This window comes from Callorhinus ursinus, unplaced genomic scaffold (assembly GCF_003265705.2).
Source record: "Callorhinus ursinus isolate GAN/ISIS: 27379988/994484 unplaced genomic scaffold, GSC_fseal_2.0 scaffold127, whole genome shotgun sequence".
In the NCBI taxonomy this organism is placed as follows: domain Eukaryota; kingdom Metazoa; phylum Chordata; class Mammalia; order Carnivora; family Otariidae; genus Callorhinus; species Callorhinus ursinus.
In genome coordinates, this window is record NW_027397189.1 from 136,674 (window position 1) to 206,389 (window position 69,716).

General features: G+C 52.5%; 3 protein-coding genes across 9 annotated transcripts in view; 1 reads left to right on the forward strand and 2 right to left on the reverse strand.

Moving 5' to 3' along the window:
- Positions 1-4,399, forward strand: part of CUNH19orf12 (chromosome unknown C19orf12 homolog) — an 8,595-nt gene extending 4,196 nt beyond the window's left edge. For all 3 annotated transcript variants that reach the window (XM_025854227.2, XM_025854230.2, XM_073890119.1), the window contains one exon: positions 3,379-4,399. In XM_025854227.2, coding sequence (XP_025710012.1) covers positions 3,379-3,644 — 266 coding nt within the window. In that variant the 3' untranslated portion in view covers positions 3,645-4,399. The remainder of the gene's footprint in view (positions 1-3,378) is intronic.
- A 15,780-nt stretch (positions 4,400-20,179) lies between these two features.
- Positions 20,180-27,577, reverse strand: PLEKHF1 (pleckstrin homology and FYVE domain containing 1). 3 transcript variants are annotated; one of them, XM_025854224.2, is made up of 2 exons: positions 27,496-27,577; positions 20,180-21,816 (listed from the first exon to the last, which is right to left on the reverse strand). In XM_025854224.2, the coding sequence occupies exon 2, from the start codon at positions 21,797-21,799 to the stop codon at positions 20,966-20,968; it is 834 nt and encodes a 277-aa protein (XP_025710009.1). In that variant the 5' UTR covers positions 21,800-21,816; positions 27,496-27,577; the 3' UTR covers positions 20,180-20,965. The 3 variants fall into 3 exon arrangements, with proteins under 3 accessions (XP_025710009.1, XP_073746218.1, XP_025710010.1); XM_073890117.1 differs by having other exon boundaries at positions 20,180-21,812; positions 27,496-27,559; XM_025854225.2 differs by lacking the exon at positions 27,496-27,577 and adding an exon at positions 27,255-27,486.
- A 28,144-nt stretch (positions 27,578-55,721) lies between these two features.
- POP4 (POP4 homolog, ribonuclease P/MRP subunit) lies at positions 55,722-67,450 on the reverse strand. 3 transcript variants are annotated; one of them, XM_025854339.2, is made up of 7 exons: positions 67,228-67,450; positions 65,005-65,057; positions 63,169-63,392; positions 61,657-61,734; positions 61,429-61,490; positions 59,697-59,798; positions 55,722-58,787 (listed from the first exon to the last, which is right to left on the reverse strand). In XM_025854339.2, exons 1-7 carry the CDS (start codon positions 67,232-67,234, stop codon positions 58,651-58,653), a joined length of 663 nt encoding a protein of 220 aa, XP_025710124.1. In that variant the 5' UTR covers positions 67,235-67,450; the 3' UTR covers positions 55,722-58,650. The 3 variants fall into 3 exon arrangements, with proteins under 3 accessions (XP_025710124.1, XP_025710125.1, XP_073746221.1); XM_025854340.2 differs by having other exon boundaries at positions 55,722-58,818; XM_073890120.1 differs by lacking the exon at positions 67,228-67,450 and adding an exon at positions 66,804-67,183.
- Positions 67,451-69,716: the final 2,266 nt, after the last annotated feature.

A 69,716-nucleotide genomic window follows, 5' to 3' on the forward strand; every position in this document is an offset into this window, starting at 1 on the left:
TTGCAAATGGCATCTGTGTCAGCAGCCCTGGAGGGTGCCTCTCCCCTCAGGGATGTGTCTTAGCGTCTGAAGATATCAGGGTATCCTGGGTCCCTTGGATGGTCTCCTTGCCCCGCCCCCATTACGTGTCCCTGCGGAAGGGAACCAGGGAGGAAGCTGTATTTGCTGAGCACCTCCTAAGAGCAGATGCCATCTGGCCATTGTACATGAGCTCATTCAGAGAGACTCCCCATTCTGACAGCAAACAGTCTAATGCAACAAATATCCTAGAGGGGTCATCCCTGCCCGCCCCGACCCCCGCTTTTCCCACCTGCTTCTCCTTGAGAGCCAGTTTCTGGCAATGAATGGAGTTTTGGCCGATTTTTCCCATCATTCCTTGGAGCTAGGATGGGGTTGCTTCCTTGGGCTTATTAGAAGCAGGAAGGATTCCCGCGTGGCCTGAACCGTGGGCCAGGGTGGCATCAGAGAGCTGGCTGCTGTGTGGGCCTGACTTGAAGGGAGCTTGGATTACGCCTCCGTGAGGTGCCTCAGATGGACCCTGCAACATGGGAGCGGCAAAGGCCTGGGCTGCCGTGGTGGGCTCAGCAGACGCATTGCTGAATGCCTGTTCTGTGCTGGGCAGCCTGTGCTGGGGACGTGGGAGAGCTCACAGTTCGGCCTGCAGTCCTCCCATGAATACAGGCTGGAGAGATGACTGCTGTCTGTCCAGGTTGGCTTCTGTTTCCGGCTCCCAGCATGGCTTCCTGCCCTGTTCTGCCTTTCTGTGGCAGGGTTGGCATTCAGGGACATTTCATGACGCTGAGATCACACTGGGGAGTAAATCAGAGTGTGCGTGGCCCCAGACCTTCCACCCGTACATTTCTCTTTCCAGCCTGTGAATTAGTGAGTCCTGACTTCAGCTTCTCACCATCCAAGAAGCAGCCAGTGAGGGAGGAAACACGGCCATTGCCTCCTTCCTCAGTGACATTCTGTATCTTTGCCCCCCGCCCCCATCTAATGTGCTCAGGGGAGGGCTTGCTGGGATCATTTTATCATGTGGCTATTCCCAGGTGCCATGGTGGGAGCATATATCTTATTCAGATTATGTCAAAGCTGGTAGAGAACAGGATGTCTGCCAGGAGAACCCGGGGGATTCGCTACTTGCAGCCCCTCGTGGGTGGGAGCATCATTTTACCCAGAAAACCAAGGAATTTCCCCTTGTCCAAAGAGTTAGTAATTTGCTGGTCGATATTCCTGGTGACTTTTTGCATTAAGTGCTGCTCTAAATCAAATATTGATGTTCTCATAAAGTTTTAGTGCAGATGAGTGCAACTCTTGTCGGTTCTAAGCGCTTTTCGGGTGTCATGGGGAGAAGTTCAGTAAAACTTGTAAATGACTGGTTTTCCCTCCCCGAATCCTCCCTTCTTTTGGAGCAGAGAGGAGGGCTGTCCAGGGGCAGTGTTCAGCCTCCAGGGCCCGATGCTGGCCGGGGCTCAGCCCCAGGAGAGCTGTGTGCTTCCAGATGCCTCCACATTTGGCTTCCTGAGAGGGTTGCAGGTTTTACTGCCTGTTGGCGGGGTCCAGCCCACAACCGGGTTCTCTCTGGCCTGGGTTGTATTCTCTTGGATAAACCTTTTATTTTGGAATAGTAGTAGAATTACAGACAAGTTGGCAAGACCGTGCAGAGAACTCCCACATATCCCATACCAGCTTCCGTTCCCCCCCCCCCAGAACATTACCATCTTGTGTTAGCATGGTGTACTTGGCAAAAGTAAGAAACCAACACTGATGTATCACTATTAACTGCTCTCCAGACTTTATTTGCCAGTTTTTGCATCAAGTTCTTTTCCTGTCCCAGAATCCACCTCAAGATTTCACAGTGCATTTAATCCTCATGTCTCCTTAGTCTCCCCAGGTCTGTGACAGTTCCTCAGACTTTGCTGCTTTCATGGCCTGGGTAGTTTTGAGGAGTACTGGGCAGGTATTTGTAGAATGCCTCCCTGTTTGGGTCGGCCTGAGGGCTTTCTCTTGCTTAGCCCGGAGTTATGGACCTTTGGAAAGCATACTGCTGACGGAGGTGGAGCGCCTGTCTCATAGCTCCATTTCAAGGACATGTGACATCCACAGGCCTCGCTGGCGATGTCCACCTTGATCATCTGGTTAAGGTGGTATTTGCCAGGTTTGTCCACTGTGAAGTTAGTGTCTCTCCTTTCCACACTCTGCTCTTTCAGAGAGAGTCACTATGTCAAGCTGGGCTGCATCTATTAATATCTGATCATCAATATTTAAAAATCATGGGACTTTTTCAGGATACACATCTGGCATTCTGTGTGGTAGCAATGGGCTGGCAAGGGGTAGCCACCGCCCCTTAGGCAGGGACGCAGCTCTCCGTCACCCACAGGCTCACTCAGCCCTATTCATTCCTCTCAGCTACCTGCCTGGCACCTGCGTTTGAGACCCCTGCCCCAAGGCACCTTCCTGTAGCAGACCTGCATCCCACCTGATCAGATAGAACTTTCCCTTGACATAAGGGCTTTTAGTCCCAATATCATGAACCTTAGATCTGATCATAAATTTATACTTAAAAATAATGGTTATGGGGCGCCTGGGTGGCTCAGATGGTTAAGCCTCTGCCTTCGGCTCAGGTCATGATCCCAGGGTCCTGGGATCGAGTCCCGCATCGGGCTCCCTGCTAGGTGGGAAGCCTGCTTCTTCCTCTGCCTCTGCCTCTCTCTCTCTCTCTCTCTGTCTCTCTCTGACTCTCATGAATAAATAAATAAAACTTAAAAAAAATCTTATAAAAAATAATGGTTATGCCCTTTTGGGGTCACGGGAAGAGAAATAGTTGAATAAGTTATATTTGATAGTTATCATCATACAACTCTGGCGGGCTGGCATGAAAAACAGTTGCTTCCAGAGTAAAGGTCTCCTTCTCTGTCCCCAGGGTCCTTTAACCATGGGATTTCCCTGGAAATTTCCTAAGTTCAGGGGCAAAGGGCATATTATGGAGAAAACTCAGCCTCAGCACTGAGATGATTCTCCTTGAAAAAGCACTTGCTTCTCAGCTGTCTCCTTTACGATGAGAGAGAGTTTTGTGGGAAGCAGGAAACCTGCAGGCCCTGGAGAAGATTATTGTTAGCAGAGCTGTGAGGTGGGAGATGCTTCGTGCTGCATCTGTGAGTGCACAGCTTGGGGAAGGGCACTTTGGGGTGTCAGTTATCTGAGCCAAATGGACCGAAGATCCCATAAACCCTTTTCCCCCCCACCGTGCGGTGGAGCGGGCACGAAGGTGAGCCTGTTCTGGCCCCCGCGTGAATGTGCCCACTCGTCATGGCAGCCGACGTGCTCTCAGTAAGAGCACTGATTGAACCAACTAATTGAACCTTCCTTGTTTTCTAGGGGGGGCTGTCGGGGGTCTACTAGGTGCGTGGATGACAAGCGGACAATTTAAGCCGATTCCTCAGATCATAATGGAGCTGCCACCCGCTGAGCAGCAAAAGCTCTTTAATGAAGCCACCGCCATCCTCAGGCACCTGGACTGGATGGACGTCGTGCAGCTGACCACGCTGGTCATGGGCAGCGAGGCCCTGAAGCAGCAGCTGCTGGCCATGCTGGTGAACTACGTCACCAAGGAGCTCCGGGCCGAAGTTCAGTATGATGACTAGGTCGCTCCTCCTGGGAAGTGCGGGTCTCATTTAGATGATTCTCGGGACTCACAGGAGGGGACAGGGGAGTTGGGGAAGCCCCACATCATCAGTGTGTTACCTTAAATGGAGTGAAATCTGCTGGAGCGGCTACTACTATGCTGTATCATGTTCTGGAAATTATTTATGAAGATGTTGTGTTTTGTGACAACCCTTTCGCTGGGAGGCTGGTAGAAAGCGAAGCCCTGCCTGCTCCAGACATGGGTGAATCCACTCTCACTCATATGGGAGCGTAGCAGGAGGCCCTCGTGTTCCATCTCCTCACCTGTGAAGATGAGCCCTGTCCGAAGCACCCGTTACAGGACTGGTTCCTTCCCCGGGGCCCAGGGTCTCAGGACCTGAGAGCTGGCCCATGCTGGAATTCACGTTTTCCCTCATGTGCCCCTTCCCTGACCAGTGACTCTGAGTGGCCCCACACAGGGTCAGTCGCCTGTTGAGTGAAGCCACAAACATCCAGGCCCCCAGCCCTTCTCTGTGCAGCACACCTGGGCTCTCACCCTCCCAGGGGCTTCTCTCCCCATCGGACAAGTCGTGGTAGTTCTTGAGTTTTGCTTTTAAAATTAAATACTTCCAGCCAAGAGTATTGCTTTTTCTGACGTGGTAGGATCTAAGCAATGTGTCCACCCTGAATTTCCCCTAATACCGTATTCACTTTGCTTTCAGAACCGTTACTTGACTAGGTGTCATCAAATTGCAATAAATGTTTTCTGAACAGGGCTTTTCTCACACATTTTGTGTAAAAGCATCTCTAACACCCAGGGTCATTAGGGAAGGTTCTGGATTTGTGGCTTTAAAGAATGACAGATGCCTCCCAATTCCAGTGCCTGAGACCTGACTGTCCAGGTTTTCCTGTTTTGGCTCCTCTGTGCTTCCAGTATGCGCACACTGCCCGAGCCTCCGCAGGCCCCCAGGACCTGGGCCAGGGCAGCAGCTTGGGGCTCTCTCTAAGGGGGAAACAGCACAGGCCGCCCTGGGGCTATGGAAGGAGGCACTCCTGCTGAGGAGAAGTGGTATTCTGACATCTCTGTGTGTGAAAAGAAAACTTCAGGATGAATTAGAACCAGTGCTGATTTAGGCCAGGGGAGGGACTTCAGTGGACATCAGGGCAGGCTCTCTGAACTAGGACCCGGTGTCCCCTGGGTCTGGGACAGTTGGGCCCAACACACAAGCAATGAATGGGTGAGGCTTCCCCCACCTCCCCAACCACCTTCTTTGAGAACTCACGGACATGGGATCCTAGCTCAGAGGTCCTGCCCTGATGTCCACTGAAGGCCCTCCCCTGGCCTGCCTGCCTTTATTCCTGGGAAAAACCCTGACCCAGCTCCTGACCAGTGTCCGGTCAGACGGAGCAGGCCTCGCTGAGTGAAGTCAGCCTGGACAAGCTGGGTCCTGGGGTGACTGTGATGGGCATTGGGCCCGAGAGGGCAGCCCAGACCTCAAATCCTGTCTCCCCCAGGAGGTGAAAGCACTTTGCTGGCTTTTCCCTCAGGCTCTCCTCTCGGCTCCTGTGATTTTAGGATTCTTATTTCTGTGTCTCCTTGGCAAAAATTTTCATTTATTTATTTTTTTAATAGATAATTCCAGCCTGGTACTTAGAAGACTTAGAAGACTCTAGACAGTACAGTGGAAAAGCAAGGCTTCCTCCACCATCAACTCCTGCCCCAGGCCCCTCCCCAGAGGCAGCCGCTGTACCAATTTCTTGTGCATTCCTTACGTCAGTTTTTAAATAGTCTTTGAAAACCATTCACTTCCTTTTATTTGTCAGTGTTGATGGATGAAAACTTAGAAGAATCCAGCAAAGGATAATGAAACCGCTACAAATTTTACTGCCCAGAAAATCACTCTTAATACATTTGATACATTTCTTGCAAACCTTTTTTAATGCTATGTATGCACATTTCCAAAATATTTCCATTCTTACTGTTTAGACCTCTTTGATGCTTTTATCAATTAACATTAACATTTGTGTTTAATTTAAAACTCCTTGTAAATATGTGTATATATATGTATATATGTGTAAATATGTGTAATCATACTTAGCCTTATCCCTGGTGTGGTTTTCATTGCCCCGATGAATAGTTTTGTGTTAACATTCTGTTCATATTTTAGACTATGACAGATAGTATTTTGGATAGATACCTCAAAATGAAATTGCTGGATTAAAAAGTATGCAATATTTTTTAAGGTTTTATATTCAGTCAAAATTCCTTCTAGACAGTAAGCATCGGTATCACTCTCCCTGCAACAGTGTTTGGGGGTACACATCTCACTGCATCCTCACCAAGAAATAGGATGATAGTGTCTTAAACTTTTGTTGATTTGATGGGTGATTACCGACATCTTGTGTTGATTAGTTTTTCTTTGCTAGTGGGGGTGACAAGGCTGGGTCACCTCCTGGTGGTCATCTTCCCCGGTGGTGTTGAAAGCCCCCCGGGCCCCTGTGGCTGATTCCCAGCAGAGGGTGAGGGGGCCCTGGCCTGAGCAGAGGGCTAGCTATGGGCGGGCCCCTTGTGGCTGGCAGGGCGGTGGCGGGCTGGGCAGTGGCAGCGGGGTGGCCAGGAAACAGCAGGGGGCTGCCAGCAGGGCAAAGGGGCAAGCTGAGGAGGAAGTGTTGGTGGGGAGACCCAATAATTATAAAAAGAAACCATCTGTTCTGGGCCCGTTATTAACCTGCTTTGGGTGTTGACATGACAGCGCCAAGCAAGATTTTTCACAGGCAGATGGTGTATTTTTAGCTAGAATGAACTTTTTTATTTTTCTGTGTTTTTTTTTTTTCAGATGTCTGGCTTGTAAGTAAACATGACTGGGGTGTGTTGCAATGCTGGGTTTGTCAGGGCTGGGGCTCCAGGTTTGGAAGGAAGCGATACTCCCCCCATTAGTTATTGAGAGGTGCCATCTAGTGGGCAAGTAGGCGCATCCTCTCTCTTTTTCCTCCCTGCCTTCCTAGGTCACCTGCCAGGCCAGGATGTGGCTCCACCAGAAAGTCCTTTTATGAGTTCCCCAGGGGACGGGGACTGGGGTCTTCCTGAGGTTTTTTTTTCTTTAAATTTTTTATTGTTATGTTAATCACCATACATTACATCATTAGTTTGTGATGTAGTTTTCCATGATTCATTGTTTGTGCATAACACCCAGTGCTCCACGCAGAACGTGCCCTCCTTAATACCCATCACCAGGCTAACCCATCCCCCCACCCCCCTCCCCTTCCTGAGCTTTTAATAAGCCATGAACAGAACATCAGCCATGTCTCCTGCAACCTTTTTTACAGATAAACCAGAATGTGTCTCAATCCTGAACAATAAAAATATGGCAATTAAGAAATGCCAGGATTCGGAGCACCTGGGTGGCTCAGATGGTTAAGCATCTGCCTTCGGCTCAGGTTATGATCTCAGGGTCCTGGGTTCGAGCCCCACATCGGGCTCCCTGCTTGGTGGGAGGCCTGCTTCTCCCTCTCCCTCTACTGTTCCCCCTGCTTGTGCTCTCTCGCTCTCTCTGTCAAATAAATAAAAATCTTAAAAAAAAAAAAAAAACAAACGCCAGGATTTGTCTACACCACACAGGGAAGAGGGACCGTCTGATGTGTTTTCTGTTTGTTGGAGGAGATAAATGGCTTCTTGGACCATTGTGATAACAGTGGGTCAGGAGGTGAAACCTGGGCCCGGCCCGCTGACTTGCAGCCTTGGGCGGCTGTGAGTACCCCAAATGCTGGCTAGCAGAGGGAGCCGAAAAGTGTTTCTCTAAACTATCGAGATGGTGGCTGTTTCTTTAATTTGTGTGAGTTTTAAGGGAAGGACTTTACTCATTTTCATCTGCAATTAAGCAAATGCCAGGATAATACCCAGGAAGTATCTGTTACCTAACAATTAATTGGTAAAAACAAACACAAACGCTCAAACCCACAACTGGTAGGGGCATAGGAAGACAGCACGCGCGTGCGCATGGAGCACGCACGCACGAACAGACGGAGCACGCACGCGCGCACAGACCGAGCACGCACGCGCACACAGACCTCGGAGAACGTACCTGGTGTTACCGTGCGCTGGGAGGGTGATTTGAAGAAAAAAGTCACAGGATCCCTAAGATTGTATATAGTTTGCAGCCAGCACTTTTCACTTCAGGGAAGACATTACAATAAAATAATTCAAATGGAAAGAAGATGAGGATACTCCTAGCACTGCTGTTTAAGGCAGCAGAAGAGAAGGGAGCCAGCCCAGTGCTGAGCAACAGGGACAGAGTCAAACTGCCTTTGTGGGCAATATCATAGCCCCTTTCGATAAGTAGCCAACGGGGATGGGTGTATGAAATTCAGTAGAACTGCTCCACACACATTATTTACCGTACAGAAATCTCACACGTACGTGCATGCGAGGGGGGAATAAAGAGAAAAACCAGTTGTAACAGGTGCTGGTGACCTACGGGCTTCCCGGGCAACGAGATCATGGCTCAGAGGAAGCCGTGCAGGCAGCCGAGAATCTCTAGGTGTGGGCATCTTGTGCCTCAGGCGAGTCCAGTGTTGAAAAATGTGCATTATTTACCTGTGCCTAAGCCAAACGAGAACCAGCCTGGTCCCCAGCTCCCTGGGGCTGCCTCCCAGGGACTGTCCAAGGACGCCTGCACTGGGCTCCAGGCTGTGTCCTCACGAAGCTGTGTCCTCATGAGCCGGCCCCGGGGCCCCTACCTCCTCTGAGGCATGGGCCTGCTATAACACGCACTTGGAGGCTCATCCCCAGGTGGCGGCACAGACGTCGCGGCAGGAAGGCCTGCCATGCTGGGGGCTGTTTTGGATGTGGGGTCCTCCCCCTAGGGTCTCTCCAACAGAATCTCAACAAGCCACAAATGTCAGCCACATATATAATTTTAGATTTTCTAATAACCACATTTTTAAAAAGAAGAAACAGATGAAATTCATTTAATAATGTAATTTAACCTGGGGCGCCTGGGTGGCTCAGTCGTTAAGCGTCTGCCTTGGGCTCAGGTCATGATCCCAGGGTCCTGGGATGGAGCCCCGCATCAGGCTCCCTGCTCCGTGGGGAGCCTGCTTCTCCCTCTCCCACCCCCACCCCCCCCACTTGTATTCTCTCTCTGTCTCTCTCTCTCTGTCAAATAAATAAAATCTTAAAAAAATAGATCATTACTTAGATGAAAACAGGGAATAACTCTTTATGACCTTGTATGAAGCAATGTTTCTTAGATATGACATAAAAACACAAATGACCAAAAAAATAGATAAATGGGACTTCTTCAAGATTAAAAATTTTTGTGCTTCGAAGGACACCATCAAGAAAGTGAAAAAAAAAGGAAGAATGGGAGAAAATTACAAAGCAGGTATCTGATAAGGGACTAGTATCAGAATATATAAAGAACTCTCACAGCTCAACAATAGACAATCCAGTTCAAAAATGGGCAAAGGATTTGCATAGATATTTCTCCAAAAATGGTATTCAGATGGCCAATAAGCACATGAGAAGGTGATCAACATCATTAGTCATCAAAACCACAATGAGATACCACTCTCCCCTACTCTGATGGCTAAAATAAAAAAGGCAATGACAAGTGTTGATGAGGTTAGGAAGAAGTTGGAACCCTTATATGTTGCTTGTGGGAATGTAAAATGTGGCAGTTCCTCAAAATATTAAGCATAGAGTTACCATAAGACCAAGTAATTGCAGTCCTAGGTATATGCCTCAGAGAACTGAAAACATATCCAAACAAAACCTTGTATATGAATGTCCATTAGCAGCATGTTTTGTAACAGCCAAAAAGTGTTCACAATCTAGATGTCCATCATCTGGTGAATGGATAAAGAAGATGTGGTCTATACATTGTATATAACATGCAAGGGGATATTATTCAGCAAAAAAAAAAAAAAAGGAATTATATACGGATACATGCTACAACATGGAGGAATTTGGAAAGGTGCTAAGTGGAAGAAGCCAGTCACAAAGGACCACATATTGCATGATTCCACTTGCATGAAATATCAGAAGAGGCAAGCCAATAGAGACTGAAGGCAGATGGGTGGTGGTCAGGGGCTGGGAGAGGGGAGAACGGGCAGTGAGCTCTCATGGGTGTGGGGTTTCTCTCTGGGTTGGTGAAAATCCCCTGCAATTAGATAGTGGGATGGGTGCACAATCTTATGAATACACTAGCAAAAGTGAATGGCAAACTTAAAAGGGCGGACGGATTTTACGGGATAAGAATTATATCCCAATAAAGCTGTTTAAAAAGCAATTCTTCCAGGGGCACCTGGGTGGCTCAGTGGATTAAGCCTTTGCATTTGGCTCAGGTCATGATCCCAAGGTCCTGGGATTGAGCTCAGTGGTGGCTCCCAGCTCAGTGGGGAGCCTGCTTCTCCTTCTGCCCCTCCCCCCCTCTCTTGCTCTCTCTCTCTCACACTCTTTCTCAAATAAATAAAATCTTTTAAAAAAGAAAAGCAACTTTTCCATCTCCAGCCCCTGCTCATTTCTCTCTTGCCCTTTGCAGTGAAATTCCTCAAATGACTTTGCCAGTTTGGCTCCCATTCTCTGGTGCTTTCTGGCAGGCCCCTGCTCCCACCACCCCACTAAATGGTCTCCGATCACGGTGGCCACCTTGTAGGCGACCACTGCACATGACGTCCACGTCACTGAACACGGGCTCGTTCTCGGTCCTCCTGCCGCCCGACCACCCCCTCGGCAGCATCTGGCAGGCTGCTCCCTTATGCCCACCGCTGCCGCTGCACCGGCCGGGCCCCCCTCCCCCTGGCCGGCTGCTCCTCCTTCTCCACTTCTGCTGCTCCCACGTCTCCTCTCCCATGGGGCTCAGGTCCCACACGGTGCTTGACAGCTCAGACTTCCCTCCTGGCCCTAGTCCGTCCCGCACAACCGCCCACTCGGTCTCCAGCTTTACATTCGGAAACTGAGCTCCTGGTACTCACACTCCCCTCTCAAAAACCACAACAAACCAACAACCACCACAACACACCAGGCCCTGCTTCATCTCCCCTGCCTCTCAGTCATCTCCAGCTGTTCTCCCGCCCCCCTGCTCTGCCAGCCACACTGGCTCCTCTCAGCTCCATCTCCAGGCTGGAGACGTCCCCACCCCAGGGCATTTGCACTTGTTGCTTCCTCTACCTTGGCTGTTCTTCTCCCAGATATCTGCCTCCTTTCCTTCAGGGCTTGACTCAAGGTCACCTTTTCAGTGACGCCTTGCCTGGCCACTGGATCTGAAATTGTAGCCACCCAGCCCTCCCCCTCCCCCTCTCTGCGTTGTTATCTGTAGCCCTCAGTCCTTGTAACATCCTCCATTATATACTTATTCCTACCCCACCCCCACGGAGAGGATCTACATCAAGAAGGGTGTTGAGATCATCTTTTCAGAAAACAAATCAACAGATGAATGGATAAAGAAGATGCGGTATATATACAATGGTATATTAGCCATCGAAAAAATGAAATCGCCATTTACAACGATGTGGATGGAACTAGAAGTGATTATGCAAAATAAGTCAATCAGAGAAAGACAATTATCATATGATCTCACTCATATGTGGAATTTAAGAAACAAAACAGGGATCATAGGGGAAGGGAGGGAAAAATAAAATAAGATGAAATCAGAGAGGGAGACAAACCATACCAAACTCTTAACTCTAGGAAATAATCTGAGGGTTGAGGAAGGGGAGGAGGGTGGAGGGTTGGCGTAACTGGATGATGGGCTTTAAGGAGGACAGGTGATGTAATGAGCACTGGGTGTTATATGCAACTGATGAATCGCTGAACTCTACCTCTGAAACTAATAATACACTGTATGTTAATTAACTGAATTAAAATTAAGTTAAATTAAATTACATTACATTTTAAAAAAGGACACAAATGGATAAAGGCACATCCAGGGAGCTGAGCTAACCAGGGGCAGGCACGAGTGTTTCCACAGTGCACCCCTCTGGGTTGGGCATCTTCCTAGTGCTGGAAAAGACCCCAGAGATATGAGAGAGTATACTACCCTTTTCAGTTGTGTTTGTGATCTTTCTCTCTTCACTAGTGCGAGCTCCATGAGCGGAGGGCTCTTTGTCCGCTTCACAGCTGTGGTCCCAGGGCTGTAGGTGCTCAGTAAACACTTGGGGAAGGAAGGAAGAAAATAAAGGCAGTGGGCAGGTTTTCTCGGGTTTCATTTTCCATCTCACCAGCATGCAGGGCAGGCCTAACACCCGCACCACCTCGGTCTCCCACCCCCACCTGGAGAAAAGGCTGCCTCCCGCCAGCCAGGTGAGGGGAGCTCCGAAGTCAGGCTGGTGTCTGAGCCCTCGTTCCAAGTGACCCTCCAGGGTCACAGCGGTGAGACAGCCCTACAGTACCAGGTGCTGCTGAGGAGGGGAGCACCTGCAGCCTCGTCTGCTGAGTGGGTGCAAACTGGTTTAACTACTGCAGGGAACTCTCGGGCAGCATCTGCTAAAGCCATATATGTGTATGTCCCGTGGCCCGGCAGTGCCAACCCTAATCATGTACCTGAAGGAAGTGAGAGCTTCGTCCACCAAAGACATCTACGGGAATGGTCACACTGGCTTTATTCGTGCCAACTCCCAACTGGAAACAACCCAAATGCCCATCCACAGTAGAGTGGACACACAGTTGTGGAGGGCTCACTCAATAGAATATTCCACCACTTGAAAAACACCGACTACAGATGCTCCTGACGACATGGTTTGAACAAAGAAGTCTGGACAAAAAAAAAAAAAATGCATACGATATGATTCTATTTATATGAAGTTAAAAGAAAACAAGGTAAAACTTGGGTGAACACCAGTCACCCTTGGAGGCAGGACGCTTGGGGAGGGCCCGAGGGAGCTATCTTGCCCTAGGAGGTGCTCATATGCATGCACATTTATGTGCACGCGCGCGTGTGTGTGTGTGCACGTGTGAAGTCTCACTGACTTAAGATTTGTGCAATTTCCTAGATGTAGGTTAGACCTCAATAAAAACCCCCAAAGCCCCAGGGGGTGCTCCAGATAGCTGACTGCCCCCACTTATGAACTATGTGTCACCCCATGCTAATTTCCTCCTCATTCTGCTCTGAAGACTTATTGATTTTCCTAACTGCTTACTCCTTGACCTTTGTAGAAGAGATCAATGTGCAAAAGACCTTGGACCGAACAGTGGAGGACCTGGGTACTCTCAGGAAGCCCCTCCTTGCCAAGCTCAGTGTTTCTGCATCATTGTTGTCCTAACTTGATGAGGACTGGATGGGCTTTGTTTCCCCAAATCAGGTTTGCATCTGAATTATGTTTGTTCCTCAGAGTTTTGACTCATGTGATAATCAGCTTGTGCCTGAGTGAGATGTCGCATTGTTTCTGACTTGAATAAAGGAAACAATCACTGTGTCCATTGTGCTTTTGAATGCGCTGTTTTCATATCTTGGAGCTGTTCATCATTGGGTGGGTTTCTCCCTAATTGAATTGAAATCTGCACTGTGTCTCTGTGACAGCCTCATTCTGGGATGAATGTAGGGCCCCTGATCCCTTTCCTGGGACCCTGCTGAGAGCCGGGCTGTGACCCCCTGACACGTGACTCAGGACCACGCCTCTCTGCACAGGTGGGAGAAGTGGACGTGGACCCTCACAGCCCTCAGGACACCCTCTCAGTCCTACCAACTGCTGGTTGTTCCGACCCAGATTCTATGCTCATTTCTAGAGCCAGGATGTGAATGGCCCAGCTGCACAGAAGCCAGTAGCCAAAGCAAGGAGGGGGAGGAACACTCCTATTCTTGCCTTTATTCCACCGCCCCGCACGCACTACCACACTCACCGCGCTCTGACACCGCACGTGGGGGGCTCCCCCCACCAAGCGATTCTCTGCAACACCAGCTCGGTGTCCTACGGTTCGGTTTGGTTCTGATGCTCTCTCCCCGACCTTAGCGCAGATGCCACAGACCAGACTGCCCCCACTTCGGACAGCAGTCACAAGTCCAGGGGTGTCCCCTGTCCTTCTCACTGACTAGCTATAAATCAGGGCTCCCGTGATCCCCTCCTCGGGTTTGAGAATTTGCTAAAAGAGCTCACAGCACCCAGTGAAATACATTGACTGGTTTATCACAGAGGTTAGGATAAAGGCTACAGATGAATGGCCAGATGAAGAGATGCGTAGGGCAAGGTATGTGGGAAGGCTGCGGAGCCTCCCCACCACCCCAGGGGCCACCCTCCCAGCACCTCTGCATGTTCACCAACCCAAAAGCTCTCTGAACCCCTTACTTCTGGGGTTTTTATGGAAACTTCACCATGACTGATCATTAGCTCAGTTTCTGGTCCCCCTCCCCTTCCGGGAGAATGAGGGGTGGGACCGAAAGTTCCAAGCTTCTAATCACAGCTTGGTCTTTCTAGTGCCCACTAAGTTCTGCCTCATTAGGACACCAGGCACTCCTGTCACCCGGGAAATTCCAAGGTGTTTGGGAGCTCTGTGCCAGGAATTGGAAGTAGAGACGAACAATTTTTTTTTTTTTTTAAGATTTTATTTATTTGACAGAGAGAGACACAGCGAGAGAGGGAACACAAGCAGGGGGAGTGGGAGAGGGAGAAGCAGGTTTCCGGCTGAGCAGGGAGCCCGATGCAGGGCTTGATCCCAGGACCCTGGGATCATGACCTGAGTCGAAGGCAGACGCTTAACGACTGAGCCACCCAGGCACCCCACTTTTTTTGTATTATTTCATGCCAGTGAATACCAGGGTGTGAGTACCCAAAGGACGAACATACACAGGTGAGCCATGGGTGCCCACCACGCTGTGAACCCCCTCCAGCAGCAGGGGTCAGGGAGTTGGGAGCTGGCCTGTGTTTCAAGGCGAGGACATGAGTGTAGAACAGAAGGGCGTGGGGAGCCTGGGCCTGTCCTGGGGTGATGACTACATCCCAGCCCCCAGCCAGACTCCCTCTCCCTGAGCGCCTCTGCCTTGACGCCACTCTCTTAGACCAGCTCTAGCTCAACCCTGGGGGAGAGAGATTAGCTATAGTGGCTAGCTTGGCCCAAGGCTGAGAGGGTCCCTCTACGTTCTGGGTGGGGGTGGGGACTCCAGGAGGCTTGGTTGGGATACAAAGGAAGGCATTTTGGTATTTTGAGAATGTTGGCAATTTGCAACTGCATAAAGTTTCCTTCTGTACACACAAAGGAAAATTTGTGTGTGTGTGTGTGTGTGTGTGTGTGTATCTTTGTGTGTGTGGTTCCAGAATCCTGGAAGCCTGGGTTCCCACACCCGGGGTGTCGCTATGGGCAGCTAGGGGGCATGTTAAGCCCCACTGTGTGGGGAAACAGTGGGCGGCAGCAGCACGGACGACTGGCTCCTGGCACCCAGCTTCCCTCCCTCCCAGCTTGGGAGCTACTGTGAGCAGAACTGCTCTCCAGAAAGCCTGTTCTTTGGGGTCAGAACATCTGACAGGACCCCCTAAAGTGACACTCCAGGGATTGAAATTTCCCCTTGTTTTTGCCCAGAAATGTCTGGCTTGGTCTTCACCCCCAGCCCCCTTCTCTTCCTCCCTGCCTGCCAGCCTTTCTGCTTTCAGCATTGGAACATTCCAGTCAGATCTCGCTCTGTGGTGGTGAGGGGAGCCAGCAGGAGAGAGGACTCTGGGAAGACATGGCACAGGACTCTGGCACTGTCCCCGATTCGTGAGTGTCAGGGGTGCACCTGCCCCGGGGGCCTCGGCTCCCCAGCCCAAACACTGAAGGAAATGGGGAGGAGTACCCGAGAGCCTCTTGGATGTTCACTCTCCCTTCCTGAGTGTGAGCCCCCGCCCTCACTCTCGATTCCTCCCTTCTAGACTGCTCCAAGAGCTAGTCTGAGGCTGTGACATGGGGAGTCTGGGAGGGCAAAGTAGGAGGCAGGCTGAGAGGGGCCCGAGGGGTGTGTGCACCCGTGTGTGCACAGGGCTCACTGTCCATTGGGATAAGGACTCTACCTTGTGCCACCTCTGTGGTCTTGCCTGAACCACTCCCTCCAGGGCCCTATGGAAGCTCCTTCAGGGCCCCAGTGCTCCACAGGCTCCCCCAGTTTGGGCCTGGGTTACCTAGAAAGGCACAGGAGGGTGGGGGACAGGCAAGGAAGGGTCAGGAGACTCCCCAGTGTCTGGCTCAAAGGCATGGGGGCAGGCGCCAATGGAGGCAGGACTAGTTGGTTAGGGGAAGCCAACGGGGTCAGTTTTGGATGCAGCGGCTTTGAGGTCCCGTGACCCCAGCATCTTGCAGACAGCCCCCCCCCCCCCGCCCGGAGCTAGGGGAAGGCCCAAGGCCACCTTCCATGAAAGGCATCTGTGGAAACGCTGAGAGTTGTGGGGGCTGCAGGTGAATGATGATTGAGTGGCCCCCTACCCTCGAGCAGCCCAGACTCGAGGGCCCACTCAGGCACTTCATGAAGGACGGAGGGTGGGAGCCAGAGCTGGGGCTGCAGGTGCTCTGGGGAGCACAGATGGGCTAGCCATGCTGCCCTGGGGCAACCAGGAAGGCTGCAGAGGGGAGGTGGCAGCAGACTGGGGTCCACAGGGAGGGCCAAAGTTCATGCACAAAGGCGGATGCTGGGTTCAGAGTCAGCAAGTAGCCCAGAGAAGCCCAGGATCTGGCTCTGTTTGGCTTAGTGAGGCAGAATCCCTCCTCTGGCCTGTGACCCGCGCGCCCCAACTTCTGTCCTCTGGGCACAGGTCTCTCATTGAGTCTGCTCAGGGCTAAGGCAGAGCACCCAAGTGGAGGGTGTGGGCCCCTTCACTGATGGAGCCTGGGTGCAGAGAGAGGCAGGGAGACAGTTGGCAAGCACTGAGGAGGGAGGCTTCGGGCAGCCCAGAGCCTGCTGGCGCCAGGTGTGAAAAGCCTCAGACTCGGAGGTGGCCTCTCGCCGGCCCACAGGCCTGGGGAGGGTTACTTCCTGCAGGCCTGGGTCAGAGGCAGGCTAGCGGAAGTGGTTGCCTTGTTTGTGAGAGTGGCCTGAGAACCCCAGGATCCTGGCTGAGAACTGGGTCAGCCTTGCAGTCACTCCCCACCTGCCTGGTAGCAGAGCCTGGCGGGGGCCCTGACTTCCCCTGCAGCCTCTTCCTGGCTGAGTCCCCAAGAACAGGCTGGGGCTGGGCAGAGGCCAGGCCAGCTGACATCCTCTGAGGCCAACCTGGATGATGGCCCCCTGCAAACAGGTCTGACATCACGTCTCCAGAAAGCTCTGCCTGGGAGGGGGGAATGGACGCTTCCTGTCCCTGCTGACAGGGCAGCACTCAGTGTCTGGGGGACGGGGCTGCTCCCCAACCCTCCAGAAAGAGGCCAGGCCCACCAGTTCTCATCCAGCACCTTGACTGGAGGCTCTAGAGGTGAGGCTCAATGGCCATTTCATTATTATCCCTTCTGCCCCCAGGTCCCCAACCTCATTTCTTACTTGATTCATTTATTCAATCCACACATGTTCAGTGTCACGGGCAGGAGGGGATAGTGAACAAAAGACCCAGAGTCCCAGTCCTGGTGGAGACCACTGTCCTCTCTGATAAAGTCGTGCCTTCCTGGGGCTCAACTAAACATCACCTTCTCCAGGAAGCCCTCCCTGAGCACACAACTATTCTGGGAGCTCTGGCCACTGGCTTTGTCTATCCCTCTCTCAGGACTCAGGCCACATCCCCTTCAGACTCAGGATGGCCTTGTGTAACCCGGCTCTGCCTTCCTGAGGCCGGCGGCCAGATGGGTCTCAGTACGGGGCAGCCAGGTTCAGCATCAGCATCAGTGACCTGCAGAGGCGTCCCTCAGTATTCGAGTCCTGTAGGACCACTGCAGCCCTGCCCAGGGGTAGGTCAAACTCTCAAGGGAGGCCTCTTTGCCCTGAGGTCACCCTGAGACTTCACTTTCCACCTGGAGCGACCTCCATCAGGGCTGATGCCACAGGGGCGCTTCAGGCAATGCTGAGGTGGTGGGTGCCCCTCAAATGCATAGGCCCGGTCCTCGGACCCTCTCCCAGCCCATCTCCATCTCCATCTCCATCTCCCAGGAGGAGGGGCAGGGCAGGGCAGGCCCCTCCCAGGGCTGAAGGATCAGCCTCTGGCAGGAACACGGAGTCCAGGCACGGCTGGGAGGAAGGATTCCTGGGCTGTGGAAGGGAGCACTTGGCTGGCAGGACAGTGGGTTCCCGGTCCTTGCCAGGCCCTGTAAGCAAAGCCCCAGGAGAGAGCGAGGGCTGGGACATAGGCCCAGCAGACCCAGCCCTGCGGCCAGACCTCAAGCTTCGTTATGGGAAGAGGGAACATCGCAAAGAGGAGAAGCATTGATTGAGCCCTGAGAACTCCTGACCTCCTCCATGCGAGGGGGGCGGTGTGGTGGCCAAGGGCCAGGGTCCGCTATGTGGCCTCTACTAGGGGCAGCTCCAGAGCTTCGCAGGACTCCACCTGCTGGGGAAGTAGGTGAGAGAAAGCAGAACCCCCTGGCAGCCTGGCGGGCAGCCAGCCCCTTCTTGGAACAGCCTGGGGCGCGGCTGGAGGCAGGGCTTGGCCTGACCCATGACCCAAGGCAGGCTGACGAGGCTGTCTCTAAAGGGGACCAGACCTAAAGGAGTCAGAGATGGGGTCTCCTGAGGCAGCACCTTCCCTTCTCGGGCCCACATCTTTTCTGGGAGGTCTCGCTTCCTCCCAACACATTCCCCTCTGGGCTTCAGTGGCCGGGGCGCTGACCATCACCGACCCCCCACACTGGCCCAGGGCAAATGCTCTGCCGGAGGCATTTATCTTGCTTCCTGGTGCACCATCTGCTGTCAGTCAGAACAGGGGAGGGGCCAGCCCTTTAGGAGGAGGTGGGGACAGCCACAGCTTGCCGTCCACCCCCCACCACCGCAGGCAGATGCGGCTTTAGTGGAGCCTGGTTCCCCTCTCAGGGATCCTAGGAGTCTGGGGTGGCTGTCAGGTGGCTCTCTCTGCCTCAGCCATCTGCACACAGCTACCAGGCAAGCTCTGGAAAGCAAAGAGCAGACTTGCTGCCCTGTGGGAGGTTCTAGTGGCTCCTGGCTCATCTGAGCCGGCCCCACCACCCGTCTGGCCTCAGTCCAGCCACGCTGCTCCAGAACACCTCCTCTCCTCAGGGCCTTGGCACCTGCCATTCCCTCTGTCTGGAGCGCCACCTCTCTAGCTGGCATTGCTCTCTTTCTCACCATATGCGGGGAGCTCACCCCTGCGGAGTGCTGCCGTCCACCTGCCCACCACGTCATGCCTCAGTCCCCGCCCCCGTCACAGCACACCAGGACTGACACCACCTGCCCCAGCCTGGCTCCTCGGCCAGAGGAGACACCTTAAGAGTGGGGACCTTGTGTGTCTCACCCACGGCTGTGTCCCCAGCACGTGGCATGGCACACAGCAATGTGTCTGCATGAATGAAGGCCCCCCAAAGCTTGCGGCCACTCAAGCCCTGAGTCCTTGCAGGCCCTATAGGTGGGGGTACTAGGGGAGCAGGCCTAAGGGTCCCGGGCTAAGGGTTGAGCCAGAAGCTGCCCAGCCCTGGTGAGGAGGGCATGGCTCTCAGCCACCTGCCCTGCACGCTGTAGGCAGTCCTCCTTCCTGTCCACATGAAAGCTGCCCGGTGCTTCTACTCCCCCTTCACCAGGAAAGGGAGGCTCCAGGAGAGCGGGGCTGTGACCAGGAGGCCAGTGGTTGGAGCTGGGCACTCCCTGCCCCAGCCCCGGCCCTGGGGTGAAGGGATGGGGCTACCTGGCCTGGCTGTGAGAGGGTATCTGATCCGTCTTCAGGAAGTTGCCCCTCATCCCATGACCTGTCCTGCCCTGAGCCCTCTGCTCAGGCAGAACCAGCCTAGACCAGTTTGTGTGGCTCAGGGAGGCCAAGGGCTTGAAAACCAACAAGTTGTTCTTGGAAGCACCTCTGACCCTCCCTGCCAGCCTCCCTCTGCCCATGCAGGAAGGCGACAGGCAGGCCCGGGGCCTGGCACTTTACCTCTTCTACCCTCCCTCACAGGGGTGGCTCCCTGTCAACAGCTGGCTGGAGCCTGGCTGTCCCTGGAAGCCAGCGACCAGCTGAATCGGATGTGGTACTCTAGCCAGACCCTCAGGGTTCTATCTGCACAGGAAGACTTGAGAACCGGCCAGAGGGCGATTCTTCCCCCAAGGTCTGGAGCCCTGATGAAAGGGTTTTAGGCAGAGGGTCATGTGGGCTAGGGGAGGCTTTCCTGGTCCCAGAGTCACTACTTCTCGCTGACAGTGACCTCCCCCTCCACCACAGTGGGCTCTGGCCAAGGTCAGCCAGGCAACAGGGAAAGACCAGAGCAGAAGCAAATCAGGAGACCGTGTTGTCATGGGCAGACCATGTCGTGCTGGGCCATGGGCAGAGCACCCAGGTGGACGGGGCCACGTCCTCGGGAAGCAGCCCAGGTGTGGCATGAATGTCTGACCCCACTGTGCTGCCAATGTTCCCAGGACACCCAGCATGGGGGATGGTTGCGGACATCCGCCACCGCGCATGGTTTGAGCCCCTGATGAGCTGTGTCTGAAGCAAGTCATTCCTGAACTTTTTGACCACGTGAGTTAATAAGTGTTCTTTTTATTGTTAAATCAGTCTGGGTAGGGTTTCTGTCACTTGCAATGAAGGGTCCTAACAGAAAACACTGCTTTCCCCAGCCACAGGGGACAGGACCAAGGGGCATCAGACACCTGGACATCTGGAGTGAGGGGAGATGGGGTCAGGGGCCCGGGCATGTGCCCTGGACTCCGCGGAGCCAGGCTTCAGGCCCACACCTGGTGGGCACCCACGGCATGGCAGACTCCAGTCTGGCTCAAGGTGAGCTCCCATGCCTGGCCTGAGAAGGCCCAGCCAGCCAGGCAGGTGAGCGTCAGCGAGGTGCATGGGCAGATCTGGTTTCCAGTCCTCCCAGTGTTCCCTGGGGGGGGGGGGTCACTTGTCTGGGGGGCAGGTGCTGGGGTGCACGGCCTCAGGGGACCTCACTCCAGTCCTATCTTCCCTCTGGTCCCGAAAGGTGCCTGGGGTTGTCTAGCTCAAGGCATTATCTGGGACCACAGCTCTTAGGGCTGAGAAAAAGGCATTTATTTGTTCCTAACAGGCCCGAGTGTTTTGAGTTCGCTAAGTGGACAGAGAATTACCTGAAGTGGAAAAGAAGGATGCCAATGTCCAGCACAAAGGCACTGGGGTCTGGAGAGAAAGGGCCACTCCCACTGTGCCTGCCACCCGTGGGGCAGGGTCCTGGGGGCGGGGTGCAGCGCGGGAACTCTGCTCTCTCGGGGCCCAACCATGGAGTCCGCTCGGATGCAGGAGGGCCCGGGAGGCCCTCCCTCACAGCCGCAGATCCCGGTCAGCTGTGGAAGGCTGACCAGGAGGCGCCCGAGGCGTAGAACTCCACACTGCTGGGCCAGTCGCCGTCCCCATTGCCCTCCTTGTCCTCGTCAGAGTCCTCCTCGTCCCCGCTGGATGCCTCGCAGCCCGCCCCGGCCGAGTGGGCCGGCTGCCCGGGGGCCCCCGCGTGCAGCTCCTCCGCCTCCCGCTTCGGGGCGGCCAGCTGGCGGTAGCAGAGGCTGCAGACGCGCAGGGGCTTGGGCGACAGGCGCGGCAGGAGGAAGCGCTCTCGGGAGCACTCGGCACACACTACGAAGCCGCACTTGCGGCAGTGGTGGCGCCGCGTGAGGGCCGAGAAGCGCGTCTGCGTGCAGCGCATGCAGATGTCCGTGGCCTTGTCGGGGATCCAGGGCGCCGCGTGCTCCGTGCTGGGCTGGCGGCCCGTGGCCAGCAGCTGCCGCCGCACACACTCCTCAATGTGGCTGATCCACTCCTGGCGCTCCGTGCTGGAGGCGGCTGACACCACGAAGGACTTCTTGGCCGTCCGGATCATCCAGCGGTTCTTGGCCTGCGCGGTCTCGGGCAGCGGCTCGAGCGTCACCTCCTCCAGCGGGATGATGTGCTGGCTGCGGTACTTGCGCTTGTGGAGCACGATGCTGCCATACACCAGGATGTCGTTGAAGAGGAAGAAGATGCGTGGCTTGGCCTTCTTGCGGCACTCCTTGGTCAGCATGCCCTCGCCCAGCAGCACGCGGCCTGGCAGGGCCAGCGGCTGCCCTGACGCCCCGAAGCAGCTCTCCACGGCCGCGATGCGCTGGCTGTTGATCTCCGTGTTGGCCAGGTAATCCACCATGTTCTCCGGCAGCCTGGCTGTGGGAGGGGCGGCAGGTGAGGGAGGCGCCGGACCCCAGACCCCATGGCCCTCGCATCCCAGCCAGACAGGCCACCACAGGGCCCAGACGGCCAGCCAACCGCACAAACTCGCTGCCCCAGAAGCCAGAGCCAACTCTTAGACAAGGAACTGCCGAGACATGAAGGGGCGGTCCCCAGTGAGGGGCACGTGGAAGCCAGCCCGGGACGGGGAGGCAGCAGTGAAGATGTGTGGCTGAGCCAGGCCACCACTGTGGCCAGTGGGGGCTCAACTCCCTGGGGACCCTTGGGAGCCAGGGGAGAACGTGCCTCAACGCTGTCCACCCCAAGGGGCAAGGATACTGAGCCCCAACTCCCATCAGGGGCTCCCAGGAGCACCAGAGACCTGGCACTTTGGGCCTGCTCCAGGTGGGACAGTGAGTGCCAGGCACCGGTGTCTGCAACCCTAACCCATCACGGACTCCGCCATCCACCAAGCCAAACCATCACAGACCTGCAGCCCGCTCCCTCGGCCCACGGCTCAGTGGTCACCACTGCCTGCATCACAGGTACCACACGCTGACTGCTTCCTCCATGTCGAGCATGACTATCTTATTTAGTCCCCACACCAACCCAAGGAGGTAGAATCCCCCAGTGACAGGGGGGAAACTGAGGCTCTGTAGGTAGGGGGCCCAGAGCTTGTTTCCCGGGAGACAGTGCCATCCTCCATGGAGTGTGAGGCCCACTCTGTCCTCCTCTGCCAAGCACGAGATGTCAGTGGCCCAGATCTCATCCAGTTCTGTCCACACACACTGCCTTTGACCTCCAGACTCATGGCACTGAAGACCACCCAAATCCTGCTGACTCCCCCGGTCAAGCCTCCAGCTGTGGCTTCTCTCCTGCGCTGTTAAGCACGGACGTCCACCTGCCCACGCGATTTCCTACCTGCTCCTCTAAGAAGGTCCTCAAATTCAACATGCCTAACACCAACCCAGCTTTTCCTTCCAGTTCTTCTTTTCCATAAACAGAACCACCATTCACCCATTTGTTCAAGCCCCAAATCTAGGACTCCTCCTTGAGCCTCCTCTTTCCTGTACCCCCAACGGTCACCTCATGAGCAAGCTCCACCATCTTTATCTCTCACCACTGGCCAGAGTTTGCCCACCTCTCACCACACAGCTACGCGGCTGGATCCACAGCAGGGTGCCATCATGTTTTGCCTGAACTAGGCTGTCCCATGCTGGCTCCTTCCTGTGACTGGGCTCTCGGTCCTCATCTCCCTTCAGAAAGGGTCTCTGACAACCCCATCTCAAGTACAGGGTTGGCAAACTATGGCCTGAGGGTCAAATCTGGCCCACAGCCTGTTTTTGTAAATAAAGTTTTATTGGAACATGGCCACACCCCACTTAAAATTGTCTGTGGCCGCTTTCAGGCTGCAATGGTAGAGATGACTAGAGGTGACAGACACCACGGGTTGTAAAGCCTAAAGTACGTACTACGTGGCCCTTTACAGAGAAAGTTTATTGACCCTTTCTCTAAGATGTTACCCTAGGACTTATCAGGACCTAATATTTTCTTATCTATCTATCATTTGCTTACATGTTTTGTATTTCCATTTCTGGGTTCTAAACTCCATGAGGGCAGGAGCCTTGTCTTGTTCACTACAGTATCCCCAGTGCTTGGAACAGTGCCGAGCACACAGTAGGTGTTTTGCACCTACTGTGAAGTGAATGAAGGAACCCTTCCAAAGCTCCCTGAGGGCCCCCCATGCATAGAGTCAGCTTTACTTCCTAGAAAGAAGCAGGTGAGAGCTGACTTCATGGCCACTGCCAGGTGCACACAGGCACACACAGCATGACCCTGGCCAAGCTGATCACACTCATGGTATTTCTGGGTCACCACACTGCAGTTCTATAAGTCAGACTACTTGTGGGAAGCCAGAGCGGGGCTCAGTGTGGGGGCTGGATGCATTGCACAAGACGGGTGCTCAGTCCCCTGAGTCACATACCGCTTGCCCCCTTCAGACCACAAGGCATCCTGAGAGATGCTGCCCACACCAACTTATGTAAGAACGACTCTTTTTAGGTTGCTAATCTTGGCTGTGCGTTTCAGACCTCGCTGATTACTGGTGACAGCCCTGGGCTGTCCTGCTAGGACCAATCACTGGGTCCCTGCTGTGGACAATCTGAAAAAATTCCAGAGGCCATCCCCCTTCCCCCCACTGGCTGGGCTGAGTGCTGGCTAAGGGCTCCACTGGAGGAGCTCAGACCGCAGCCGAGGGAGACCCCCAGGAGCCATGAGTTCAAGACCTGTGGCAGAGACAACAGAGACGCCTAGCGGTGGGGGAATGGTTCCCACAGCTGGGCCACTCACACGCAGGAAGACCTCCGGCAGCTACTACGACTCACCCAATCCATGCGGGTCAACGTGGAGTGACAACAGACATCAGACACTGAGTGGAAAAAGCAACCTGCCAAATGGTAAGTGACAGATTTGTGTAGATATTACAAAATGGTGCAAAAGTGTTCAAGAACTAGATATTCGAATGAAGATGGAGAAGATGGAACTTTACATGCATGAAGGTGGCTACTATTAAAAAAAAAAACAACAACTTAAAAAACCCAGGCAATAACAAGTGTTGGCAAAGACGTGAGGTTGAAACCCTGGCGCGCTGTTGGGGGAAATGTAAATTGGTGTAGCACTAAGGAAAAGAGTATGGGGGCTCCTCGAGAGATCAAAAATAGAAATACCATCTGACCAAGCACTTCCATTCCTGGGTGTCTCCCCACCAGACGGAAAGCAGGGTCTCAAAGTGGTATTGCACACCCACGTTCATGGCAGCATTATTCACAGTAGCTGGGAGGTGGAAGGAACCCAAATGTCCGTCGACGGCTGAACGGCTGAACAGAATGTGCAACAGAAAATTATTCAGCCATAAAAGGAAGGAAATTCTGACCCCTGCTACCACATGGATGAACCCTGAAGACATTTTTGCTCCATGAAATAAGTTGGTCACAAAACAACAAATACGGTACGGTTCCACTCCCATGCAGCATTGCAAGTAGTCAAATGCATAGAGACAGAAAGTAGAAAGGTGGTTGCCCAGGTTGGGGGGCAGCGGGAGGAAGGAGAGCTGTTATTTGATGGGTACAGAGCTTCACTTTTGCAAGATGAAAAGAATTCTGGAGATGTTTCACAACAATGGAAATATACTTAATACCACTGAACTGTACACTTAAAAAGGGTTAAGACAGGTTAAAAACAAATGATGGACCCAAATCAAAGTCAGGTGAAAGTGGCCTGGAGAAAGGGTACCTGGATATAACCAGCAATGGAGGGGGGGAAATGCATAACGCACCTACTCTGGGGATGCACCTGACACAGGGCTTTGTCCTGATGGAACTTGTTCTCTCCTCTCCTCCACTCAGAAATAGTCTGTGTGATTTGTGAGAGAAGTCTGGGGCCCCACCCTGGGAACCCTGGAAAGCAGGACCTAGGAGGGGCACCCAAGTCCACCCTTCTGTGAGAGCTACAGTTGGGGACACCGCTTATCAGAGAAGGAGGTACCTGGCCAAGATCACGGAGGTGGGGGGTCAGAATGCTGGCCCCTTGTACTGTCCTTTGGCTTCTTCTGACTGGGGCCAGGCTGATTCATCGCCGCCCTTCCTTCCATCCAGCCCCAACCAGGCCCACGGTGCTCTCACGTCTGCTGGATTTCACCTTCCAAATGTGTATCGTAAGTCCTACCATGTGCCAGACACAGTCCTACTGTGCTTGGCACCAGGTGACAGACAGCAAAGAAGTAGGGACCAGGCCCTTTAGTAACAGACTCCCGAGTGGGACAGTCAGACTAGTAAGTAAATCAACAAGGTAATTTCTGATTGTGTGTGCTAAGTGCTGTGAAGCAAAAGTCTGATCTGCCTGACAGAGCTGGGGTGGGGGTGGGGGTCAGGCAAGGCCTGGTGAGGAAGTAACCTTGCACCAACCCTAACACTGTGAAAGAGCCAGTCATGCAAAGGCCGGAGAAAAGAATGTTCTGGGCCTTGGGAACAGCTCAAGAATCTGACCCGTGGAGGCCATAGAGGAAGGAGTGAGGGGTAAGAGGTAAGGTCAAAGGGGCCAGCAGAGGCCAGTCTTGAAGGTCCAGAGGCCAAATGAGGATCTGAGGTTTTCTCCAAGTACACTGAGGAGCGTGCCAGATCCAAGTGTCCTTTCCTTCCAGAGGGGCTGCCCCTCAGCCTTGTCTAACCCTGTGTTTCCTGGAGGCCCTTCTCCAAGAAAAAAAAAAAAAAAAAAGTAATAAGGAAAATAAACCAGAGGTGCTATTAACTAGGAGCTTACAGCTCACCAGCTACAACTGTAAGCACATTATAAGTATTCTCTCACTTAATCCTCACGAAAGCCCCACGGGGGAAAGTACCACCCCCATCATCAAAATTACTGCCCAAGGGCCCAGTCGAGTGATGGGGGAGCCCAGCTCCAAGAAAGCTGTTCTTGACCAAAGACAGAATCAGAAATCCTCAAGTCCAGAGGGCAGGGTCCCTCTCCAAATGCCTGATCCCCTGCCCCACCTCCCCAACCCCATACCAGCCCAGGGATCCCTTGGGCTGATCTGGGCAGGTCCCTTAGCTCAGCTGGGCTGCCTCACCTCCTGTCTTGGCAGCCCTGAGGGCTGACGTGTGCAGGGACACAGGCCTAAGTCAGAGTCATCTCTCGGCCTGCACAGACCCCAGTGGAAATTATGTGCCCAGGAACAGCCCAGTACTAAGTGGAAACTCTGTGCCAAGAATGACCCCCCGCAATGATCCACCCTCCCCACTGGCTTTTCACCCTCTGGGGTGAGATAAGAACTTTGTTCAAATTGTAAACCAACATTTTCCTTTCACTGTGGAGATCAAATTTCAGAGTGCCTCTGAACTTTGGAACCTTCTGGAACCTTTGGAAACTTCCTTCTCCCCCCTGTAAAGGGGGCTGAAGACACCACTGCCTTGCTTAACTCTTCGGTGTTCCGGAAGAGGAAAGGGAAGGAGATTCCCGCTGATTCCAGGTTGGGAAGGAACTGCCATCTCTGTAGGCCGACCTTAGTGACTTCCTCTGTGAAATGGGAGATGAAGCCCTGCCATTTCTTCTGACAACTCCTACCCAAAATCACAAACTCCAACGCCTTGGGGACCAGGCTGTTCCATAGTGAGAGAGGCCAGAGAGGACCAAGGCCACCCAGAAAGCACTGCCACTCTCCCCCCGCCACCTCCCGGGTCCACTGGGGCAGCTGACTCTGCTCACGTGTGCAGACCCCGAAAACTGGGACCAAGGAGTGAGGCCCCCACGGCGGCGTCAGGCCAGGGCTCTAGTGGAGATCCCCGCCGCCTCAGGGGGCAGCACCCGCGGGCGCCTTCGGACCTCCTCTGCTCACAGGTCGCGCATCCCAGGGACCCGGCCTTGACCCCGAACGCCCTTACTTGTGCACACCCCGCTCTGCCTGGAGCCCCTGCAGCCTCCACCTCGCCTCCAGCAGCCCCAGCCAGCAGTAAGCGCCCTCCTCCGCGCCTCTGCTCGGGCTCAGGGTCTGAGGTGGCCCTTGCTGCGCGCCGGTCCCGCCCAAGCCCCGGAGCCACCTCGACAGGGCGGCCGGGGAGACTGGAGGCGGCGGGCAGGCGACCTGCCTTCCCCTCGTGTCCCTGCCCGGCCCGGGGCCCTTACCTCCTCCGCCGGCTCCCTGCGCGCCTGCGCCCCGCCCGGCACCCCTCCGCGAGCCTGCTCTTGGCCGCAGCGGTCCGCTCCGGGTCTGAGCGCCCACTCTCGCAGGACACGCCCCTCGCGGCGGCTCCGCCAATCGGAGCCCCGGCGCGCGGGCGGGGGCGGTGCCTGGGCTCCCGACTCTCGGTGCCTGACAGCCCGGGAAGTGTAGGCGGGCAGAGCCCCCCAGAGTTAGAATGGGCACGCCGTGCGCGCCCGCCGTGGGCAGGACCTGCACAGAGTTACTTTTCGGGACCTCCCAGGGCTGGCTCTCCAGTCTGACTGCCCCAGGCCCCTGCCCATTTCCCCCTGCCGCTCCCACCTCGCTGGAGACAGTCCTCGCAGGACTCCCAAGCGAGGCCTTGGAGTTACTGTGCCTTGTGCCGCCTCTGGCGGGCCTCCCTGCTGCTCGCTGACACAGTCATCTCCTCTCAGCACCCGAGAAACCAATCATCATCATATTAACAATCAGCAGCATTTAATCCTTTTTATATTTTAAAACTTTGTATAGTGGAAACTTTCATAGAAGGAGAGTCCAGTTTAGTGGACTCTAATGCGCTCATCACGCACTCCAACATCCAGCAGGTTATGCTGCCTCCCCACCCAGACCCTCCCCTGCCTCCTGGGACCCTGGAATGAAATTCCAGGCCTCACCCCTCCAGGAGGCCTGTCCCAGCCTCCCTCTGGTCCCCTCCCCGCACTTCATTTCACACTGGCTTCTTCCTGTTCCTCAAAACCCCAAGGTTGTTCCCACCTATGGGCCTTTGCATGCCCCTACCTCCAGATCTTCCCATGGCTGCATTGTTGGCATTCAAGTCTCACCTCAAACTGCCATGTCCTCAGAGGTTTCCCTTGACCACCCAAAGCAGCTCACCGCCTCCACTCCTCCCCCCCGACCCTCAGCTACCTCACCCAGTTTTATTATTTTGTAAATTATTTCTCCAACCCGAAGTCATCTTATTCAGTCACTCATTTATGTGTTCATGGCTAGTCTCCCTCACCTAGGCAGTGAACCCCATGGACTGGACTATATTGATCTTGTTCCTCTCTTTATCTCCAGTTCTGAGAACCGATATGAGCACTTGGTAGAAACGTGGTCACTGTCCCACAGTGACAGTTTGTCGTGCCAAATAGGGCAGACGCTGGGCACTTTGGCGAGGAGCCAGCTCAGGCCAGTGCAGTGTCTGCCTGCCAGGACCAAGGCCAGAGACAGCAGCAGGCACAAGAGCTGATCCGGACTGGGGGCTGGAGCGAGGAGGCCTGAGCGGAGCAGTGGTGACCTGCCCTCCGGGGCGGTGTGGGCAGAGCCTGTGAGGTAGGGATGGGCCTCTCCTAGCCCAGGTGGAGTGAGGCCAGGACATGGGCTAAGAAGGGAAGGGGATGAGGCAAGGGAGGAGAAGGGAGGGAGAGGCCCAAAGAAGAGGGGTGGTAGGCAAGTGAGAGGACCACCACAAATGGCCTTGGCAAGCCCGCCTCCCCACCACCGCCACGAGCCCCCCTCCACCACCTTCGCTGCTGTTACCTCCGCAGTAGGACAGACAGTGCTTACTGAGCACCCCACAGAAGCCATGGGCTCATAAAAGTAAACATGTATACAATGCATGGCAAACCTTCATACTGAGCTCTTTCATATAAAAATCAGGATTTTCACCTTCTCATAAATCAGAGGATTTGAAAACACGGCCCCCATCTCCTCGTGGAACTGTTCCCTTCAGATTGGGCACATGACCCCATTCACGACAGTCCCACCTCACTCTGTGATTTCCTTCTTGCCCCGCTTTACCCGTTTATGTGCTTCCAGTTGACTAAGCATCTGCACTGAGGAGTCCTGATGGTACAGCAGGGCCTCTACACCATCAGAGGAGAAGGACACAAGGCCCAACCACCCCAGAGGCTGACGTAGAATCAGGCAGGTCAGTTGGGACCCCGGTAAATGCCATCCCAAGTGTACACACTGCTTGTTGCTGGGGGCTGGTGGGTGCTGGAGGGGGACACTGAGCGGAGCCTTCAAGGCCATGTTCCATGACTGCTTCAGGACCAGGTCCCCCACCTCCCTAGCAAGAGGGGCTTCGTGGGGAACGTAGGCCCTGCCTGGGGTGAGGGCACCACGGAAGGGAGCCAGAGAGCCTTTGAAGGCAGGATTATCCAGTTTGAGACAGCACCCTGGCACCTAACACTGCTCCTGGCATGCAGCAGGTGTCCAGAAAAGGGAGGCCTTTTCATGGTTCTGGGAAACCAGAGGGAGGAGGCACACCCGTTGGTCCTGGAGGTGGGAGACCCCAACTAGCTTTGTCTCACTGCTGTTCCAGGACCCACTGGGGCCTCAGTCTCCTCCTCTGTCCTTGACTCCAGCGCTGACATTCTGGGCCTCAGGGTGGAGACAGCGGAGACTCTCCTCATCTAGCCGTCCGCCCCTTCCCAACAGGGACCAGCTGTGGGCGGAGAAGACCTGGGCGGAGGGCCTGCTCCTCCAAATAAGAGGAAAAACTCGTGACTCAGGGAAAGGCAGAAGTTGACTCAGCCAAGCCACAAGCTGTGGAAAAAATGAGCTCTCCCTGAGGCTTTTTTTTTTTTTTTTTTCTCCTGGGGTAAGAAGCCCTTTCTGAGGGAAAGCTGGCTTCCAGACTTGGGGAACCAGGCTTTCAGGAAACTGCCAAGGCTCATGATTTTCAAGTTAGGAGTTCCGGCAAACACCTGGGTGGAAAATGCCAGAAATTTATATTGGATCTTTTTAAGTTTTGTCTAAGTGCCAAGCGCTGTGTGCTAAGTACTCCATATTATCTTATGTCTCCTCAGCCTACACCTGTCATTCCCCGCCTTGGGCTTATGACAGTGAGGCAGACACAAAGCATTTAGCGTGAAGGATCCCCACCAGCACAAATGTTGCAGCAAGAGGGATGAAAACAAACGGGGCAAAGTAGTAACAGGGGATGACCTAGGTCAGAGGGGGGCAGACTTTCTGAAAAGGGTCAAATAGTCAACAGTTTGGTCTCTGTGAGCCCCTCCGGGCTCATGGCATGGCAACTCAGCAGCTCCGCTGTTGCCCCGAGCACAGCCCTCGCCAGGGTGCCAGCCCGTGGGCAGCTTTGCTTGGCGACGCTGACGGCTGACTGTCCAATCAGGTTCGTGTGTTAGGAAACTTTATTCTCCTTTTCATTTTTTTTTTCAGCCACTTAAAAATATAAAGGCCATTGTTAGCTCACGGGTCATGCAAAAACAGGCCAGAGGCTGGAGCTTGCCGACCCCTCACCTACAGGTGGTCGTCATTGCTTTCTTACAACTCTTCCGCTCAGTTGAAAATATTCAAAACAGAAAGTTGGGCCAACAAGTAAAGGGGAAAAAAAGCAAACGGCGGTTGTCCCACGTATCATGGGGCCTCATGGACTTGACTTCAAGTCGGCTCGCTCCCCAGGATTCTGCATGCTGCTGTGCTACACCTGAGGCTGGGTCTGCAAACCGTGGAAATGTGGACATTAGGGAAGGATTTCTCGTGAAACGGTTGTGAAGATTAATTGTAGAAGAGGAGCCCCTGAGAGGTTTGGAAACCGATTTCACAAGAAAATCTCTCAAGGTTGTTGGATTTTTTTTAAAGGATTGTTGGATCCTGGATTGCTGAAGTGTCGGATTTGAAACCGAGAGGAAATGTGCACTCTGCGCAACCACAGAACAGCAGTGGCCTTCCCCGCCCCCCCCCACACCTGCCTCTGCAGGGTCAATATTTACCCCTTCCTGTGTGTGTTTGCCCATGCGTGTCATTCCAAGTCTGCACCTCCTTGTCATGTTTGCAGGCAGTATGGGTCTGTTTCCCATCATGGGTGCCTCCGCGAGGCTCTGACCGGGCCAAAGGGGAAAACAAGATACACGAGAAGAGAAAACTGCCCTTTGAAAAATGCTTCAGACGGATGAAATAAATATTGCATTAAAGATCATCTTCAGAATGATTTAGACACCCCTACTTTCTCCAAGAGGGTCAAACCAAGAGGCCTCTGACAGCACTGGATTGACAAAGTTCCATCTGGGTCATCCATTCCTTCCACAGTTACTGGACACTGTGCCACAGCCAAGCGGTGGAGGCAGAGATGAAGGGGGCACGGCCTCTGCCCTTGGGAGGCTCGCAGTCGAGCAGGGGGCAGACCCGTGGAACATATTCGTCCATGAGGAGCCAGAACCGCTCACCCAGAGCAGAGGACAGAGGTCATATCAGATGAGAACTGTCTGGGTTGGATACCACATCTTGGAGCACAGTTTTGGCACCAGAAAATCAGTCCTTGGGGTCTGGCTGGCAAAGAACTCTTCATCTGCTGCATTTAAGGCAAGAACAGGAATTTTAAGGACCAGGAAGATGCAAGCTAGAGAGAGAAAAAGGCCCAGCGCGTGGTGTGGGAAAGGGCCAGGGGAGGCTTTCTGGCTGAGGAGCGGGGCTGGGGCAGTCAAGAAAGGCTTCAAAGGACAGGAATGGGTGATGTTCCATTTGAATTACTTGCTGGGCTGCCCGAGATGCCCCATGTTTTTGGCCATTACCCCTCAAAGCTTCATGAAATCCACACCTTTGCTGCCAAGCATGCAAATTATTATATCCAACTTCCATGGCGGGCAACGTGGCAACATCTATCACGTTGAGAAAGGGCGGCCCGTCTGTCCAGCTAGTCCCCTCTTAGAAACTTATTCTTAGACATTATTGTATTTGTGCAAAAGGATATATGCTCATATCTATTCATTGCAGCTTCACTTACAATAGGGAAATAATGGGACAACCTAAATATCCATCGACAGGGGGCTAGTTAGATCATGGACATCCATACCGTGGCTGGGCTCACCGCAGTTAAAGGGAAGAAGGCAGGTCCCTATGACCTGCTGTGGAACGATTTTCAAGATCTATTGAGAGAAAAAAGTAAGGTGCAAAAAGTGTGTGTATACATGTGACTTCCTGCATGAGTATGTGTGAAAATTATTGCCAGAACAATTCGTGAGAAACTAGTGCCAGCGGTTACCTCTGGTGGGGAAATGGATGGTGTGGACCTGTGATAGAGGGACTCACATTTTATACTCTTGTCTAGTTCCCTCCCACACTGCACAGGTGACCCTGTGTGACCAGGGGAGATTGTGGAAATGACCGCGTGTGACTGTCCAGGCTTCTGCCTTGCTCTCTTGGATCACTGGCTCTGGGGGAAGTCAGCTCCTTCGTCCTGAGGCTGATCAAGCAGCCCTGGGGAGATGGCCGTGGAGTGAGAAACCTCAGCAGCAGCTTGCTGGCCATGTGAGGGACCATCCGGGCCCAGGGAAGACCCAAGGTGACTGCAACCCAGACTGACACCTTAACGGCAACCTTCCAAGCGACCTTGAGGCAGGACCATCCAGCTAAGCCCCTCCCCAACTCCTGACCCTCAGAAACCATGTGACATCCCAAATGTTTATTTTCTCAAGCCACCAAATTTTGAGATAACTTGTTATGCATCAATTTGTTATGCATCCTTTTATTTCTTCTAGACATTTTACCTTGTGCATTTGTGCATGTCCAAATAGTGGTGGTGATGCTACTGATCATAATCCTAACTGTCTCCACCACATGGACTGTGTGTGCAGTACTTTGGGGCGATCAGCACTGGGATACCCGAGGTGGAGAGCTGGAAACCAGCACAGGGCAAGGAGCCCTGCCTAAGTAGGACTCCACGTAAGTGCTCAGAGAAGGGGAGGAGGAGCCTACCTTCCAGGTGTGTATTTGCAAGGGGGGGGGTGGTGATGTGTGTGTGTGTGTGTGTGTGTGCAGTGCATGTGCAGAGCTTGAACAGCCCTCAGGTGCAAAGTTTCACACCAGGTGCCTATAGGCCCACAGACCCTTTCTGTTTGGCCAGCACACTGAATTTTAAAATCTGAACTTGACACCCACCAGGACTGCTAAAATTGTAAATGTTGACAATGTCAAGTGTTGGCAAAGATACAGAGCAAGTGGATTCTCATAGGTTGCTGGAGGGAGTATAAATGGATACAACTATTTGGAAAACCATTTGGCAGAGTCTACTGAGCTCAACATATGCTATCCTATGGCCCAGAAAATCTACTCCCAAGTGTATATCCAAAAGGAAAGAGGGCATGTGTCCACCAAAATCAATGTGCAAGAATGTTATTCATAATAGTAAATTAATCAAAGCCAATCAGGGGTTCATTGAAACCTCTGATCTATAACCAATTAGCCAACACAGGTGAAAACCTAAATTTGTGACTAGAGTCTGAAGTGGGAGGGGGTCAGACTTCTGGGACTGAGCCCTTAACCTGTGGGATATGATGCTGTCTCCAGGTAGATGGTGTCAGAATTGAGTAGAATTGTAGGACACCCAGCTAGTGTCTGAGAATTGCTTGTGTGTGTGTGTGTGTGGGGGGGGGGAACCCATACATTGGAGGTGGGTGCAGAATGTTAATGCCCTGCCCTTCCTGCTGCAGGGGCCATGGTGGATAGATGGTCCAGAAGCTGCTCTTCTCAGTTCACTCCTTCTATGCCAAGACCCTACTTCATCCAGGCTGCTCCCAGACAATGTCTGAGCATGCAGGGTGCTAATACTGGTACGTTTCTGTGAGATGTGGGACCTTGGGCAATGTCTTAGTTTAGGCTGCTCTTACAAGTTACAAACAGGGGAGCCTAAAAAGTAAAAAATTATTTCTGACTCTCCTAGAGGCTGGAAGTCTGAGATCAGGGCACCGGCATGGTTGGGTTCTGGCGAGACCCCTCCTCTGGGTGGTAGACAGTCATCTCTTCCTTGTACCGTCATATGGGGGAAAGAGAGACCTAGCTAGCTTTTCAGCCTCTTCTCATGGGGGCACTAATCCCATTCATGAGGGCCCCACCCTCACGACCTGTGTACCTCCCAAAGGATCAAATCTTATCACATTGGGATTAAGTGTCAGCATATGAATTTTAGAGGGGACACACTCAGTTTGTGTCAGGCTCCCTTGGCTCAGGGATTGTCCACTGGCCTGGCGAAGCTTTCCTGGAACTGTTGTGAAGTTTGAGACTCTTTCTACTCTATACTTCCTTCTCCCTCTCTTTCTGGGTGTCCCACCAATGGAGTAGTCTGCAGGCTCTGCCCCCCTTTCCTGGAAACCTCTTCTTTATCCTTCATGGGTCTTCCCTCTAATTCATGGACTGCATGTCTGCTCTTGTTTTGGTGTCTGCTTATTGGAAGACCCCAACTAGACACGAATGTACCAGTGATGCTCCCACCACCCAAGACCCCAACCTCCAGACACTTAATGTCTCCAGACTCCCTGCCTCTGCTCTGCCCTCCCTTTACCTCCTGTTTCCCAAACCCTCACCCTTTCCTCCTCTCCAACTGAGGTAATGGAAGAGCTTTAATTCACCCTCTCTTCATATCTTAGAGAAACTTTCTTTTTCTTTTTTTAATTAAAAATTAAAAAAATAGTTTTTAATTTTTAATGGAGATATCCTTGACATACAACATTGTTAGTTTCAGGTGTACAATATAATGATTCAATATTTGTATATATTGTGATCAGCACACTAAGTCCCACCTGTTTATTTTTGCTTTTGTTGCTTTTGCTTTTGGTGTCAGATACAAAAAACCATCACCAAGACTGATGTCAAGGAGCTTCGCACCTATGTTTCCTTCTAGGACTTTCATGGATTCAGGGCTTACAATCAAGTCCTTAATCCATTTTGAGTTAATTTTTGTTCATAGTGTAACACAGTGGTCCAGTTTCATTCTTTCTCATGTGCTTATCAAGCTTTCCAACACCATTTATTAAAGAGACTGTCTTTTCCCCATTGTATGTTCTTGGCTCCTTTGTCATAAGATAAATGATAATATATGTGTAGATTTATTTCTGCACTCTTGATTCTGTTCCACTGATCTATGTGTCTGTTTTTATGCCAGTACCATACTCTTTTTATGACTATGGTTTTGTGATACGGTTTGAAATCAGGGAGTGTGAGGCCCCAGCTTTGTTCTTCCTTCCCAGGATTGCTTTGGCTATTGGGAGTTTTCTTGAAACAGAAAAATCATCACCTCTTTCCTGATACCTTCTATTCCTGTTTCTCGAGACAAACTCCAGCAGCATCTTCAAAAAAATGCCCCATCAAACTTCTGTGCTTAGACTCCATAAAGAGGATGAGGAAGGAAAATGTTTTAACAAATGGTGCTGGGATAACTAGATGTCCAAATGCAAAAAACCCAACTTCCAGCTCCATCATGTATCTTATACAAAAATTTACTAATGATGGATTGGTGATCTAAATGTAAAACACCAAACTATAAAACTTTCAAAGGAAAACATTGGGGGAAATCTTTGAGCTTGGGTTAAGCAGGGAATAATCAGATAGATACCAAAAACCTGATCCAGAAAGACAAAAGATGAAAAATTCGACTTTATCAAACTTAAACATTTGTTCTGTGAGGTACACTTTTCAGTTATGAAGAGAAGGCACAGGCTAGGGGTGTGTATTTGGAAATCACATATCTGATAAAGGGATATATATTCAGAATACATAAAGAACTCCTGAAACTGAACAAAAAGGGAACAAACTGTCCAATATAAAATGGTCAAAATATTTCAGTAGATGCCTTACCAAGGACGATATATGGATGGCAAATAAACATGTAAGAAATAATGAATATCATTAGACATTAGGGAAATGCAAATTAAAACTGTAACGAGATGCCACTACACACCTAGTTGAACGGCTATAAAAACATGGCTCAGTCGGTTAGGCATCTGCCTTCAGCTCAGGTCAAGTACCAGGGTCCTGGGATCGAGCCCCGTCTCGGGCTCCCTGCTCAGTGGAGAGCCTGCTTCTCCCTCTTCCTCTGCTGCTCCCCCTGCTTGTGCACACGCTCTCTCTCTCTGTTAAATAAATAAATAAAACCCTTTTAAAAAAACAAAGCAAAAATGACAATACCAGGAGCTGGTGAGAATGTAGATCAACTGACACTTTGATTCTTTGCTACTATGGTATATTCATGCAGTGGAATGAAAAGGAGCTCAGTCCTAATAAGGCACAAACTACTACAGACCCAACAAGGCTGGATTGCAAATGTGTTGTGCTAGAAGAATCCCACACTCAGAGGCTCCATCCTGCATGTTTCCATTGGTAGGACATCCTGAAAGGCAAAACTATAAAGATGAAGACCAGACCAGCATTTTTTCTAGTTAGGTGTGGGGTGACTGCAAAGGAGCAATATGAGGGTGAATTTGGGGGCTTTGGGTTCTGATTGTGGTAGTGGTTGCAATGTCTACATTTGCCAGAACACATGACACTATAAACTAGCAGAATGACATTTAGTGTAAATTAAAAAATAAAAACAAGTATTAGTAAAATACATAATTATATAATCTGTGATTTAGACTCTCCTAGCATATAGAGTATTTCCCACATTTGTTCTTCACATGGTTGCCGATTACACTGGAATTTGTGTGTGTTTCAAAAGTTTACTGTATTAGATTTTCAAAAAAAAAAAAAAGGCAAAGTCTGGGAGTTGGGGTTTGGTGGCCATCTAGGTGCTAAAGAAAATCATGCTGGAAAACTTCCAAGGTACCTATTGTTAAGAGGGGGGAAAAAAAGCAAGCTTCCATTGTCAGGAGCTTCTTATATTCAGCTAGGAGTCCTTCAGCTATTTCCTGAGTGGGAGGCCAGAGTAGGAAATTCCCCTCCCCTTTTCAAAGCCCCAGAGGGAATTTCCCAAGTAAAGTGCCAGTCTCCTTCCCACAAAGCCTAACAAGCAAAGCTCAGAATAAATAAAAATTAATTAGCAAAATCAAACACATACAACAACAAAAACAACAAGCAAAACCTTGCACACCAAATGAAATACAACTAGGAAGAAACAACAAAACAGAACAATACAAAGACCAATCTAGGCATAGAAAGTCTTTGGCAAAATAGCATGCCAAAAATCCTTCTAAAGGGGCAACCGGAGTTAAGAGAAACAAGATCCCAGAAATGAGCTCAGTTCTTAATGCTGCCCTGACCCCTCACCCCAACCCCCAAAGCTGTAAGGGGGAAGAAGTGGGGGAAGGATCCTGCTGGGGCCGTAATACCTTCCAATCAGAGACAGACAGACTGAGGTCCTGAGCAGCTCTGGGAAGAGATGTGGAAATTATTAGTGGCCTCCACGCCCCCGCGGTCTCCAGGGTCTTATGGAGGCAGGTCGGACCCCCTGGCCTAGCGTTGATTTTTCCTGGCTGGGGAGCACAGCTAGAGATGGAACACAGAACAATCATGTCACATTGCTCTAATTTTCTCCAGCCACAAATTCCATAGGGACTCGGGAAATGGATAGCTGCTTCTTGGGTCTGACCAAACCTCGGGATGTCTTCCCACCTAGAGCTGCCCTGTACTTTGATTTCCTTTGATTGCAACAACAACAAAAAATTTCTAGACCCCAGAGGCAAAATCTGTTCTTATTTCCCATCAAAGTCAGCACTGAGCTATACCCAGGACGTATGTGCCCTTGTCCTGCCCACGTGTTGGTGGTGGGCATCTCACCATCCCACCTGCTTTGCCATCTAGAGCTCGCATTGCCGATTTGGTACCCAGGGGTTTTGCCTGGAGCTTACGGCCAAGCCCCTGCGGGAACTATGGGGCAAGCAAATGTCCACCAAACGGAGAGCCACTGACCCCTCCCCGAAGCCCCCTCTCACCCCCGCTCACCAGGCTGTGAGAGCTCACAGGGCTGTCCTGACAGTCCGGTATTAATAGAAGAAAGTACAGAGAACTTAAAACAGCCCATGTCGGGATTGGCCTTGGCATTACATAAGGGCCCTTTAAATTGTGTGTGCGTGCGTGTGCGTGTGTGTGTGTGTGTGTGTGTGCGCGCGCGCGCACGCACATGTGTTAACAAAATTTTAAAATACTGTAAAACAAACAGACCCCCAAAAAATTGCAACAAAAACTCCCAAATCCTTCATCAAATTAAATCTCAAGGTTTAAAAAAGCAAACAACACAGCACCCAGAGGCTTAGCTTACCTTGAAGCCCCTCTCTCATCTCCTGCCCTCCCCCCGCCAGCCACTTGGATCTCTTTTGGCTGATTTGTCTGCACCATGCAGGCTTGTTAAAGTCTTGTCGTCAGTCTCAGCCAGACCTGAGGGTTCCTGAGCCGCTGAGCCCAGGGGACTGTGCGTGAAGTCAAAGACTGACTTTGCAGCTTCTTTGCAGAAGAGATCAGCCCCCCTCTGAGTGTGTGGACTAGTGCACTAGAAGTGTCGAAGGCAGTGCAAGGACACCACAGCTCCCTGCATTGTGACCAAGAGTGATTTTGGTATATTTATTTCCTGTTTAAGAACGTGGGTCCCTTTCTAGTTTTCATTCTCTGGTGTTAAAACTGCCCTGATCCCCCTGTACCCTTGCCCCCCACCCTCTCTGACATGAGCACTGGTCACACCGGGCTCTGGCTACAGTCAGGGTCAATTAGGGATAGGGTTTCACCTGGCCAAAGGGTGTTTGACTATCTAGAGTCCAAACCTTCTTGCTCGGTTTACATTTTTCCTGAATTCATCCTTTAAAGCATAGAACAGACTTTCCCAATGGGCAGTGTTGCATCTAACTAAGACCTGGAATGCATTGGAATATTTCCCAGTTCTGAGCCCAGAAGGCAGTTTTCCTTTCAAGGTCATAGCATACAGTTGAGTAGGTTGTTCACTGCACAAAGAGGCTCAGCAGAGATGAGAGAGAGCCAACATCCAACCTTCACTCCACTTTACCAGCTGTGTTCTACAGGCTGCACCAGCCCAGAGGGGGCACCCTTTTTAAGTTGTCAGTCTAGAAAGGTAACTTGCAGAGGATGGAGATTCTTTTTCCTTCCACGGCCCACAGTGCAAACCCGTTGAATTATTATAGGCTCTCTCATTGCACAAACCAACCCTCGATGCTTCTGAGCAGGTGAGTCCTCTGGGTCTCTAGGAGAACAGCCTGGAGATGGTCTTCATGAAATTCATCCTTAGAATCAATGGTTCTCGACTGCGGGCAGTTTCGCTCCCCCGGGACTTTGCCCAATGTCTGGAGACGTTTTTGGTGGTCACAACTTGGGGTACTCTTGTCTTTAGTGTGTGGAGGCCAGGGATACCGCTAGACATCCCACAATGCACAGGACAGCCCCCATAACAAAACATTGTACAGCCCCAATGTCAACAGGGCCACTGTTGAGAAAGTCCATTCAAAACGAACATGACAGAGCCATCAACTAAAGCAGATTGTCCTGTTGCCGTTCTGGGGGTGCCTGGCTCATCGCCAGCTACAGCCACGATGGCTGTGTCTATATGCTTAGGTCCCGTTTGCCCCTGCCCAGCTCTTGGGAAGGTCTCACTTCAGTGTTGGAGCCTCAGCCTGTGTCCTTTCAGCTCAGGGGTGACCAGCGCCCTTCCTTTCTTCCATCCTCTGCAGAGAGGGGCTGCAGAAGACGGGGAGGCCCCTCGGGGGAAGGGGAGCTCTGGGGCAGGCGCAGGAAGGCTCAACTGCCCCCACCATGCTGGTCTCCTTGCCCTGCAGCCACCTTGCCTCTCCCGGGCTGGGCATCAGGGAAAGCGGTGGTTTCCACAACATACCTGTAGGCCCTCAAGCTGCTGCCTCCTGAGCCCTCAGAGGCTTGGAAGACCAAAAGCCTGATACTGGAGTTTGGAGTGGTTCTTTGTCATTAGTGTCAAAATCCAGGTCATTGTTCTTTCTCAGTGTGCAGGCTGGCGGCTTCCTGCTACAAGTGGTCTGTCTTTCTCTCATATCTGGACTTTTGCTGTTTTCTGGAACACTCTGCCCTTTGAATTTCACTTTGGAAATCCAGTCTTCAGGGTCAGGCGGACTGTCCCCCCCACTGCAAGGCTCCCCTGACCCCCAGAGTGAGGTGCAGGCCCTTCACACTCTTCTTTTCCACCCCCAGTGCCCCTGGCGGTCCCTGCTCCTGCTCTGTGGCTCAGCATTCTGTGACTCGGCCTCCCTGGAGACTAAGGCCCAAGGACAAGGGCCATGGGCTCAGTCCCCATGTGCACACCCACAGTAATTGCTCAATACTGGTTTTTGTTGATTGGAGTCTCTCCTTTGAAGCACAGCTGTTGTGAGGGAACACAATAGAACTGTTCCGAGGCCAGCTGCCTCCTGTTCAGCCATACTCCATACACGCAGAAGCTGTTTTCTGTAGGAGGAATCCCTTTTGGCTCTTGACATCAGAGTTGCATTTGAAAGTGCTGGTGTGTGTCTGCTATTTATGGGACTTGTGTCCCTTGGAGGTCTTCTGCTGGAGAAAGAAACCTCACGTCCACACCTCAGCTCATGGAACGTGCAGGGGGTCCCTCATATCTGAGGACAACAGCTCTCAGAGAAAAATCCCTTAACATGAGTCAACTCACAATCAGAGAGAAAATAAAAAAAGGAAAAAGTGACTTGACCTTCAAAAATGTAATAAAATTATGAAAGTGTTTCTCTTCCATTTAACAAAACATAGGTCACGCTTGTCAATGCCCAAACATTCTCAGAATGAACAAAGCTTGAGTCATGTGGGTTTGGAGAAGGCATCCGTCTTCAGACACGGTGTGTGATTGCTCGATGTGATCTCCTTCACTTCATGTGTGACTCCGGCTTCTTGGTCATTAGAGTCAACTTTTGCAAAAACATTTAATTATTTATCAATTTTCTTTTTTAAAAAAAGATTTTATTTATTTATTTGAGAGTGAGGGAGAGAGAGTGAGCTGGAGAGAGCCCAAGTGGGGAGGAGAGGGAGAGGCAGGCTCCCCGCGAGCAGGGAGCCCGATGCGGGGCTTGATCCCACAACCTCGGGGTCATGACCTGAGCCGAAGGCAGATGCCCAACCGACTGAGCCACCCAGGCGCCCCTATTTTGTCAGTTTTCTTAGCCCATTGAAATTCAGATCGTTCTCTTTTGAAGCACCTGTCATATCATGAACCTAGTTGATGTTCTCCAACTATTATCTGGTCTGTTATATTTTTCTTGATAAATTGTTCATTTTATCAAAATGAGACATTTTTTTTAAAAAACATTTTACCTTGAATTCTAATTTTTAAAGCTAATAGCATTTTACCCTACCGCTCACATTGTTAGTGTTCGCTGAACAATCTTGAGGCACACAAATATTGCCAAAACCGTCTTTTCCATTGCTTTAATTTACTTTTCTTTCTAGCGTGACAAGGTACAGTGAATTTCTCATCTAAAACCCACATCCTTCACCCCCATTCTCCACCCTGGTACCGCAGAGCACAGCACCAAGGAAAAAAGACTCTTCCTGAATCCATCCATCTTCAGGGGAGTCACAAACATATCCTGTGGCCTTATAGGTCACGTAAGTGTGACCTCTGACTTGCAGGTCTGAGTTTGGGGCCCCTTAAAAAGGGTGTTTGAGCAGAATCATCTTAAGGCTCGGGCAGCTCTAAGGTAGCAGTAGTAACACCACTGGGCACGTGCTGGGCGTTTTCTGTGCTCTGGGCGGTGTGCTAAGTGCTCTGGCAGAGTCACTCGAGCCTAGCAACATCCCAAAGAGGGTAGCTCCACGATCAACCCCATATTTAATCTCATTTTGCATGGGGGAAAGGGAGGCTCAGAGAGTTTACAGGACTTTGCGAAGCCACCCTGCTAGAAAGTGGCAGGACGGGGGGCACCTGGGTGGCTCAGTCGTTGAGCGTCTGCCTTCGGCTCAGGTCATGATCCCAGGGTCCTGGGATCGAGCCCCGCATCGGGCTCCCTGCTCTTTGGGGAGCCTCCTTCTCCCTCTCCCACTCCCCCTCCTTGTGTTCCCTCTCTTGCTGTGTCTCTCTCTGTCAAATAAATAAATCTTTAAAAAAAAGAAAGAAAGAAAGTGGCAGAATGGGCACTGTCATGCAGGGCTGTCTGAATCCAGAGCTCCTGCTCTTGGCTATTTATATGTACGTAGGACCCCTTACCTTCCCTGGGTCTGCCTCTGTTTCTTTCTGGCTGCTTCCTGTTTCACCATTCGTGTCTGACCGCGTACGGAAGCTGAAGCTAACCCTTGCCCTAGGGATTCCTGTTTCTGACCCTGCATTCCCTAGGTCTTCCAATTTTGCCTTCATTCTTGTTAGTGTAACCCAAAGGTGAGTGGGGTCCCATGTGGCTCAGTCTGTGTGTGTGTGGCAGTCACAGAAAGATGGAACCACAGCCTGGTTCCGTGAGAAAACACGGTCTCACGGTCCTGCAAAGTTCAACACGCCTTCTCTCCATCACCATTGCTTGTGCCCCCTAGCAGACGGTGGCAGCTCTCCAAGACTCCCTTTCTTCCCCACTCCCGTCTCCTGGCCCTCCAGATTCTCCCTGACACTCAGCCAGGACTCTGCTGTTCCTTTGCTTCCGCATCTTTGCCCAGCTCAGATCTTTATCCTGGGGACCAACCTCACCTCTCTGGTGACTTTAGTTTTCTGTTTTCCTTTGCCAACTGTCCAGCTCCAGCACGTCCAATGATAGGTCATTGTATGACTCAGAAAGTGAGAATCCTTTCCCCCGGAAAGCGAGAGAGAGAGAGAGAGAGAGAGAGAGAGAGAGAGAGAGAGAGACTGAGGAAGATGAAAATACCTTTCATCTCTGTGGCAGTAGTGAGATGCATTGAGCTGGCCCGGGAATGAGGATGATGGCATGTTGCTCCTTGCAGGGGAAGAGAAAGTATCTCAAAGTCAGACTTCCTTGCATCCTTCCCCCTTGCTTCTCTGTTGAGACATCCTATTCCCAGTGTGCAGGGACCCACTTATTTTGACAGGTGCTAGCATCCACCCAGCCTGGCGGGCCACGGTTCCACCGGGAGCAGGTGTGGCGGGGGCGGGGCGCTCAGGCCCCACAGCTGTCCTGACCGTGTTTACGTCTTCTTGAAGCAGCGGAGCTCCCCTCCTGCCTACAGACTTTTTATAATCGCAGTAAGACAACTCTGGGGAAGATCATCTTGTAGGAACTCCGGGGAGTAATCATCTAATCACATTCCGGGCTGATTTGAGGCACTCATCTGGACCAAATGCCTCCCCACACCCCAGGAGTGGCTTTAGGAGGTAGCAGCCAGGCCCCATCGAGGCTTGTTGCTTAATTAAAAACAAATTCCTGAGTAATTTATTTTTCTGTTTTTTATTATTTTTTTTTATTTTTTGTCTTCCCATAAAACCATCAGCTGCAGGGAGAAGGTCGGGAGTTGGGAGAGGAAGCTGAGATTTACAGGCTGCTGAGCCGGCCACCTCACCCCTCGCATGGGCCTGACATTGCGTGGAAAGCCGTGCTGTAGGGCTGGGCCCTCCGGGGTCTTAGAGAGTGAGGGGCACAGCCGGCAGGCCCGTGCGTGGGACACCTGGCGTCATTAAGTGATATCATCCCTCAGCCCTGCCCCGGGGTGTTGGGATGACTGCTCTGGGCTGTGCCAGACCCTCCAAAATGCCACCACCTAATTGGGCCTTAATCTGCCTGTCCAGGGCCGTTGGAGAAGGCCGGTAGTGCCGCCCGGCCCCTGCTTTGGACCCTACAAGGCGCAATCTGCACCCTAGGAGAACCTGCCCACCACTCCCAAGATGGCCTCGGTTCCCTCCCCTGAACTGGAGTGACAGATCCCACCTGTATCCCAAGGTCATTATGGAGGGATCCGAGTGGACAGTGGTGCCAGAGAAGCTGGGGTTCCCTCCCACTTGCAGGGGACGAGGAAGACTGTTTTGGAGCAGTTTTGGTTTTAAACAAGGAGACGAGAGTCCCAGCTTCCCAGGAGAGGCTGCGAGAAGGGAGGTATTCTCTTACTTCTTTGTACTAGGACTCACAGGGATGCAGAGCCTCAGGGAGAGCCAGGAGACAGGACCGTCTGTGCTCATGCATGCAGGAGAGCTGGGGGCAGGTGTGCATGTGTGTGGGTGGGTGTCACTGTGTGTTTGCAGAGGCCCAAGGGTCTCTGTGTCACATACTCTGGGGCCGAGCTGCAGGGATTCAAATCCCAGCTCCACTTAGGCAAGGGACAACCTCTCTGGGCCTCAATTTTCTTATCTGCTAAATGGGAATAATGATAGCATTGACCTTACCAGGTTGTTGTGAGGATGAAATTAGTTAATATGTGCAAAATGCTTAAAATAGTGCCTGGCAAGTGCTTCCTAAGTGTTCATACACCTATGAGCATGTGCATGTGACTTCTTAAAAATTACATATATAGAAACTTCTCCAACTCAATTCACATTTTCCCATAGACTTTAATTTCAAAAATTAGGGAAGAGACTTATAGAAAGAATTTTGTCCCTATGATAAACCAGTATCACCAAGAAACAGGGGCCGATCTTTACATGACAAGTCAGGACTTCTGTAGGAATGTGTGTGCCTTATATCGGGGTACAAACCAGGGATCAATTGTGCTTAGAACTGAAAAGAAAACAGAGGTCTTTTGTCTATTCCGATTCTGATAGCTGAACCCTGCCTCTGGACCCACGGCTTCTATAGGAGAGCTGAGCCACGAATGTTCCCCTTCCCACTCTCCTCTCCTCCCACGTCCATCAACACTTCAGAAATAAGAGCCAAGTGGCCAAAATCAGCTCTGGGAAGATTGCAATCAAGAGCGGAGATCTTAAGCCACTTCAGAAAGAGGGAGCCTCTCTGGGAAATGTAAGGGTCATTCATTAGCATCTGCAGAAAAACATGCCTGAGAAGAAAGTCTGCAACAATCTGGGGTCTCAGAGGGGAAGGCCTGCCTGTTGATCCCAGGGGGCACCCCAGGGGCCCAAGACAGGGGAGACCCCACAGAGTGACCATTGGCAAAGGTGGGCTGCTGGAGGGTCACCGAAGTGGCAGCTTGCCTTCCTTGTCCGGGAAGCCGAAGGGCCTGGCGGTGGCCGACAATAGCCTGCTTGATTTATGGGGGTTGGTGGAGAGAGCAGGGCCTCAGGGCCAGTCTTCCGGGGTCCAAATCCCTGCCCTTTCATCTTGCCAGCTGCAAGCCACTTCCTGGGGCTCCTTGGGGAATTGGGAGGTTGAGAGTTGCCAGACGTGCCAGAGTACAAACCTGCTGGGATGGCTCTCACCAGTTGGCCTTGGTGGGTAAGCACCCCAACTCCCTCACCTTCAGGGGGACCCACTGAGGGGGGGTTCCCCCACGATGCCCCCACTGTCATCCTCTGAGAGAGGGAGCTGGGTGCTCTGCAGCTCCACGTGCCCCATGGCACACCCTTTGTTGGCTGCCTTCCCTTTTCTGCCTCACCCCCCCGCCCCCCCCCCCTTTCCCCTGTTTTTTCTTCACCTCCCTCCCACCCACCACCACCCCACCTTCACCTACTTGCATTGAAATCCTGGTTCCTGGCCTTTACCTGGCTGAACCCAAAGGAAGACCGTTCCTCCCCCGGTCTTATCCCTGCCCTTCCGGCTGCTGGATTGGCAAGGACTCGACACAACAGTCCTAGCACCATCCCCCAAGCCCAGCCTTTTCATTGACACCAGGCACCCTGGCCTACCTATGCTTACCCATCTTTATCTACTATTTTTGTCAGCCTGGGAACCTTTCTCCCTTCCGGCAGAAATACCTGTTATCTTTGGGGAACTACACCTTTCTCTCTCTTCCGGTCCTTTCATTCAGGGAGGACCGACCCCAGTGTGGGCTCCAGAGATGGATGTGCGCTGTGAGTCTGGCCGACCAGAGCACCACGTTCTTAGTCATAGCGGTTTGGGGATGTGCGCACGATCCAGGCTAGGCCAACGAGAACCCAGCGCAGGCCCTTTGCTTGCTAGTGGGGATGATAGAGCCTTGCGCTGTGAAGTTCAGGCTGCTCACATGGGAATCAAATACTTCCCACCATCAGTGGGCGGGAGGCTGGGTGAGAGTAAAGCAGACATGGAAGAAAATATAACTGAGGAGGAGAAAGGCAGGTTCCTGACAACACCTTTGAGTCCCTGAAACCAGCCATGTCTGAAGTTAGAGTTGCCCCCATGCTTTCCGGTTGCAGGAACCCGGAACCACCCCTCCCCCACCACCATTTCTTCATAAGCTAATTTTGAGTTTGGTTTCTGCACTTCAACTGACAAATGAGGTTGATCCTTGAGCAGTGTGGGGATTAGGGACACCGACTACCTACCTGTGCAGCTGAAAATCTGTGTATAATTTTGATTCCCCCAAACTTAGGTACTAACAGCCTGCTGTTGACTGGAAGTCTTACATAACATAAATAGTTGAGTAGCACATAATTTGTATGTGTTATATTCTCACAATAAGGTAAGCTGGAGAAGAGAAAATGTTATTAAGAAAATGTAAGGAAGAGAAAATACATTTACAGTACCACACCGTATTTTTGGAAAAAGTCCACATGTAAGTGGACCCGTGCATTTCAAACCCATGTTGGTCAAGGGTCGACTGTACATAATTCAATCCTGCTTCGATTTCTGATTGGGAGGAGAGAATGTATATCTATGTCTCTGGGGGTGTAGGTTCTTCATGGGCAAAGTTGGTTTAAAACCCTCCAGGGGTTGCCTGAGGAAGAAATGTGTCCATAACTTTGATCAGTTAAGATGTTTTCAGCTGCAAGGAGCAGAAACTCGAACCGAAATCGGCTTGGACCAGAAGGAATTTTATTTCACATACCAGGAAGTCAAGAAGTAAAAAAGTTTGCAGGGTTGTTGACTCAGGAGTTTGGCCATATCCTCAAGGATCCTGGTTCTCTCCATTCCTCTGCCCCCGGGGTCTTCGGGGTGGGAGCTTTCCCTCAGACTGGGCTTGGTCTCAGGATGGCAGCTGAGGCCTTCCCTCCCCCGTACAGCACCATCTAGAGGAGGAAAAGGGACGGCTTGCCTGTCTTTCTAGGCTTCATTTCTAGAAACAAACTGCTCCTTTACCACCAGTGAAATTTTGTAACAGGATAAATGAGGTCACGCAGCCGTAACAAGAAAATCTCGATGTCTCAGTGACTTTAAACAACAGAGGTTTATTCTTCACTGACGCTACAGGCCACAGCAGGTCAGTAAAGGGCTCTGTTTCCAAACTCTCTCAGGAACCCAGGCTGAGGCATCAGCCGCCGTCTTGAATGTTGTAGGTGATTGTGCCCAAGGGTAGGAGGTCTGGGGGGTCTCATACTCGCAGTTAAACACTCTGGCTTAGAATGACACACATGGCTTCTGCTTATGACTCATTGGCTTGGGTTAGTTTTATGGCCTCACCTGACCACAAGGAGACCGGGAAATAAATACTTTGCTGCCCAAAGTGGGGAGAACTGGAAAAACTGGGCAGACAGCACGGACAATCACAACAACTGCTCTCATGGTCTGGCATGGGGCCACATGCCCCTTTCCACGCCAATGCCTGGCCAGGGGAGAAGGATGACCGTGCTTGTCTCAGAGCCCTTGTTGGGACGGGGCATGGAGGCTGGCCAGGTCACACAGAGGCCTCGACAGCCTGGGACTGCATCTGTAACTAGTGAGATGCAGCCGGTGAGGGAACATCGTTGGCAGAAGCCAGAGAGGGAGCTGAGGGGAAGATGGCCTTAGGCCACCTGATGTGTGTCCCGATGGGGGTGACTCTACTCCAGGCTTCTGACGAGGGCGAGAGCTACTTCCATAATGCGCTCGGGAGCCTGGCTGAAGTCGGCCCCCTGACGGCACCTGGGGCGACCCTGGGAGTCCCCACAGCAGGGGGAGCAAGGTTGTTCCTGCCGTCGGTCCTGTGGGTCATGCCCGTGCTCACCAGGAGGTTTCAGAGCAGGCAGCTCAGGGACTGCTCCTGTCAGGCTCCCATCAGAGGAACAGAGCCACTAGGAGATTTCATGCCCTAAAGGATTCCTTATCGGGAGTTGACTTTATCCCACTGTGGGGGCTGGTTAAACGGTCTGCACGAAGCCACTACTTCTGTGCCTGGTCCTGGCACCCGCAGCCCGAGGGGCAGGGGATGGGGGAGGGAAGATGGGTGTGACGCGGAAGACACAAGGACAGCCGGGCCCTGAGAGGCTGGCACCGCGTCAGCCCCTCCCTGTCTCCCAGCCTCCAATTTCACCCACGACGGTGTCCTCCAGGACGGGCTGGCACCCCTCCGCGTGGCCCAGGACCAGAGAAGCTGAAGGAGGCCGCAGCCAGGACACCAGTCCGATGAGCCAGCAGAGCCGCTCGGTGTGAACGGCGACAGCACCTTGAACCCTGCACCGGCCTCCAGGGCCCTGAGAGGGACCCAGCTGCCACTGCACCTCTGCCTCCCAAATCAGGCCAAGTGTCCCTAATGCCCACCCCTGCCAACTGGGAACCGTGCATGGAAGGGAATGCTGGGAAATGTAGTGGCAGCTCGGGTGAGTTGCCTTGATGTCAGTGTGTCCCAGGAACCCTTTGCTACGTTGCACCTGTTCCCTCCTTTGAGAGCTCAGTGCGGTGGACTTCTATGGTTATTATTATTATTATCATTGCCACCATTATCCATCCTCCCTTCTTTTAAACACAGCACCTTGGTGCCCTTGGAGGAACGATCTCTTTCCCACAGTCAGTCCACGTGTTGTCAGGGCAGAGGCATGTGATCCAGGCCTGGCCAATCAGCCCCTTGGATGTCTCAGCCACAGTCTGATCAAATGGTCAAATGAGGGTGAAGGAATTGTAGGAGTGGAGGAAGGGTATCAGGAAGAAACATATCTTTCCTTCCAGCTAGACTTCAGCTAGATGGAGAGAGTGTGAGTCTCGAACGAGCACCTTGCTGCTACGGAGGGAGAGCCTGTCTGAGCAAGGAGGCAGCACAGAGCGAAGGTACAGTAAGAGAGAAGGGGTCCTGAAGACATTGTTCCATCCTCTGGATCAAGCCATGCCTGAAGGCAGTCTACTCGGATGCTTCGATTATGGGGGCCAATAAATCCCGCCCCCCCTTAACCAGTTTGCATTGGGTTTTCTGTCACTTGCAACCAAAGTAGTCCCAACTGATGCACTTGAAGGCTGTAGGTGAATCTGAAGTCTCTTGGAGTGACGGCTCAGAGACCTGAGTACATGGGACCACAGTGGAGAAGAAATACCCACCACAGTGCTCCTGAGCCAGAGAAGATCATGGGCTTCTACAGAGGGGTGGATGAGTCAGGAGCTGGGTAATAGAGGAAGAAACCTAGGCTGGAGTCCAGCTCTAAGCCTGATGATCGGTGACACCTTGGCAGGCCCCCCTCACTCCTCTGAGTACCGTTTCCTTATGCATACACCTGTCATCATCTCTTATGCCAGGTGCTGGTGCAGAGCTCCCTAGTGTAGACCCAACCTAGAGCTCCTTGTGTCTAGAGAGGCCCATTTCTACAGATAGCTGAAAGAAAACCTGAGGAAATAAAATGACCTGACATATGCGTGATCCGCTTTGGCATTTTATTCTATAGGCTCTTCTACTTCATCAAAAAAGAGAGAGAAAGCATTGATCACTGCCTGCTATGGTGACTGCAAGACTCATTAAAGTTGTTTGGAAATGACTTTTTGGAAACAGCTGCATGCACCCTCTGCAAGGCATGCTGGGATGGGCTCCAGCCTGTGGATAGGGGTGTCAAGAGACACCTCGCAGGAGCACAGTCCTGCCACAGAGGTGGCCCCGACATGACCACACCAGCCGTGGGCACATTCACTGATTTACTTACTCATTCTCTAGACACCGACACTGAGCCGGCCTTTGTGCTGAGCCTGGCACTCAGGGGTGGATTTCTCAGATTCCTGGTCACAGGAACAGGTGTGTGTTTACAGCACAGTGTGAAGGGTATGACAAACCGAGGCACCCGGTATCTGGGCTCTGGGCTGAGGGGCCCCTACCCAGCCTCAAAGACGTGTCTGCGATGGCAAGGCACTGCTGTTGACAAAGCCCAAGCTCTCAGGCTGGTTCTTGGAGCTTATGAACTATCCATTCAGCAACAGAAAGAGCCAGGACAGAGCATATCCTAATGAGACTTACTCTATGCCTGGCCCTCTTGGCTTCTTACAACGTGGGATAGATACTCCTATTTTACAACAAGGAAGCTTGGGCTCCCCGAGGCCGACTGACTTGCCCAGGGCCGTGCAGTGTCTGCACTGGGATTTGAACTCAGATTTCTCTTCCACTGATTAAAAACCTACAGATACCTGGGTCCCACCTGCAGGGATTCTGGTGTAATGTTAGGGGATGAGGTCTGAGCTTAGGTACTATTTGAAAAACTCGCTACGCAGTTCTACTATGCAGCCAGGGTTGAGCAGCAGGGAGGGGACTAAGGCTGCCTGGGAAGGCCTCTCTGAGAAGGTGGTGTTCAGTGTGCTCCTTGTCCCCTCAGGAGCTAAAAGGAGCGGAATATTGAACCAGAAAGACCATCCTAGTGGGGCTGGACTGGGATGGCCAACTGGCCGGGTTTGCCTGGGACTGTGCTAAACCCTGAGTGGTCCTGGGCAAACCTGGCCTGCAGCTCCAGGACAGGAAGGAGCTTGCAGGTGGGGCTGGAGGGAGGGGGCCAGGCCATGCAGGCCTCAGAGGATTGCCTTACATGTGGGAGACCGGGAGACGTGCTCCTTCGCCTCCCTGCCGGAAGGCCTAGGATCTCTTGCCACTTGGGTTTCGGGGGCAGCTGAGCCTTTGGGTCTGAGGAAAGAAGCTGTGAGGGAATGCCTCTGATTCGGGGACTGGAGCCTGAGCTGCCTGGCTTCCGGGGGCCCATTAGCACTCCGTCTTCATTATTTAGGGCCGTGACTTACCCGTAAGTCAGCCAAAGCCAGAATGGGGCTGCCCCCATAAACGACCCTGGAATGGGGCCCGGGTGGCTGGCAGGGCCTCCGCCGAGAAGCATCAGTCTCGCTGAGCGGCTGGCAGCTCTCATTTACATTAATTAGGCAGCTGGGTAATAGGGTGTTCAATCGTTATTGCGGTCTTTTAAATGCCACGCAAGCACCGCTAGGACCCGGCAGCTGGTGGGGGGCCTGCCTTGCAGACCAGAGACCTGTCCTCACCCTGGCAGGCAGCGGGGCTTGAAATTCAGGGGGGAAGGGAGCCTTCCTCGGGGTCTGATCTGGGGAGAGGGGCCTAGCCACAAGACCCAGCCTCGGCTGGGTGATCCTGGGCCAGGTGATCTCAGTGTCCTCAGCCAGCACAGGCCACTAGGGCTGACTTCTTGGGGATATTCCAAGGTTCCACCAAGAGTGTGGCCGCGGAGGGGACAGCTTTGACAAGCGACAGGTCCCATGTGCTTGGAAGATGAGACCGTACACTGTCGAACTCCGAGTTTACAGGCGAGACCACACAGTAAACCTTGTTCCTTGTGCTTTATTCAGGACACTTATTTAACAGATGAGGACACTGAGGCACCGGGAGGTGGCTTGCCTGAGGTCACAGAGCCAAGACGGATGACATCCCGGGGATGTGCCCACACCACTGCTTAGCCCTGGCCCAGCCCTGCCATCTTCCTCATTTCTGACCCCGGACCCAGGGCACCTTCTTCCTCCCCAGCTGCCGATCTGCCCACCTGCCCCCTCTTCCTTTCTCTGAGAAGACTTCAGTGGCTGCCCCCACCTCCCTGCCCTGCGGGCCTTGCCCTCACCCCTCCATTTACCAGCCTGGCCGGCTGGGGCCGACCTCTGCTCACCCAGCTGCGCTCCAACCTCACAGGCCACTTGGCTGTGCTTGGAGGCTCAGGTGGAGACCTGGGGGGAGGCTTGTGGACCCAAGATCTTGGTGGTGGGGTGGTAGGTGCACCTCTCCAGCCTGTTTCTGTGTATCCCTGAGGCTGACACCCTGCGCCAGGCTGCAGATGGCCCTCACAAGCCTCGGCCTCCTTGCTGGTCTCCAGCCCTGGCTCTGGCCCCTCCCCGCCCTGGCTTCCGTCACCCTGCCCAGGGCCCCAGGCGCTAGCTGCCATTCCCAGCTCTCTCCTCCAGGCCCTACTTCCCACCTCAGGTTCCTCGGCAGGGTGTCCCTTTCCTGCCTGAGCCAGCTCCGCTCTCCAGCCTCAGCTTCAGGCCATGTCCCAAGGGAGGCCTGCTCCACCTCCAGACCTGCCAGGTGCCCCGGGCATGGGCCCCGTGTCCCTCCCCAGCCCACCCTGCACCCTCCATGGCCGCTGTCACCACCACTCACTGGGAGCCTGGTGGGGACCAGGAGGTCTGCCACAACCACTCCTTTGTGACGGGACTGCTGATACCATGGTCCCTGGAGCTCCAGGGCAGAGAGGTGGGAGGTGTTAAGATGGTGGATTTGGTGACACACCGCCCCTGTGAGCACTTCGGGTTTCCTTGCTCAAAACCCCTGATTCTCAGGCAACAGCCGTGAGGGTAACAGGCACGGGAGACGCTTCACTTTCGGATGCTTAGGTAGCACCCACATCGCGGACTCAGGGGTTCCTTTACAAACACATTTTTAATAGAAGTGTAACATACACAGGAAGATCACGAATCCTAAACTACAGCCGGAGGAGCCCTCCACCACTGAAGGGCTTGTGCTTGCTGCCCCTGGCTATGGGGCCACCTTCCCGGCACTGTGCGCCCTGAGGCAGCCCTTCGGGCTCTGGTGGCACAGCGGGGACTGACACCCCTCCCCACCGCCCCTCTCTACGGAGGTCCCACTCCCGCTCCCGGGGCTGGAACTTGGGCTCACCGCCTCTCCTGAACAGCGGGACTGCTGTGCGTTCAGGGCGGGGTGTGCTGGTCGGTGTGGGACAAGCCCTGATTCCTAGCGTGCTGTGAACATCCCCACTGTGGCCGGTTTCCAGCTACCAGCAGGGCCACACACCTGCTCTCCTGCGCCCTCCAGGACACCCCTGGTTTAGGGGCTGTGTAACCAGGAACGGCATTACGGTCACACGTGTTTTGGGGAGACGAAGAGCAACTAGGGGCGCTTTTCCCTCTTGGCCACCACAAGGCCAACGTCCCCAGAACAGAGCGGTGGGGCACCGGCAGCTCCCTCCCTCCCTCCTGGCAGGGGCTGCAGTTCAATTCGTGGAGACTAAATGAATCTACCATAAACACCACACTCCCTCGAGCATGTCATTTGTGGTTGAAAATGAAAGTCAAGGGTAAGTTGGGCCTAGAACTCGGGTTTCCGGACTGAGCACCAGGCTTTTCATTGAGCTCGGCGTCTCCAGGCCGGGTTGCCCAGCACCAGCCATACCTGTCTCCCCCTGCACCCTGGGTCCCGTGGGTGAAGCTGGAGATGACAGAGAGGTCCCTCCACGCCCGCTGCAAGTCACAGTGCCTTGTGGCATGTAAGCTCACCTGGCTGGGAAGCAGGAGGGGCAGGGCCACCATGGCACCTGGGCGCTGCTGCTGTCGGGGGAGCCAGCCCGCCTGAAATGCTGGGGGGGGGGGCCTGGGGGTCTCAGGGTGCAGCGCTACTCTGCCGGGGAAGGCGTCTGTCGGGGCCAGATGGGGGTCACCGCGGCTGTGTGCGGCCACCCTTAGCCACCGTCGGCTCACTGTGCTGGGTCAGACAAGTATTTAACGGAACCCTCGGGATGTAGAGGGCAGGGTTCTGGATGGCACTGAGGTTACAACGGTCACAGTGGTGGACAAGCCAGGCCAAGTCCTGGTGCTCACGGCGTCTAGGTGCTGGGGGAAGAAAAGGATGCTGAACCAGCACGGAAGGTTCCTGACAAGTGCCGTGTACATGAGAAATGAGGTCGCATGCTAAGGGACCGCTGGGGGGCCGCTGAGAGGGAGGGAGGCCAGCGGGGGAGAGCTGAGTGCAGAGGCGGGGGCTGCCGGGAAGATGACAACAGTCTGAGTGGGACAGCGCTGTAGGGAAGGCACGGGGGCGGGACTCTGGGGAGCTGGGAGAGGCAGGCTGGGGTTAGGTCTTGGGGGGCCCTCGATGACCCTGGTCAGATGCCGGGTTTAATTCTAAGCGTACTGGGAAGTCACTTGTGGGTTTTGAGCAGAAGACTGATAAGATCTGAGTCCTGCACCACAAAGGTCACCTGGCTGTGGTGGGGCCACATGTGGAGGCAGGGAGGCCGCGAGGGCCGGTGGGTGAATGACTGAGAGCAGGCGCAGGGCAGACGAGGGAGAGCCGGATGGGGGGCAGGTGTGAAGACCAGACAGGTGGGAGGGCTCCTGCATTTCTGGCCTAAATAAGTGGGGAGACAGAAGCCGATCACCGAGGTGGGGTGGGGAGAGGCGGAGCGCACTTGTGGAGTCCATGATTCTTGCCCAGCCACGGCAGCTCAGGATGCCACTGCATATGCAGGTGGGGAGGTCAACGAGCAGTGGTGTCCATCCCCCAATGAATGTTCACTGAGCACCCATTCCAGGTCAGCGAGTGCTTCCAGATCACTGGGGACACAGCAGCCATTAAAGCGGAGTCATCGTGAGCTCACGGGAGCTCCCACTGGGATTAGGAGAGGCAGACGATAAAGCTCTGCATTCAGGAGTGGGGGTGGGGAGAAGCAGGGCTGCCAACACCATCTTCTGAGTCAAGTGTGCTGGAAGTAGTGGGTGAGACCAGCTAAGGGGAAAGGTGAGGAGTCCGAGGATGGAGCTCAGGGCATTCCAACATTTAGAAGATTGGAAGAGAGGAGGATCCATGAAAGGACAAAGAGGGAGTGGCCAGGAGGCGGGGGACAGTCAGGGTGTCTCAGGGGACACAAAGGTGCCTCAGGAGAGAAGGCATGGTTAACTGTCACCCTGAGAGGCCCCCTGAGATGTGGAGATGGGAAACCGTGCCCCGGCTTTGGAAGTGTAGTTCAGCTGAGCAAGACTGCTCCACGGAGTGGTGGGGGCAAATGGGCATGCTCCCCACTTCCTCCCCTCACCCCACTCCAGCCCCCGGCCCAGACCATCCTGCCCCATCCTCGTCTGTCCCATCTCAACGCGAGCCATGCAGCGACCCGGGATTTAGGTCCATCTTCCACCCTGGCCACCCTCTCCGTACCTAGAGCTCGGTCTAAGGGACCAGGCCAGCAAGCGTTGTGTGTGCAGGTGCTCGAAGGGGAGGCCAGGACGCACCATGGCTGAACCCCACTGGGGGCCCTACCCATGCTGGAGCCCTGCTGGGGATGCGGGCCCCCACACTCCTCTGTGCAGCCCGTCCTTGCGTCTGTCTACTTAGCAACACTCGTCCTTCACAGCTCAGGAAAAATTACCAAGAATGTTATTGACTCTAATTTTAATTTGTCTAGCACTCTTGTTAATGATGTCTATTTAAGACATCCATTAAAGGCCCACGAGGTTAATTAAATGGACAATTCCAATACAGTTCTATTAGAACCCCCCTATTAAATTAATATTATAGACATTTAACAGATGTCTTAATTAGGCATTATAGCTAAGAAATGCAAACTAAATTAAAACCAAAGCCACTGTCCAGAAAGAAAGCTTTTTACCATAATTTATGGCTTGTGGGGGGAATGTTCATGTTTACTCTTCAGAACCCGAGAGATCCGTCATCTGACAATCTTTTCCACCATCCGGAAAACACCATCCCGAGAGTCCCAAATCTTAGATCACAGTCCAGACGTCTGAGCTGGAAGACACTTTAGACACCATCTGGAGTCTGAGAGACCCACGAAGCTGCCTGGGCCCCACCCCTGGAGTCTGACTGCAGCCCGGGAGCTGGCTTTTAACAGGTGTCCTGCAGATGCAGGAAGTCCCAGGATCCCCCTTCAGGAAACCCTCACCTGGTCTCATGGCCCCACTTGCCAGATGGTGACATGGAGGTCCCCAAAGACATCAGGACTGGGCGAATGGGTCAGCAGGATTCCGCACCTTGCCCCATGGCTTACAACTTCTCTGGCACCTCTCTCTTCCTACTGAACTGGGCAGAACCTGACATACCTCCTATCGGTTTGGGACTGGTAGCCAGAGCCCCCCCACCCCTTCCCACCTTCCTTCCTGCTGGCCCTGGGTCTCATGGGCAGGTGATGTCCTGGGGCCTCCACGACTGCTCTGCCAGCCTGGTCCTCAGTGTCACTCTTCACATCCCAGAGCTGCCTGGATTGAGCCCCCACCTCCAGGGAGCCTCCCTGTCCGCCCTGCCACCTGTGCATGCATTTCTTCCCCCACCACTGTGCCGGGCCCCGATGGGAGGGTGAGGGAGGAGCTCAGTGGTTTGCAGAAGTGGAAGGGAAGCTGGCGATGGAGGAGCAGCTGGACCTACGTTCCTGTCTGAGCCAGTCTTGGAACCCAGGGGTGAGGGGAGTTCAAGGTCCAGCAGCTGGGCTGGCTGAACCGGCTAGTGGCGCAAGCACCCTGAGCAGGGGTGTGGGCAGGCCAGGCCAGTGTCTGAGGATGGGAGCCAGGGTGGGTACTGCAGCCTTTCTGAGGGGCTCCAACAGGGGGCTTCTGTTCTGGCTGGGGCAGCTCCACGGCTATTACGGACTGAATTATGTCCCCACAAATTCCTGTCAAAGTCCTCATTCCCAGAGTGACTGCACTGAGAAAAAGAGAAAAAGGTGAAATGAGGTGATAAAGGTGGAGCCCTATCCCATAGGACTGGTGTCCTAATAAGAAGAGGAAGAGACAACAGATCTCTCTCTCTCTCCACCGGTGTGCACCAAGGGAAGGCCACGTGAGGACACAGCAAGAAGGTGGCCAAGGAGAAAGCACTCACCAGACCCCAACCTTGAGGGCACCTTAATCTTGGACTTCCAGCCTCTGGAGCGGTGCGGAAGAATGTTCTGTTGTTTACCCTGCCCATCTGCAGAGTTTTGTTATGGCAGCCCAAGCTAACACAGTGGCCATGACCCGCGCCGTCCCTCACCTTCCCCTCCAGGTGCTTCGTCCTTTTCTTCCCCCTGGAAAGGCTCCGGCCTGTCCTCTGTGGGCCCTGCACTAAGGTCCGGTCCTCCACACACAGACTCGGCTCTGGGGAATATAAAGGGCCCTCGGGTCCACTCACTTCTTGGAGAACAGTGGGTCCCTGGGCTGAGGTCTCCTGGCCCTGGAGCTCCTGAGTCTCGTCCCGAGGTGGTCACCGCTCTGCTGCTCTGTGGGCCTCTCTGGTTTCTCCCGTGCGTGGACTGACACATGAGGCCGGTGTAGCTGTGTCTCCCACAGGCCTACACTTCCAAGGCCGCAGCTGTACTGGGGTCCTGCTCCTGGGGCAGTGGAGGTGGGAGACTGGACTGCAAGCTACCACAGCGCCCCCCACCCACCGGCCCTGTGCCACAGCTGAGGCCTCAGCCTGGTTCTGCGGAGCAGCTAGTGCAGCTTCACCGGGACGCTCCCTGGGGGCCGGTGTCCTGCCTGGCCTGGGCCCTCGGGGGACGGCACGGTCCTCGGGTGGGCTGTGGGGACAACATGGCGTCCTGGAAACAGGCAGGACAGCGGTGAGTGTTCTTGTCAAGTGTCCACGGGGAAAGGGGGAGGGAAGGCTACTAACAGCCATTGACATGGAAACTGGAGTCTGCGCCATGAAAAACAGATTTCACAAACCAAGTGGCACTGACAACGATTTTGGAAAGCAGCTGCATATTTACACGCTGGCCACCTTTTCCCTTGCAGAGCAGTGGGCATGAGCAGAGTGCTTGAAGGAATCGCAGCACCCAGGCCGTTCCCCGCGTGGCACATTCGGATGGTCCGTGGAAGGCAGCGACCTCCTCAGTGGAGCCCAGGTGACCACGTTACACACATAGAGCACGGTCTTCTCATCCCTGTGGTCAAAAGCATGGCTCTGCAGCCAGACCGTGGGGGTCAAATCCCAGCTCAACGCTCTCAGGTGGCGAGGCCCTGGGCGAGCGAGCACGGAGGCTGAGTCCGTTGTGGCAAAACCAGGCTGTCAGAGCACAGGGCTCAGCAGCCGGACCAGCTGCCCTGTCCCTGGTGGTGCTGGGACCTGCGACCTGTAGCACAGGGACTGATGGTGGCAGCGGGAGAGCATCCGAACCGACCCTGGACCCGATGAGCCACGGACCCCACACGGATGGGCACGGGCATACCCCGAGCCTCCGGGAGGCAAAGTGGCCGCGAGCGAGGCCTTCCTGCTCTCCTGTCAGAGTCGGAATTTACGTTCCCTCGCCAGGGCCTTTCTCCTCCAGTGCGGGGGCCCAGTGGGTCACATGGACAAAGCCAAGTGACTGGCACCGCTGCTTCTCCTGGAGCAAAAGAAAAAGCTCAGGGATTTACGTTTTATGATTACATAGACAATGGATTCATCACGGAACACTCAGGAGACACAGAAAAGGATGCAAAATAAAAACCTAATCATGCCACCAGTCAGGTCAACTTGTGCTTATCCTGCCAGGCTTTTCTCTCAACGACCTTGGGGTCACAATCATCTCTGCAGCAAAGACCTCACAGGTCAACTGTCCCCTTTGCTTTGAATTTCTTGGCAGATCGTTCACTTGACCGAAGCCGGAATTTGCTTCCATAAATGTAGGAAATGAAGCCATCGATTTCCACTGTGAACACACAGTTTAGCTTGGGGACAACTGGAAAAACAAAACAAAACAAAACAAAAAACTAGGAGGAAAAAGGACAAGGAAAAAAAATCCTGACAGTTAAGTTCATGTTGATGCACAATATTATTCCTAAAATGTCTGTATTAAAACATAAGTTAACAAGAAATGGAGAGTCCACAAAGCTTAGCAGCACCAGAATTATATGGCTCTATTTTGCCATAAGACCGATTTATTCAGATTTTAAATATAACTCAACACCTAATTTTCAGGGTCAAAGGCTCTAAGCCAAACTCCCAGGAAAAGTGCTAGAAGCAGGTCTTCCCACATAATTCTCAGATGGACTCATGGCTTTATGCTCAGTGATGACACATAGACACCACTTTCTGAGGTTTAAAGTGAGACAAGAATAAACAAGGAAGCGGAAGGAAGCAACGAGAAAAATCAAGCTCCAAAATTCAAGGAATCAAAACCTCCCACTGTGTTTCACAATCTCAGATTCGTGGGCAAGGAGTGTGGAAATCTTGACAGCCCGGCTGCGTACACTCATCTCCGCTACAACAATGAGCCCTGGCACACCGGGTGGGTGAGCCCGCACTTGCCTTCCCGGAACCCAAAGGGTCACCAGGAAGGGCAAGATCCTGGAACTCCAGGAACAGGCACTACCCTAGTTCCCCTCACGGTCTGCTTAGCTCCGCTCCTCCGGCGGGAGGCAGCCTTTCCTCCCAGCGTATCTGGCTGCAGTGGTTGGCTGGGCTCCAAGATGCCCTGGGGAGAACCATGAGGGCAGAGGGTGCGCTCACCAGGCATGCAATGTACGGTCAGCAGGTATCTGCAATCTGTGCTGATGTGCGAGGCCAAACTGACCCGCTGAAGCCACGGGGAGAGGGCTGACGAAGCTGGGTGGGCCACAGGCCACAACACCCTGAGACAGTTACATACCTTTCAGGCGGTCTTCTTTGGTGAGGATTTTGAAAACGTGCTTTGTTTCCTGTAGGAGGATTCCTGTAACACCCACATAGGAGGGGCATTTGGATTTTGTGACTGCAAAGGAAAAGGGCATTCAAGGCCTCAGCCTCGGTGGTGCTCGGGGAGCCACAACCAGCTAGGTGGGGGCGGTGGGGAGTGGGGGGGGCTCCTCAGCTGGACAGGGACCAAGCTGGATGAGAATCCCAGGTCCCAATCTCCTGCCTGTGGCTCTACAGCCTCTGGGCTGCTTTGACAAGGTGTCCTTTGGAGGGCCTGCAGCCACGGGGGTCTTGGGAGGGACTATGGAGCCAAGAGGCCACGTGTATGTCCAGCACCACCAAGACCCACACATTGCTGGGACGGGGCCAAGTCTCACTGATGGCATCTGAAGGAACACCTGTCCATCATGGCCTTCCCATGACGTCCCAAACTCTGGCCAGCATGGAATTTTGCTACAGGCTGTGGAGGAGTGAGTGAGGTGAACTGCCACCACAGGCAGCCGGTCCCTCAGCTCTCCTGACCCATGTCCCAGCATAACCCGTAGCCATTCACTGAGCACCTCCTACGTGCCTGGCACTGTCCGAGGTCAGTACCGGGCAAGGGAGTGAACAAGACTGTTCTAGGTTCTGCTCTCAAGGAGCTGATGTTCTAACGCTAGGAGGTGAATGTGCACCACGTCAGATGACTGCATTTTCTGATAGCGGTAACTGTTATGAAGAAAAAACAGAAGGTAATGGGGAGGAGGGTCACTTGTAGGCCCTTGGAGAGAGTGACATCTGAGTAGGGACCTGAATAATGAGAAGCAGTCAGTCTGTGAACACACAGAACTCTGGGCAGAGGGAAGGAACAAATGCAAAAGCCCCGAGGTGGGGCCAAACCTGGTGTGTGAGAAGCAGAAAGCAGGCTGATGTGGTTAGACCTGGTGCTCGATAAAGTCAGAGAGGGCTTTTAGGCCACAGTAAGGAAGCAGAAGACAAACATGGCCTGAATTTTGGTATAAAACCTTCCCCCTGGCTGCCTGGTTGGGGGAGAAGCAGTGTGTCAGCAGGGAGAGGGTTAGGCAGCTTCTACAGGAATCCAGGGGAGACAGTGGTGGCTCGGATTCGGGTGCTAGGACATGCTGATGGATTGGTGCTGAGGCATCAGGGAAGAAGAAACACGATCCCACCCAGGTTTTGGGCCTGAACAACCAGGGTAAACAGTGCTACCATGACCGGAGCTGGGGAACACTGGGGCAGGGGCTGAGGTGAGGAGGCCGGAGCTGTTGGGTGTATGGAAAAGTTGTGATGCCTCCCGGACATGTGGGTGGCTGTGCACAGTGGCAGTTGGATGAATGGAGATGTTCAGGGGAAGGTCTGCCCTGGAGACGTCACTGGGAGCTGGGAGTCCGTACTGAGACTGACAACTGGGGGGAGATGGATGAAAGGGACTTCCCATTCAGGGCTGGGGGCACGTGCCACCAGCTGTGTGCCCCCTGGGAGAGCACTAGGGGTCCCTGTGTGGAAAGGCACATAAAGACCATTTAGAGTGTATCCAAAAAGTGGCCAGAACGAGTTCAAGTAGCTAGTCATCTCCCACCCTCAATGCTGGTGACCTGGAAATACCCACGTGACAAGGAGTGTGTCTAGCCCTGTGGCACAGGGCCGCACTGCCACCGAGTGACAGTGCGGGCGTGCGGGGGACCATGTGCTCTTAGGCGAGGTACCTGAAACAAGAGCCCCGTGAAGATCTGCCTTTAACAGCTTGGCCTGAATCATCTGTGGCTGCCTAGGAGGGAAACAGAAGCCCTCAGTGTTGAGCATGATCAAGAGTTCTGAAGGGCGCACACAGGTCTACAAATTTCTGTAGCCAGCTGGCTCAGAAGGCTGCGTTTACAGTCATCGTAAGCCTTGGGTTCTGCCCCAGAGGGCAAGGCTTCAGACATGCAACTCACGTGTCTGGCTTGAGACCACCGCACAGGTCCCGAATGTATTGTTTCCAGAGTTCATGCAGAGGGAGAAAAAGACTGTACCTGTGGCAAAGTTAGAGAGAAGTAAAAAGTTAGGCGACATGAGCTTGGGACAAGAGCACAGAGCATGGCCTGATGCCAAGGACCCCGAGCTGGGTCACTGGGGACTGGCTGTGGTTGCTAGTTCTAGAGTAGATAACCCCCCAACTGACTACAGTCAAGTGCTTCCCCCTCCTGAGCCTCAACTTCTGCTGCTAGAACCCTCTTGAGGCTAAGGAGGGGAGGAAGGGGGTGCCCTCCTTTGCCCCTCCCTCCTTCCTGCTGGCAGATGCAGCCTGGACAGCTGGAGCTCCAGCAGACCCCAGACCAGGAGGCACCATGCACAGATGGAGGAGAAGCAGGGTGCTCCCAGGGCGGCACTGCCGAGTCTCTGCCACCAGCCCGGGGCAGAGGGGCAGGGGAGTGCTCATCTGGACGGCTTTCATGAAATAAACTTCAGTCTTGCTTAACCACTACTCTTTGAGGTCTTCTGCTACAAGAGCTGACCTGGTGAGGGGAGTAAACAGGAGCTGCTGGCTGCCAGGGACGTCCCCACATAAGGGAACAGGTCTGTCTGGAAGGTGAGTGAGCAAGTTGTGGGACACAGGGGAGGGACCAGGTGAGAGGACCTCAAAGGCTTTCCTCTGGGGTCATTATTACTGGTCCTCGTGCCTCATGGGGAACCTGTTATAGGGAACCGTTGGTCAGACCAAGGAGAACCTCAGGCTCAAACTTGAAGTGGGCTCTACTGGTGCAGACACCGGAGGACACCAGAGGAAACCTGGGCAGGCAGTCGCCCCTTCCTCTACCCAAAGCCCAGCTCTTTTTGCAAGCGAGGTCACGGACAAAGTGACTGACTTTGTCCTGTGGGATGTGGGAGGCTATTTGGCTACAGATCTTGGAGCGAAGGTCTACAAACAGTCCGAAGATGAGCATATGCAGGAGCATGGCCAAGGAGGGATGATGCAGTGTCAGCTGGAGGCAGGTGCACGTCCTCCCACAGAGTGATGCCTCCTTTTCAGAAACTTCTGAAACACGTGGGCAGCATGCTCTTTGGCAATAAAACCCAGTGGATGATTCTGTCTAGTGCTATTAAAAGCTAGAAAGAGGATATATTAAGATACATCAGTCCCTCTTGTTCTAGGAAAGCTGAAAGACAAACAGCCTGCTGCCATGGGTAACAGACTCACTTATGGTATGGGTCTCATTAGTTAAGGCTAGGACCGAAGCCAGACAGTAAAACAGCAAGAGCCTCACTGTGCCTTGCTTTAAAAGCCAAGTGCAAACCTAGCCTGAATTGGTAAAGGAAGGCTGCCCCCTTGTGGCAGAAGTGGGAGAGGCTCCCTTAGCTTCAGGGGAAAAGGGGCTGCCAGCCCTGCTACTGGGCTTCACAAATTCACACCCACTCCAGGAAGATCCAGCTGCCTTAGGTAGAAAGGCAGAAAGGGCTTGGCATACCTCTGCTGCTCTGGCTTAATGTCAAAGAGGCGCAGCTCCCTCCTCTGCCTGGCGGAGAGGCCTTTGGATTTTTTTTTCTTCTCTTTTTGCTTCCGGCGAGTGGAGTACTCCAGGACCACAGCCTTGCGCCGCAGCTGGTTCTCACGGGTTTGCTCGCTCATGTGGGGCGTGCTGCGCTTCAGGAAGGCCCTCACGAAGGCCTCGGCCTGCTGGGCTCCCAGAAGCTGCATGGGGACAGGGTGGCATGGTGCTCACTGTTCTGGTGGGGGCAGCCCCCAACCCCAGGCCCTCTGACAAACCACAGATAGGATGCCTTCACTGACCCATCTGTGTCCCGACTGAGCCTCACACAGCCTCTCATCTGCTGAATGTGAGCCACCCACAGCTGTCCAGATGTGAAAGTCACACTCAAAGACCAATTAGTGACTGCACACAAAACAGCCACATCAAAGTCAACTTCCTACTCCACTTCTCTGAGGTTATTTTGACGAGGATTTAAAAAAAAAAAAAAAAAAACCCAAACCCTTTACATTAGGAAGAAAAGACTTCTCTGATCCTTGGCAGGGAGGAAAGCTTGAGAAATGTATGACAACAATATTTATTCAGTCGTGACCAGATGAGGGCAAGCTCAGAGTAGAACCAAGCTATGGCCTCGAAGGAAATGATCCTAACACTTGGGAAAATGGTACCTCCTGGTGCCCCAGGGTGGGCCACGACTTGGGGGGTAGGAATTTTGACACGGTGCCCAAGCTGCAATCCTCTTTACGTGCGTTTGGCCCCATGGTGCGTCATGGCTACTCACTAGGTCTGCTCCCCCAGATCTTGGGGAAAGGAAGTAGCAGTGCACCTCAGCTTCCCGTGCTCACTCTCTCCCACATAGAGCAGAACAGCATTTGACCGTGACCTAGCACAGACTCCTAGGACATATGGGCAAAAGAACTGTCCTAACTGAGTGCAATTCTTGAGAGAACTCCGAACGTCACTGCCTCTCACGTTGGGACTTCCACCGTCTACTCCTCATTCAGCTGCCCATGTCCTAGGTCGGCCACAGCCCAGGCGGCACTGCCTGCCCAGGTCCTGCCTCTTGGCTGGGGATTTCCTGAAACCCTGTTGCGCTAACCAGGCTGCCAACCCCGTGAAGCTAATGTGTCAATAATCACGTTCTCCCTTATGGAGAAGGGGGCTGGCGAGGGTGTGATGTGAGACACTCGATCTTCAAGGCGGCTCACAGTAAGGATGACAGTCAGCTTCCACTTGGCACCTTTAGATACTAACTAAAGAGTCATTGTCATCATTATTATTATAGTGACAGGACAATTATTTGCTTCTTTTAAATACCTAAGTGGCCCTTCTTCATGAAGAAACCAAATAAAGGTGTATCAGTCTTTTAAAATCTTGATTTCATGTTAACTCCCTCATTAGGAGTCCCCAGTGGGGTTTCTGTGAAACTGACAAAGCATGTTTGCAGCATCCAGATACAATCCATAAATTCCACTGAGGAAACTGATCTGCCTGCCCTCTTCAAGAGTAAAGGGGCCACTGTGACAAGGATAAATGGCAGCGCTCACCAGGACAGGTTTCAGCTGGACACAGCCTAGGGTCCCCTACACAGTGGGAGATGACACAAGGAGCAAGAGGTCCCAGTTAACTGAACAAGGGAAAAAGAGGCCAGCATATGGAAACAGGCCAGCAGAACAACAGATCTTGACTAAGCCTAACTCGTCTACTGGAAAGATGAGGAGTAAGATGTGGGAAGGACATCTAAAGCAGTACGAGGTATTGAGCCATCTTTGTCATCACCTCTGCTGCTCCCAGACTTCCTGCCATGCATTGTACCTGAACGTCGAACTCTTTGGCCTCTTCCTGAGAAAAGGAATGGTAGACCACACCTGGGGGATTCAAACAAACAACAAGAAATGATCAACTCAGTTTGGGTACAGCTATAAGACCCACGACTTTTCTAACTATGAAACTATGCTTATTTAGACACAGGAGAAGGTGGGGGTGCTACAAAGAGCCCAAGCTTCTTGGATGCCTCTTATTATACCCTCTGGCTGCCCGTCCTAGGAGTTCCAAGAGTGTGCTTTCAAGCAGTGCTTCTCAGTCAGTTGAATGTCCAACTGTTGATTTCGTCTCAGGTCATGATCTCAGGGTCCTGGGACTGAGTCCTGTATCTGGCTATGAGCTCTAGGCAAGTCTGCTTGAGAATCTCTCTCTTCCTCTGCCCCTCCCCTCCAAGTCCTCTCTCTATTAAATAAATCTTTAAAAAGAAATAAAAATAAAACAATGCTTCTCAAATACGAATTCATGTAGGAATCTCTAGGTTCTTATTAAAATGTAGATACTTGGGCTCCACTCCCAGATCTGGCATTTCTTTCTTTTTTTTTTTTTAAATTTATTCATTTGAGAGAGAGAGAGAGAAGAGAAAGCATACGGAAGCGGGGCGGGGGGGGGTCAGAGAGACAGAGAAGGAGAAGTAGACTCCCCACTGAGCAGGGTGTCTGATGCAGGGCTCCATCCCAGGAACCTGGGACCATGACCTAAGCCAAAGGCAGATGCTTAACTCGCTAAGCTACCCAGGCACCCCCGGATCCTGTATTTCTAAGAAGTTTCAGATGCTACTGCAGTTTAGTAGATCATACTAGGAACTGACTGGTTTAATATACCACAGGTTAGGAGATTGAATAGTTGCTCTGTAAGTCTAATTAAGTACTCATTTAAAAGTTATATGATAGAGTTTCCCAGGATGCAGATGGTTGGAAATACCACATTTTGTTGACTGTAAGATGTTTAAAAAAAAAAGATTTTTCACATTTAATGTCTATGAAATTAAGGTGTAGCATACAATAGATGGTGTCCTACACTGATAAAACACAGTAGGTCTTTCTTCAAGCTCAAAATATATATTGATCAATGTGGTTTCAACCTCTAAATAAACTCCACACTCCTGTTTCTTACTTCATTTGTGTGAAGAAGAAAAACATGGTTCTGGGGACAGAGTATGGGTATCAATGGAATAAGTATAAGACAAAGGCCTGGTTTAAGTGTCAAAAGACTCGAAAATCTGGTTTACAGGACACTCTGTAAATCCCACCCCTGCTCCCTTGTGCTTCCTTGAGTACATTTGAACAAGCAAACCAAAGTATTTGTATTATACAATATACACAGTATATTATATTATATACAGAGTCTGATTCTCCTTCAAATGCAAGAATGGCATTAAAACCTGTTTCTAAAGAGCAACCCCAGGAATGACTTTGCTTCAACTGTCACAGGTGCTTCAATTAGACTTGAAAGTCTTTTCTGGAACAATACACATCTACCAGTTATTGAGCACTCATTACTTGCCATGCCCCTGGCTAAAAGCTATACATTTTATCTCATTATTTTTCTGAACAATCCTTTAAAGGAGATATTATCCTATAATGCACATGAGAAAACTGAAGCTCAGATATACTGAGACACATCACTTGATCACAGAGATAGGGAGTGGCAGAGGTGGAAATGAACATACTAGTCCAAAGACCAATTTTAACGTTGTCTACACTCTCCTGCTTATAACTGCCCTGGGAGCTTGCTCCCTTCTTTGGCACAGTTATTCTCCCCTCAACTCCCAAAGTCCTGGGTTACCATACCATTCCTCAGCACGCTCCCAGCGCTTTCCACCAGACAAGGGTCCTTTCCTGGAACAGCAGGCTGGGCAGGCACCACTATCAGTACCTCACAGAAGGGGAAACCAGGTCGTGGAGAGGATCGGGCCCTTAACCACTGTCACCAGGTGGCAGGTGGCGGCCAAGTCGGCCCCAGGCCTTGGGTCCTCCTTTAGCACACTAAGCAGGCCCCTTGGGGACCTGTCGCCAGCTCTGACATACATCTCTAGCTCAGAGACTGAGCCAGGCCAACCGGGACTCTGGGCCTCGGTTTCACTTATGTAAGGCGGGACATTGCCCTAGCAGTTTCATTCGGTCTCCGCCGCGAACCCGTTCACCTACCAGCACCAAGTTCCCGACCCTTTACATCCCACCCCTCCCCAGCTTAGAGGCCTTCAACCTCGCTTACTCTTCATCCTCGGCCGCTTCCGGACCGCTCTGGTGACGGTTTCCGCGGGCGTCCTTCACTCTTGACCTCTCTTCACTGTCTTCAGCAGCCCTCAGCCATCAGAACTTCTCTTGTCAAAGTTTGGGCTGGAGCGACTTCTTGTGCCCGAGCTCACGCGCCACGCTAAGTCGCCAGACCGAGACGCTCCAACTCTCAGAGGGGGTCGCAAGCGCTCGGGCTCGCGAATGACGTCACCCGTGACGTCAATGACGGGCGCCGACCTACGGTAGCGCATGCGCTTTGAGGGCGGCTCCGCCGCCCCCAGAGGCCCTGCTAGTCTTGAGGTTGTCTCTGCTTCGTGGGGCTTTCTCAGCTCGCGTGTACTGTAGGTTGGGGGGGGGGAAGGCCAGAAACCGTGGGGTTGCGGGCGGTTAGGGCGTGTGGACTGCTTGTCAAGAGCTGGAGTAGAGCGGGGCGAGACGGCCTGAAGAGGACCACGGGGACCTAGGGTATCAGGGGAGGACAGAAAGGGGTCGCGGATGGTGGGAATGAGGTACGTGGGGTCTTTAATCAGCCTTCTCTACGGATTAGCCGAGGCACTGAAGTTGGGATAGATGGCTTACGCTCCAGTTTTGCCCTGCTGCTCAACTAGCTGTGTGACCTCTCTTAAGGCACTTCCCATCACCGGGCCTCCCTTTTCCCATCAGCTGTGAGTGGGTTGGGCCTGATGGTCTGAACGTTTTCTTGAGACCCAGAATGTTAGTTTCTGTCCGGAAGTTAAAAGGCAAGGAAGTGATGCTCATTGTTCTGGGGGAGGGTCCAAGAATTGGGGCTGGACGGCCTGGCGCAGACCTCTCACAAGTGACCCGGTGTGCCGCACTGCACAGCCTTCATTTCTGCGGAGTGCGGTTCAGGAGAGCAGTTTAGCCCCTCCACTTCAAGTCAGTGGCTCTCAACTTCCAGTAAGGTATAAAGTCCTTTTAAGGGAACAAAAATTCTCTAGGAACCCTGAGGTTTTATGTACACAGATCCTAGTTTGGGAAATATTGTTTCAGTTGTTTTTGGGTAGTGACCTTGTGCCATTTTGATCTTAAACATAGGACTGCAGGCCTGAACTTCTGTGGCTATAATGTGGCTGAACGTGAACCTTGTATGTATATTACCATCAAAGTGGAAATACATTTAAATGTATTGCGCTTGAGAATACATTTAATACATGACTGAGAATAGTTAGGAGTCTGTGAGACTAAGCTTGAGAAACTGCTCTTGGGGATCCATACCATGTGAACTACCAAATGTGAATTTTAAAATAGCAGCATGAGACAGCAGAAGATAGAGCCAATTTCAGTGCTGTAGTCTCAAGGGGGCCCTTTTGAGCAGGACCTTTGTGATTATAGTGACAAGGGAGAAGGCCGACTTCGGTCTTTGAGAGCTTCTTTCTTAGGGTTGTTAGGACTCTTTATCTCCCAATTGACCCCTTCTGAAGTCGACCAAGTCAGCTTGGAGGACTGCCAGTCTTCCTCGGAGTTCCCTGCTTGTGGTGGGGTGAGCACTAAGAACTGCAGTTACTTTGTAATTCCCTGATCACTAAATCGTTTTTTAAAAAACCAAATAAAGCACTTTATTTCTTCAGGAAATAAATGTCTGTGTATGCAGAGTGGCACCTGTCCTTACAGATACCGGTATTATTGTGATTGTTGTTTACGATAGTAAAAACTTGGAAACCACTTCATATTCAACAATAGTGGATTAAATAAATGAAGTATGTGCTAATTAATTAGTAGGTTAATTAAATGCATTGCAATCAGAGGGTGGGCTTCAAAAATTCAGATTCCTCAGCATCCCTGGAGATTCTTACTTAGTATGTGAATCCTAAGAATCTGTATTTAAAAAAAAAAAAGTTCCCAGGTGATTTTGTGAGTAATTAGGTTTGGGAACTATAGTATGGTACATGATAAAACTTAATATGATAGAACACCACACAGCCATTAAACAAATTACAAATTTTTAAAAGGTTACAATATATTAACATCAAACTAAGTGTAAACAGAAAAAGGATTGGAAAGACATATTACTGTATAGGAAGTTTTTAATGGCCGTATAAGTGAGCTTGTGAGACATTATTTTTTTCATTTTGTCTATTTTCTAAATTTTATTCAGAGAAAATAAAGACTTTCTTAATGTTTTTCTTTTTACACCTATCCTATGAGTGATACATTTTCAAACATGGCTACACATGTGTTTTCCTACTAGTGGCTTTGTGAAAGTTCCACAGGAAGTCAGAGTTTGAGAGCATCATTGCAAATGATCATCCCCCCCCCGAACAACTTGTGAAAGACTTCAAACGTGCAGAAAAATGGAAAGAATTCTACAGTGAATACCCATATGCTTTTAAGTTCTACAGTTCATATTTTGCTCTCTTTGGGCAGGTTTCTTTTGATCGATGCTTTAAGACATTCAGACTACTAGGTTGAGAACGCAAAAGTTTCATATTTAAGCTCAAAAGATTA

What these genes read in the sequence shown, in the direction of transcription:
- PLEKHF1 (XM_025854224.2), bottom strand. Translation starts at nt 21,799, where the DNA reads ATGGTGGATTACCTGGCCAACACGGAGATCAACAGCCAGCGCATCGCG.
- POP4 (XM_025854339.2), bottom strand. An exon ending in TCACGGGGCTCTTGTTTCAG is followed by an intron (nt 59,799 to 61,428) that starts GTACCTCGCCTA and finishes TTTCCTTTGCAG; the next exon opens with TCACAAAATCCAAATGCCCC. An exon ending in CAAAGAAGACCGCCTGAAAG is followed by an intron (nt 58,788 to 59,696) that starts GTATGTAACTGT and finishes TTGTTTTTCCAG; the next exon opens with TTGTCCCCAAGCTAAACTGT.